General features: G+C 42.5%; 1 protein-coding gene across 2 annotated transcripts; it reads right to left on the bottom strand.

Annotated features, from left to right (window-relative positions):
- Window positions 1–26233: 26233 nt before the first annotated feature.
- Window positions 26234–49331, bottom strand: C17H11orf87 (chromosome 17 C11orf87 homolog). 2 transcript variants are annotated; one of them, XM_052812893.1, is made up of 2 exons: window positions 49317–49331; window positions 26234–32150 (listed from the first exon to the last, which is right to left on the bottom strand). In XM_052812893.1, exon 2 carries the CDS (start codon window positions 32045–32047, stop codon window positions 31568–31570), a length of 480 nt encoding a protein of 159 aa, XP_052668853.1. In that variant the 5' UTR covers window positions 32048–32150; window positions 49317–49331; the 3' UTR covers window positions 26234–31567. The 2 variants fall into 2 exon arrangements, with proteins under 2 accessions (XP_052668853.1, XP_052668851.1); XM_052812891.1 differs by lacking the exon at window positions 49317–49331 and adding an exon at window positions 32593–32709 and having other exon boundaries at window positions 26234–32186.
- Window positions 49332–72089: the final 22758 nt, after the last annotated feature.

The following is a 72089-nucleotide window of genomic DNA, read 5'->3' as shown; positions in this document are numbered from 1 at the left end:
TTTTGGCTGTGTATGACTGAAATACTAGAAATGGACTTTGGGGAGCAAACCTGCACCAATATGGGTCATTCCCTGGCAGGGGAACTGGAGGACAAGTTCAAGGAAACTGAAATGATCTTTATGCTGAGTGTGTGGCTTCTGGCCTACACTGAGCAGAAATGTCCTTGACCATATTCTCCAAAATGGGTTTCTCACCAAACGAACACAATCATTTTTATTGCTAACAGTTTAGTGTATTAAACAAAAATCATCAACTTTTTTTGGCCGGGATCTGATAAATTTCCAGCCGGGGTCGTTTTCCATCCATTCCTTCTTTAAGAAATTAGAGTCATCTGCTTTGCCACACTGACTGTGGCACTCCAGCTGGACTGCAAGCTTGTCTGTTCTATGTACATTTAAAATAAACTTGGCAGGTGGAACAGTGGGTTCTTCCAACATACACCTGCCTTGTGTCTCCCAAGCTGTGTCATACTGCTTGCAGGTAAATGACTGTCTAAGAAAATGATCACAGGCAAACATGGCATCGCAACAACTTTGCCGTAAGTAGGCCCAAATTTTTTACCAGTATTTCAAAAAGCCTATGTGACAAAACGGCATCTTTCCTGTTTCAAACACCAAACAGACCAAAAAGACTTTATCAGATGTTTTTAAACTTGTCATTCACAGTCTCAAACTCTCCTGCATTTGGGCAGAGGCTGCTTTTCCATGCCAGGTGGCCATAAATGCTAGCCAGAATTAAGAAAGGTAGTGCAGTTAGGCCTCAAATCATTACTTTGCTACCTATTTAATACCAGAGAAATTTCAACAGAGTTCTACAAGAATCTGCCGGGAGTTAGTGATGGGTAATATTAATACTGCAAAATGAAAACCTGGACTTGTAAAATTAATCAGTAATTGATTCAAGTGTTGACAGAGCAGGAGGGAACCATCAAGATTTTGATAATAAGCCTAAATTTCAAAGACATCCCATTGGCATAATGCTAATGCAAGCACCGATTTTCCAGGTCCCCCTGGCTTATTACAGTTCCATCAGTTGATGACCAGGACAGAATCTGGCATGGCTGGTTACAGCTACGCTGGGTATTCCTACCAGTGCCTGTGCTGTGGCATGGGCATACTCCCAAGGACCTGAGCCAGGCCAGAAGGGCAACCCAGCCTAGTCACAGCTCAAAATCAGAGACAGTGTCCCAGCACAGCATGGCTGAGTAGCTACCATGCAGCATGCTCAGCATGAGGTGCTCCGGGACATCACTGTGTGGCCCCACAGACCTATGTTGTACATCTGCTCTACTCAGTTTATTACCAATCAATTATTTTCTAACAGCTCAGTCCTAGGATTTGGTGTGTGACCTTGGGATGCTCTTCTCCAGGGGGATTTTTTCCTAACAGAAACCAGTTCATTTGAACCAGTTTCATAACAAGTCTCATTCTCATTTTCAGAAAATCTTGTGTTACAAAGGCCTTACTGTAGGTACTATATGGACTGTGGCAACACACAGAAGTCCTAAAGGGGATATACATTTAGTGCTTTACTTAGTAATCAAAAACTTTGCCCATAGTACACAACTGGTATGAAATGGTCTGGTCCTTTTCTTCTGGAACTGTTTCAAGTCAGTCTCCACAGCAGCCGACACAGTGATGAGGAATGAGCCTTCTTCACTCACTGCGTCAAATTACAGTCACCATTTCTGTTGCTTTGTTATTTTCCCCTCAGCTGTTTGTCTTCTCCAGCCCTTTAGGTCACTCATAGGAAAGTATTGGGGCAGTCATTCCAAAAGAGAAATAGAAAGCTGTAATCAAAATGAGTGGGATGCAATTTCTCTATCACATAGATTGTCATCAGTGGTTTTGTGCAAAGAATACATAAAAAAAGAGCTTGTACTGATACACACAGGATTCCCAACTTCAAGACTATAATGATTATTGGGTTTTGACCTCACAGCTAGCAATTTGAAAGATGCAAGAATGTGCACAATTTGGATTTCCATTCTCCTTCTGAGAAAAATAAAATTCTCTTCACTTTGTTTCCAACATGCTCCCTGCCTGCACATGAAGAGCAGCCTGAAAATGTAAAAATGTTCAGTTTGCTTGCTTTTGAAGGTTTGATGTTAGAAAAAGCTTGCTGACAAATGTTTTTCCTCTTCAGCCATCTTAGATGAGTGTTACTTGCTATGCTAGAAAATAGTGCTTGGAAAGTTTTATAAGCCATATAAAAGATTGGCTCCTAGTGCTGCAGAATGAGGCTTTTTTAGCTTTCTGAAGGACCACACATGCTGGTGTTCGACCTTCCTGAAACAAATTACTATCTATGTCCTTTGATGCCACCTCTTTGGATAAAAGATAGCCCAGCTATGTATAGAGGTCCTTGGTGTCAACAGAGATGGTTGACTGGCTTTCCCATATGCCTCTAATTTGCAGTTTTCTCCCCTCTTCCCATCTGAAAAATGCAACTGAGTGACAGGAATACTCATAAGCAAAACTGTGGCTCACACATACGCACACATGCACATATACATGCATATACATATATAGATATGTATACACATATACATATTTATTGTCAGGGGTTGCTGAATCGGTAGCTCAATGGAGGTGAGGCTGCTGCAGCTCCATGCCCCCAACTCCAGGCAGTAGCGAGGCTGAGTGTGTATTCCCATAGGCATACACACACACACCTGTATACAACACATATGTACATACATACTGTCAGCCACATAAAACAACACTCAGCAGCAATGGCCTTATGCTGTTCCCCCCTCCAGCTGCTCAGGGTGAAGGTCTGTTAGTAGGAAAAATGTATAAATATGTATCATGTGGATTCCTCCAGTAGCTGGACTCAGGCACTCAGTCTGCCCAGTAGCTGCCCTGGGATCCCAGTCTCCCCAGTTCCTGGCACCTGGATATATGAGCCCCTGAGGCTGCAGCCCCACTCCAGCTGCTGGTACAGACCTACACACACACACACAGTGCGGATCCTTCCTGTAACTGTGCTTAGACACAGACTATCCTTAGCTGGCCCCCAATCCTCGCTCTCCCCGTTGCCTCCTGCACAGAGACACGCACACATGCAAAGGGGTCTCTCAGTCTACTCAGAGCCACTGTTCAAACACAAGCAGCCCATTTTATCCCCTTTCCCTTTATTTTTACACATTCATTCCTCCCCAGACCACCGTGATCCTTCCCATTCCCCACTTTGGGTTCCTCCACTGAATATCCCGTAAAAAGTCTCGTACCATCCCAAAATGTTCTTCCCCAGCATCCCACATTGTCTTATACCCATCCCACAGGCAGTGAGCCCCTCAGTCTGAAAAGTGCTCTGGAGAGTCTCTCCCCTTGGGTGTCCCCCAGACCCTGGGGCTGAGGGCCCCCTGTGACAGCACAGGGGGCTGGGGCGGTGCTCATGTCTCTCGGTGGGTTACTGGGACTCCCTCCCCTGCCATCGTGCCCAATGACACTCTTAACAGAATGCATATCTATAGGTTTATCTGGTCTTCATACAGGCTGCTGCCTCCAGTCAGACCACATGCAGTACATGAAGAGGAGTCAAGCTCTTTCTAGCATCAAGAAAGCTGAATAAAATTGCTAGCAAGGGAAGTCAGCACTCTCTGATTCTGTTCCCCCTTCAGGAGCTTACCTCAACCAAATCCCTAATTTTAACAGTTTTCAAGTAGTTCTGTGATAGCAAATAAACCTAAGCAATGGTAAGCTTACCTTCGCTTTTCTTCACTTACCTTCATGATGTGCTTATCTTCTTTTTTAAAATAAACTTTTAATGTTAATTAACAAAGTGACCTTGGCTAGGTCACTTAACCTCTCTGTGATTCTCTTCTCCCTTTTGTACAATTAAGAAAATAAAACAATGCACCCACATAGGTATTGTGAAGCTTAATTAACTGGTATGTGCAGGACTCTCTGAGGTTCTGCAAAGGAGAGCACTGTAAGCATAGAAAATTAATGTTAGGATGAATATTACACAATAACCTGACACAGCATCTGTAAGTGAACAATTTTAAAAAAAAAAATCACCTCAGACCAGATTTTCCAATGCACTGAAATAAGTTTTGCAGCAGTGCCTTCCGATTCAGTGTTCAGTGGCCAAAAACATGAAAGAGGGGAGCAGCTTGCAGTCCCAGGTTAATTCCTCAATTCAATAGAATCGTTTATGGTTGGACTCAATGATCTTAAGGGTCTTTTCCAGCATAAATGATTCTATGATTCTATGATTTGCAGAACACAGGTTTCACACCGCTAAATACCTATGTCATGTATTCCCACCTATATCCACCTAAATCTTCACAGTCTTCTCAGCACTGCCATCAGAATAGCAGGTACAAACTGCCCCTAAAATCTGTTCAAAATGGAGCATCAAGCAGCCTGGGAAGTTTTTTGAGCCCAGTTTCTTTTGTGAATCCGGTCAAGGTTCATCTGGTGATCTAGGTATACTTGCCAGATTTCCATTTCAAGAGTATCCATACCACAGCTTCTGTCAGTGCATTTTGTTTTCAGGTTCTAGTCCCATGCAAAGCTTGGGTGAAGGTCAGAAGGTACAGATATTATGAAAGAAATTAAAGACAGTATCTACACCACCCAAAGAATGAAGAAACTGTAGAATGCCACATAGTAACAGCACAAATTGATTGTGTGAAATTTCCATACTTTACAACAAGTTTGTTTTGTATTTTATACAATATTTTAAATGACTTTACTATAAGCATCCATAAGCATCCCAGCTGTGTAACTGAATAACTTCCCAGATTATGACAAAAAATCATAATAGCCAAGCCATGAAGTTCTGCTTTTCAGTGTAAGACATAGCAGATGCCAGGTTTCCTAGTGATGTCACGGTCCTTAGAAGCCAGGTGATGCACAGTTAATTTTTAGACAGTTACCAGGCAACAGTTGGGACTAACAGAAGGCCATGAACAACTCCTTAATTTTCTTTCCTGAATCTGAGCTGCTGGATTTATATTTCAACTATTTTTCCACCAGAGGTCTTAGCCATGGAAAAAGGATCTTACAGTATATTGGTTAGATTAGATAAGTGATTTTCTTCAGCAGGTTTAAATATTCAATAAATCTATTCCTTTGTAAATATAATATAAAATTGCTCTTTCAATTTTTCATGTGGTTAGATCTAAGAAATTCTACCTGCAGGAAAGAATTTGAACAAAAATCTCACAGCCATTCTGTGGAATTGCAAAAAATATAAGCTTGGGACTTTGCTTTTTGGTTAGATTTTCTTTTATGTGTCATTTCTGTTTTGACGTGTTTCCCAAACTCCTGTTACCAACCATTCTAATAATTTCCATTAAATTATGAAGGATGGTTTAATGAACAATGGAACATTCAGCTACGCTGCAGTTTTTTCTGTTTCTCCCCCTTGCTTTCACCAACAAACTGACTGAGTTTGATATGCTTACAAAAGAGAGATGTCATGTTTGCCTGCAATAGGAGATATCTTGACTTGAAGATCAAGATGTACTTTCCTCTATTATTGTTCTATGGTAACATCAGTTTGTCATACTGTCTTTTAATGCCAATAATCATTCTACCTTCACACTCCAAGTCACCCAAAGTCTGAGCTTAACATGCAGGAAAAAAAATTAAATAGGAACAATCGGAGGTTTCCTTTCATTTTTAGCATTTCATATAAAAAGAAATGGTATTTCATGTAATCTAATCACTCTCATACTTCTAGTATATAATCATCATCACAATACCTCTCTCACAGCATAGTCAACAACTGCAGAGTCCTCACCTGGTGAGATTTCTATATACACCGGTGTGATCTCATCTCTAAGAGGAACAGAATTAAACCATTGCCACAAAAAATGCAAGCCCAGTGTTTCAGATGTAAGAAAGACATGAAAATCCATACAATTTTTTCCCCCATAAGGAAAATGGAAGATAGGGACAAGGAAGGGCTCTAATTTCCTTACTTCACATACTGTATATTACTGCACTGTAATGTGACATTGTCTGCAGACCATTAGGAAACTGAGTTTATTTTTACTATTATTTATGACTGTTACTGCACTAGCTTCTACACAGAAGTTATGTTGTTCAATTACAAACCCATTGTGCTCAGCACTCCAGGAACACAAAAAACCAGATTGTAAACTTGGGGGGTCAAGTCACGGCAAAGGAGTTTGAGAGCCTGCACCTACCTCCCAGAAGTTCTTTTGAATATTTCTGGCATTAGTAGCTTGAAAAGCTAAGTGAGACAATATACAGGAATCTGATGCTTTGCTAGGTGTCTTATTCAAAGCTAAGCTGAGATGATACATCTTACTCCAGGTTTCTGTAGCATCGGGCATTTCACAAACATTGATCAACTATGCCTGATATTTCCCTTATATAGGGAAGTGTTAGTAACCCCACAATGTGTGTGACAAAACTGAAATAGGCAGTGCTTGAGGACAATATTTTCACACTTGGAAGTCAACACCCATTTTGTGTCAATGGAGCCAACTGTGAGTCCTTGAAGATCCAGCTCTGGCTTCATAACTGACTTGAGCTGACCTAAGTATGGGCTGTTATCTAAAGGGATAGTTCTACCCCCTTATCTCTGACCCCAGCCACGTCCCCTCCCTTGTGCTAGCACAAGGTGTTGTGTGGACGCACAGCAGGTCAGATCAGGGAACTGATCTAGCTGAAAACCCAGAGAAAAACAACTGAGCAGATGGCTCAGTCACATCAAATGGACCATGAAACCACATACTCAGGTTCAACACATCTGCATTGTGCTTTGGAAGAGCTGCGCTTGAGGTAGCTAGGGGAGAAATGAGTGAAAGGAGTCTTGGCTCTGCTGTCTGTGCCTGTTCAACACAGGCTGATTGAGCAAAAGCCTTACCATGCACGGAGGGCTTGGGCTCGCCACTGCCAGAGTGGCCCAGAGCTCACCCGCAGTCTGCATTGGAGTGTGTGTGCCCTTGTGCACAATCAGCAGGAACACAGGCTTGAGCTTGACTGGCAGCACCAGTAAGGGGGGCACCAGTAGCATGCTGAAGTGGAGGAGAGGTTTGGGGCTTAGTAGCCCTCTGTCTTGGATGAAATGGTAAAGACAGACCTCCAGTCACCTGCTCTGCTCTCCCTCCTGCCCTCCTAAGTGGGATGGAGCCATTCTCTCACTCCTCCTTCTGCTTCAGTCCATCAGCATTGCTGTGCCATGCTCTGTTGTCCTGTCTCAAATAATCCCATGCTTCCCATCACTCCCCACCTTCCTTTCTCTTGTATGAGTAACCCAGATTTTCTCCTTTGCCACAAATTTCCCTAAAGTTTCCATGTCCTCACCCTTTCTTCCGCAGACCCCACAAGCTCCTGTGCCTGGGCATACTTAGCATTCTCCACTTTCAGGCCATATAGGCCAACAACCAAACTCAGTCAGGGCAAATCCAGAACAACCCCCAAATCCTTCTATCTCTGTTGATTTGAATGTGCTCAAAGCACTTGCCAATATTTTGACTCTGACTCTAAATGGTCAGCCAAGAACTGAGGGGGTCCTTCAGCCCACCCCCATAAGTCCCAAAGAAAGATGACAACTAGAAGAAAACCTTTGTGAAAAAATCACTTTGTCCTATTAAAGCAGATTTCAACTAATTGGAAACAATACACTAGGTTTTTTAAAAATACATTAAACAAAATATTCCCCCTTGGCGATGTTTATCATTGAAACACAGCCATTTTATGAAACAAAAAGACAGCACTGGGTCTGGTTTGCAGCCAATATCCTGAAGGCTTCAGGAACAGTTTTATCATAATTTAAATCAATTGACAATGCTGAACATTTTAAGAAAACAAAGAGGAAACCATGCAGGATCTTTTCAGTAGATGAGTGCTCTGACCAGTTCACAAAAATTTTCATGGCCAAGTGGATCTGAACTGCTTGGCTGTTTCGTGTTGTCTTACACCACTAAGGAAGGATGAAATCTTGAGGGGGAAAAAAAAAAGGTGTCATCAGTCTGCAATTTTTTATCTTTTACTTGTAAAGAATGCCAATGAATATGTTTCATATCTACCAGTCATTTACACTCTGTTGTGATAAGCACCTAGTACTTTTTGGAAGTGGCCCCCTCTCTTCACTGTGCAGAGATCCAAACCACCCTTCTTATGACTGAGCCCAAACTCACCTCACCTCACTTAAATTGTGGCATTTACCTAAACTGTCTCCAATCTGATGCTGAGTTGTCCTTCTGATGGTTGTCTCCTTCCATTGACTACAGACAAAACTTAGGTCAAAAGCCATCCAAACAGACATCTCACGGCAGCGCTTCCTTAGGCAGGAGGCACCAATGTCTGTGGGTACTCTCTTTAGGCATCGTGCTATTGTTTTTATGTGCTAGCATTAGGTAGACTAGATCTTGCAACTTGATGATAGAAAGCAAAAGTCTGGGTTGGAGGAAGTATAAGAACCTGAGGAGAACAGGAAACTATTTTCCAGTGGAAAAAATCCATTTTAAAATGTACTTGATGTTTAGTCATCTGCAAAAACCTTGGCAGGTAGCTATCACCTACACACTGAGACAGAGAGCCCAGGATGTTATTCTTTTATTCCCACTTCTAGCACTGATCATTTGTGTGACCTTGGACAGATGACTTCCCAATTCCATGTCCTGTCTCTCTGCCCACCTTTTAACTCTTCTGTCTGCTTATATCATGAACTTTCTGCTACAAGGACTGTGTTTTTATACAATAATCAGATATGACAAGATTAGAATCCATGCCCTGAGGACCAGGGCTCTTCAGAAGAATTGTCCTTTCCCAAGGCTCTTCCCCTGGAGGATGTAGGCAGAGAGGGCTGCTTGGGAAAGTTCTTGGTAGTAACAGAGCAAGAGTTAGAGGGAACTCAGGATTGAAAGCTCTCTGTGGCCTGAAGGTGACTTGGAGGCAAGGCAAGCTTCAGGTAAATGTACTGTAGAGGATGAGGGGCTTTTATTGCACAGCATTTCACATAGGCCCAGTGGAACCTATGCAGCATGATAAGGAAGTGATGAAAACCCACTGATCTGCAGAGAAAAAGTCAAGAAATGAGTGATGAAGAGTGGCTGTACTAAGTCTTCAGACTCAGTTAATGCTTTTAGATCCTACCATGGGACATATTAAGAAACCACACATGCACTCTGTGTGTGTCATATGCAGACTGAGGCATCACACCTGATCAGAGAAGTCCCATTTACATTAAGAGTCTTTACACCTCTGGTATTACCCTTTAAAGGAACACAAATCTAGTTTGCAGTCCCCTGAAATCTGCACAGTCTTAGTGTAAATGGCTGTGGAGACCTCAGGTCTTCCTCCCAAATGTGAGTTCCCACCCCTTATTATCTACAAGGGTGAGATGATGCCACCAGTTTTCCTTCCCGTCGAAAACTATGCAAGATCTACACCTCTTTTCAGGTGGTCCAGACTTCAGATATTTAGGAACTGAAATAAGAAATAATTTTTAACCCCCCCCCAGGCTGGCAGGAAGCTGCACTGACCCCAGAACTAGAATAGGAAAGTCTTACGGCTGCATTGACCAGCTCTGACAAGAACCTGTAACACTTCTCAAATTGGTTTCAGTTCCCCAGGGACATTTCTGTCAAAGCTGAGTGCCACTTGCAAATAGGGACTGTTGCGTTGTCCTTGAAAAAGGCACATAAAAATATACTTCAAAATTTCATGAAGCCCTGCATTCTACTCATGTTAATTATTGAACAATTTATACATGATATTAGAATGACCAAGTGTGATGATGTGATTAATGTGATTAATGAACTGCTCACCAATGAAGGATGGGTCCCTTGTTCTGGTACAGCGGGAGAGCAGGGCACAGGCTTGATGAGCTGATGATATTTCTTCCAGGACTATTTTCTGTTATTTTGTGGTTATACTTCTCCATCAGATGTGGAAAATCCATGCATACAGAACAGATCTATGAACACTTGCCCTCATTACAGTTGTCCTTTTAAAACAGTTTTTAAAAAATGTCTGAAACAAATTCCTTTGTTTACCATTCAGATTTTACATTTGGCAGGTACAGTGCCATAATCTTACAACTTGTCTTCATAGATATGCTCATTTTATGACCATCCAGGACAGTATCTGCATTAACATTGTACTGAAATGCAGTGATTCAAGTTCTCATCATTTAGCATTAGTTTTCCTATAAAAATTATCTAAAAAGCACCTTGAATATGTGTTTCCTCCATTAGCAGCCCACAATTCAAAACAGAAGATAATACAAAGTATTTGAATTTTAAACTGTCGGTTTAATTTAATAGAAAAGCATGATATTTCTTATTAATATTCTGTATGCCTAACTGCTCTAACAAGCAATCTGAGGCACTGCATGGGCAGTTAGGAAGAAAAAGCCTCAGATCCTTTGAAATGAGCATATTATTCTGGCATGCTCAAATTTTACATGATGCACTTAAGAGCTCGTTTGTAAGAAGCTTTCTGCACAGTGTTCAGTGAAACAGAAAAATTGTTATCAAAACTAGAGTAAAATAGTAGTATTTAGCATTACATAAGAAACTATTATTATTGCATCAGCTTCTGGTCTTAATTACAACGTGATTGTGAGAACAAGCTTGTTGGCAATTTACTCATCCCACCTCTATCTCTTTCTGTCCCTGTCTCCACTGTGACTACCTTCACCTCTTTCCCTCTCCCTTCAGGGACATGATTTAATGGTGGGAGTGTTGCCACATGGCTGATGCTTGCCTGAGGACTCTGGCATGCAATGCAGACATAACTCAAGAAATGAAGTTGAAGTTTCACCTGTGAAAAGAGCAGGGTGTTCTCTGAAACAGGAATTATACCGTTTTTCTTATCTTTGCCCCAATCAGAAGTTGCTGTGAATGACCAAGTGAAGTAGCAAGGAACAAAGGAAACAATAAGAGAAAGAGTCCACATAACTGAGCAACCGGGCACCATTCTGTGACCAGGTCAAGAGCAGTTATCCTACCTGACCCTAGAAGAAGAATGGTGGGCACTCATCTGAGATCAAAGGCTGCAGCTCCAGCTGGGGGGTCTGCACTGTCTACCCCAGCGGTGGCCGATGCCTCCACCCAGATGGAGCTGCTGAAGGGAGAGGCTGCAGCACAGAGCTCAGACTGCAGGAAGGGCCTAGATCTTTCTCCTGGGGCAGGGACAGGCAGCAGATCTGTCTGCAAAATATATGCCCAGGTGGAGGACCTCCTGCAGCAGGTAGCTGAGCTACAGGAGGCCGTGAGAAGGCTGCGTAACATCAGGGAGGCTGACAAGGAGCTAGATAGCTGTCTGCAGTGGACCCACAGCCCATGGCCAAACAGCCAAAAACTCCCCCACCGGCACACACAGAGGGGAGGGGACCAATAACGTGGAAGAATGGAAGCTTGCAATGGCAAGGACCAGCAGAAGGAAGAAAATTCCCCCGAAGCCTGAGGTGCCCTTGCAGAACCACATCACCGCTCTGCAGACTGAAGAGGAAAGACCCGTCACATCAGGAGATACACTGGAGCTGACTAGGGCAGCCCAAACTGCTCCCCGTATAACAACCAGCACAACTAAGAAAAGGCGACGGGTGACAGTAGTAGGCGACTCTCTTCTGAGAGGTATGGAGGCACCCATTTGCCGACCTCATGCACTCTCTAGAGAGGTGTGCTGCTGTCACGGCCCACTCGGTGGACTCGTGATGGTTCGTTTGCTACAATCTCGAAAGTGCAAAATTAAGGTGACCAACACCAAAGGGGATAGCAATAATCACACAGTAAAACTTTATTGTATTGCCTGTGAAGAGGCATGCGACAGTTAGAGATGGGTGAAAGAAAGGAGAAAAGCAAAGTTAAGTTTAGAGAGAGGAGAAAGAGAAGTTATAGCTACCACCGCTGATCTCAAGACGTCCTAACGGTCCCGGGTCCAGCTAACGCTGCGTCGTCGATCGTCGTGGTCCTTGGTGGGGAAGCTCCAAACTTCCATTGTTCAGAAGTCATCTTTTATGCTTAGTAACACACCTTGCTCCACCTCTGCCTCGGGAGTCTCCGCCCTTCTCGAGCGAGGCTATCACGCAGGCGCAGGGTCAGTGTCCTAGGCGTGGTAAGTCTTGGAGGTGGGTAGCCTTCGACCAGGAGGTGTGTTTTGATATTATAATGAAGCAAAGTTTGTCTAAAGTTCATGATTTCTTCATCGATGTTATGGTAACAATTGCAATCCATCCTTTTTTACAGTAGCTATGCAGTTATCTCTAACGGAGCCTTGTACCGCGCGTTCTGTTCTTGGGATCGGCCACTGCGCTCCAAACAGGCTGTTGTCAGATAACGTACTGTTCATGTTCCTGATGACGATGTTGAGACAATGCTGATTTTCTGACCGTACTGTTCATGTTCCTGATGACGATGTTGAGACAATGCTGATTTTCTGACTGACTCCTACAGCTGCTCACTGGGGGCTTGCATCAGGGATGTCTCTGAGAGACTACCAAGCCTCGTACAGTCCACTGACTATTATCCGCTGCTGTTGTTTCACATGGGCACCAGTGATACAGCCAGGAGCAGTCTGAAGAGTATCAGGAAGGATTACAGAGCCCTGGGAGTAGTGGTAAGGGACTCTGGAGTGCAGGTAGTTTTTTCATCAGTCCTCCCAAAGGGAAGGGGTTTGACAGGGCCAGTCGAATTGGGTGAATCAACAAATGGTTATGGGACTGGTGCCACAGCCAGGGGTTTGGCTACTTAGACCATGGGACTCACTTTTAGGAACCTGCTCTACTGGGGGCTGACATGGTCCATCTGTCAGAGAAGGAGAAGAGCACCTTCTGTCATAGGCTTGTTAAGCTGATGAAGAGGGCTTTAAACAAATTTTAAAAAAAGGAAGCCTACAGAGGGTGGAAGCAAGGACAAGTATCCTGGGAGGAATACAGAGAAATTGTCTGAGCAGCAAGGGATCAGGTTAGGAAAGCTAAAGCCCTGATAGAATTAAATTAAGTCTGGCCATGGACGTCAAGGGTAGCAAGAAAAGCTTCTATAGGTGCATCAGTGATAAAAGGAAGACTAGGGAAAATGTGGGCCTTCTCTGGAAGGAAATGGGAGACCTGGTTACCCAGGATAGAGAGGGCTGAGGTACTCAATGACTTTTTTGCCTCAGTCTTCACCACCAGGTGCTCCAGCCACACCACCCAAGTCACAGACAGCAAAGGCAGGGACTGGGAGAACGAAGAAGAGCCCACTGTAGGAGAAGATCAGGTTCAAGACATCTAAGGAACCTGAAGGTGCACAAGTCCATGCAACTTGGTGAGATGCATCTGAGGGAACTGGCAGATGAAGTGGCTAAGCCACTATCCCTCATATTTTAAAAGTCATGGCAGTCCAGGGAAGTTCCTACTGACTGGAAAAGGGGAAACATAATCCCCATTTTTAAAGAGGGGAAAAAAGGAAGACCTGGGGAACTACAGGCCAGTTAGTCACACTTCTGTGCCTGGCAAGATCATGGAGCAGATCCTCCTGAAAACTATGCTAAGGCACATGGAAAATAAGGACGTGATTGATGACAGCCAATATGGCTTCACTAAGGGTAAATTGTGCCTAACAAATTTGGTGGCCTTCTACAACAGGATAACAGCATTGGTAGATAAAGGAGGAGCAACTGACATCATCTACCTGGGCTTGTCCAAGGCATTTGACACTGTCCTGCACAACATCCTTGTCTCTAAATTGGAGAGACAAGGATTTGACGGATGGACCACTTGGTGGATAAGGAATTGGCTGGATGGTCGCACTCAAAGAGTTGAGTTGACTCGAGAGTCAATGGCTCGATGTCCAAGTGGAGAGCAGTGACAAGTGGCGTTCCTCAGGGGTCGGTTTTGGGACCGGCGCTGTTTAACATCTTTGCTGGTGACATGGACAGTGGGATTGAGTGCACCCTCAGGAATTCTGTCAATGACACCAAGCTCTGTGCTGAGGCTGACACTCTGGAGGGAAGGGATGCCATCCAGAGGGACCTTGACAGGCTTCAGAGGTGGGCCTGTGCAAACCTCATGAAGTTTAACAAGGCCAAGTGCAAGGTCCTGCACATGTGTCTGGGCAATCCCAAGCACAAATACAGGCTGGGCGATGAGTGGATTGAGAGCAGCCCTGCAGAGAAGGACTTGGGTGTACTGGTGGATGAAAAGCTGGACATGAGCCAGCAATGTGTGCTTGCAGCCCAGAAAGCCAACCATATCCTGGGCTGCATCAAAAGAAGCGTGACCAGCAGGTCGAGGGAGGGGATTCTCACCCTCTACTCTGCTCTCGTGATACCCCACCTGGAGTATTGCATTCAGCTCTGGGGCCTCCAGCATAAGAAGGACATGGACTTGTGGGATTGGGTCCAGAGGAGGGCCACCAAGATGATCAGAGGGCTGGAGCACCTCTCCTATGAAGACAGGCTGAGAGAGTTGGAGTTGTTCAGCCCAGAGAAGAGAAGGCTCCAGGGACACCTTATAGCAGCCTTCCAGTACCTAAAGGGGGCCTATGAGAAAGCCAGAGAGGGACATTTTACAAGGGCATGTAGTGATAGGACGAGGGGTAATGGCTTTAAACTGAAAGATGGTAGATTTAGACTAGATGTACGGAAGAAGTTCTTCACTATGAGGGTGGTGAGGCACTGGAACAGGTTTCCCAGAGAGGTTGTGGATGCCCCATCCCTGGAAGTGTTCAAGGCCAGGTTGGGTGGGGCTTTGAGCAACCTGGTCTAGTGGAAGGTGTCCCTGCCCATGGCAAGGGTGTTGGAACTAGGTGATTTTTAATGTCCCTTCCAACCCAAACCATTCTATGATTCTATGCACCAGCTTTCTCTCCAGAGGTAACCAAGGTTTTTACAGCATTGACACAAACTAAAACAATTGTATGGACTTTATGTCTCCCTCAAGGAGCTATTCTGCCCATCTAGGATCAACATAGTGTCCTGCCTCCTGCCCTGGAGGGACATAGCCAATCTTAGGCCAGTGACATGTCTTTCTTTAAGTGCTGAAGTACTACATGGGTATTAGATTGGCCATGGAAAAAGCTGAAGCTCCAACCCCAACAATCCATGAGCTTGGTTTGGGAGGGAAGCAGGAGATAGACATGATCCTCATCTATCTCTTTCAAAGTACTCCAGTAGGTCCACCATCTTTCTCAGTCTCCTGAGGTAGGCACTGTACTTTCCTCTCATTGAGACTGCCTGGTCTGTCTTTGTAAGACTGGGCAGATGGCAAAGATGGAAAAGGAGTAACAGGCTGCCCAAATCGTGCCTTTTTGATTGGATTCAATGAAACATTTCCCTCTTAGTGCAGTGGTGTGGGATTAGGAGGTGTAGGTTTCCCCTAGCATCTCTCATAGGGCATGCACTGAATCATCCTAGTTGAGACTGAGTTATCTGGCAAAACATTTATTTCACAAGCCCAGTAGGTTGAGGCATCCTTCTTTACCTGCTCAGTTGCACTCCTTACACATAGATTTCACCTCACAGGCATTTGGCTGGCAAAGGAGACAATCAGGTCCATATCCTTTTGTAAATTAAAGACCCTGAATTCATATTTCTGGATCAGGGTAAAAAAGAAGATTTTGGGTGTGGCTCATTGAGTCCCATCCCCTGCAACCCCAGATAACCACACAATAATTATCCAGGACAAAATGATGTGCCAAATTCCTCCCCATGCCACAGGCCACAGAGTACTCCCTATCACCTTAAATCAACCTTAAGCTGCAGTTACACAGGAGAGCAAGCATATCACCAGTGACCTAGAATAATGGGGAAAAAAAAGACTTAAAAGTGGTTAAATAAAACTGCCATCCAGGCTTTAAAAGCTATGCAGAATAGGGCAAGGACAACTCAGACAATCTGATGGTCTCCTAGAGAAAACTTCCTCTCTGACCTCTATCTGGTAATCAGCTTATTCATGAGTGCAGGACACAGCATACCTAAAGTATGCCACAGGAGGTCAGTTCCCCTTGGTCTTAAATCCTGTTTATAGCTATGATCAATGTCAAATGCATTAGAGAGAGACAAAAACTAAAAAAAAAAATATTCATCAAAGAAGAAACTCGATGGTCCTTATAGAGTGCAGATAAGCATTAGAAGCCCTAAAATGGATTAATACAGCAGTAATGTATCACAAACACAGAGCCCATCAGGCCAGTTTCAGATCCTATGGATGACTCAAGAACCACTATATCAAAAGAATACCTTCAGCAACCTCTCCCAAACCTGATAGTTTCCCTCATTTTTTACTTCATATTTGCCTTACAGCACCTATACTAATACCTTTCTTCTCCACCTGTTTCCAACAGACATTTCATAAAGGACATTCTACCTACAGGTAGATAAAGTCCCTTGCATTCTACCTATCTAACATAATCCATTATCTCTCAGAAGTAGCACTAAAAAGAGAGCAGGACTCTCATGCAAACAATAAAGTACTCTGCTTGAATTTCCATTCCAGGTCAGAAAAATATTAAATCAATCCATGCAAAATAGGGAATAATCAGTCAAAAAAAGCTGAGAAAAACCCATCGCAGAGTACTCTTAAGCTTGATAGTTATTTTTCTGGCTGGAGGGTTAAAATTACAATAGACTGAGGAAGTATTTGAACTCAGCTCTCCAACATCTGAGGATTGTCTTCCAACATCCAAGGTTGATGGCTCTCTTCCAACATCCCTCCAACATCTGAGGAGAAGCCCATGCCTGTGGGTCCCAGGCACAGACAGTCATCAGCCTCTTAAGTCCCTGAGGATTCCTACTTGGGTTAAATACTTGATTTTACGTGGCTTTAAACCCTTCTTAGTATTTACAGCTAGATAGCTTGGGAAATCTCATCCAGCCCAATAGCTTTTACAGCACCCATTCTTATGAATCTCAACGTTCTGCCAGATGACCAATGCAAAAACATGAGGCTGAATACAACAGTATCAGAGCCCAAGGGCTCAAAGGCGCTAGTTCTCTGCAGCTGATTCAAGATCAGGTCAATAGTGGGTGCAGATGACTTGTCGGTAGAAGAGTCTCAGAGATAAATGAGAAATCTGTAAGCCCAAACTGGCCTTAAGCAGAAGATCTGAACTTTTTCTTCAGCCACACAAATGGGTGTCCTTGTACAATACCAGCTGTTCTGGCAGCTGGTTTCCACAGAGCAGCTACAAGGTGCAGCAGCCAAGTGAACCGACTGGAGACTTCAGTCTCCTGAGCTGTGAATGTATCACCCACCTCCAGTTCACACTAAATGTGCAGTGCTTTTTACATTAATTAAGTGATTTACAGACCAATGTCACCATTACTCTGTGCCTTGGAGGGCAACACACCATGTGTTTCTACATCCGAGTACAGATAGTTTTGCTACTGCTGGCAACTCTGCAGCAAAACGGACAGCTTGTAAGCTGTGTCATTTATGAGCAGCGACAGAAATTGAGGTCACTCCCATTACAGAAAGGAACCTTTAAAAGAGCACATCACCATCCTATGGACAATGACATTTACAAATGTTTTGCTGTTTTCAGTGAGCAAAAAATATCACCTGTAGTGGTAATACTGTAGTGGAAATACAATGCTGCTGGAAAAACAAAATCCAGGACAATGCAACCTCATCCATGAGTTTCAGGCTCAATAAATCCACTGGAAATTAAACTCAGCTGACAACATTTCAAGAAGTGTTCTAATTCCCTTATAATCAAGCACATTATCAACCCACCATATTCATTTTCAATGGCTTCAGCTTCTCAGCCTAGCATATTAGAACAATTCAACACATCTGGGACTGAATTAATGTCACAAACAATTCCATACACTTAGAATGATCTTCTCACTTTGCATTACATGGAAGACAGTCCTCAGAGCAAACAGTTAGTATTAAAATACTCCCCACTTGTATAAGTCACCCTTGGAACTGAAATGAGCTGTTATTAATTAGTGGCATATCCTCTGTGTTTATACAGCACCATTTGTGTGCCTGGTACATGTGAACAAAGTCACCACCCCAAGGAGATTATAGTTTAAATTATACAGATAGCTAACCACATCATTATAAACTTGTTATAGATTTGAATCTAAAAAGGAGGCAGAGCAAGACAAAACTGTGGGGAGTGAATATGTCTCTTTTGCAAGGGAATCTGTGCTAGGATATGAGGTTATGCAAGGATATAAGCCACTCTTTCAATAAGTGTATCTGCTATAATATAGAATCGGGTGGGGGTGGAGAGGGTTTTCACTAGATCAAATGCTTGGAGATGTTTAAAGCTGGATCCAATAAAAGACCTGGACACTGCAATGTTTGGGTCTTGCTCCCTACTGTATTAATTGGGCTACATCCAACAAAGGATATATGTGGCTGAAGCAGTCAGTGGTCCCAAAGGCATATGTAAATTCCCACACCTAGTTGCTGCTTAACCCTGCACGTGCATCAAGAATCAAGCCAATGTGTTATGTTTCCCAAGTACCCAGAATTTGCTGCTCCTTCTGCCCACAGCCCTGAGACACCACCAGCGGCTCAGAGAAATCATCAGCAAAAGCAAAGCCTGGAAGAAGTTTCCCACCCATTTTTTCTTTTGTTCTTCATTTCATAGCTTCCTTTCCATTTATCACCACACCCCCACTGCACAAAGGCTTTGAGTCTCTTAGTAACTTCTTCCTTTCCTCCAACAGATACTGTGCTTTAGCTCTTTGAATCTGACCTGCATCACTCAAGAGTTAGGAAGCAATTTCTGCATCTGTCCATGAGGTTGGCTGATGCAGCAAAAATCTCAGGAGTACTTAATGCCTTTCTTCAGACTACTGAATTTAGTTCCCATGAATCTATATGTACTAACAAGTCCACTTTTATAAGACAGGTGGCCATTTTCTTCTAATGTGATGTTGGGTAATACCTTTTTCTCGCTGTACAACAAACATCATGCAAAGGAAGGACACAGGCTCCTTGGGCCCAAACAACCGTAGTAACAGCTTTGCATGAAAACTTCAAGCCTAGCTGTGTACATATACATCCCGCTTCTCTGGGAGATTTCCAAGAGCACACAGCAAGTGCCACTAGAGGACTTTTTAGAGGGCTATTATCCTGTTCCTACCCAGTAAATGGAAAAGTTTGGTCTTTGATCTATAGAAAGGTTGTTTGTGAATCCCACAGTATTTTCAGCTTATGACCAACCTTAATTATAGTTGAAAACCTGAGTTAATCCAGTGATATTCTCTTTCCCCAAGTTGCCTTCTTTAAACATTTTTAACCTTTCAGCTCATCTCTTGAAATGAAGTGTGTAGGAGAGGAGACTGGAGTATTGTTTGAGACAGCCTTTACCATTATGCATCTAACAGCGCTTGTCAAGTGTGTTGAAAGTCCTCTATCAGTTGAATGTGTCATGCAGTAGTGAAGGTGTGCTATGAGAAAGCAAAGAGAAACCCTCGCCTCCGAGAAATGCTAGCCTTGTAACAAAAATATACGTGAAATAAAAATGTGGAAATTCTTTCTTTTTTAATTCTCAGTTTCTGTGCAATTTTCTGGGGGAAAAAAAAAAATTGTCCTTTACACAAAAAGTCTATTTTATGGTGAAGAATGTATTTTGTGGATCAATAGATAGAAGGCTAAAGGAAAGTGATATAATAATCTTCTCCAATCTCCTGTAAAAATCCACCTGAGGAATATCATTAACCAAAAATCTTTGCATCAACCTTGTAACTTCTAAAGAAGTAATGACACTTTAGAATAACATGTGGATTTAAGCAGTTCAAATGGTAAGAATCTGCCATAGCCCAATTCATTATCTCTACTATCAAAAATATTCTCCATATTATGCAGCATCAGCTTCTGCACTTCGTGTCACTTCAGGATATTTTATTCTATTCTAACCAATCACCCCCCATGAATAATATCTTTCCCATGTAGGACTGTGCTCAAATCACCTTTCAGCTTTTTCTTCGGTAAGCAGAACAGATTGAGTTTTTTAGGTTCTCACTAGAAGGCATGTTTCCTGCACTATCCTGTGGCTGTTTTCTGAATTATTTATCAATTAAAATAAAAATGCCAGCTTGCTTCAGTACATTGCCTTGTTTCTATCTGGATACCCTAGGAAATATGCATTGATAAGTATGAATGCTATTCTCTTCCTCTTGGGACAAACCAAAATGAAGCTTACTTCTCAGCTTAAGCTGGAAAAGAGTTATTTTGATGCCACTTGCTTATACTTTTATAAATAACCAGAAGTTGCAATAACTGATGATTCTTTTTTGAGAACACAGATGAAAGCAGCTAGAAAAGAACAAATAACCACAAACTTTTCTGAAAATATCATTAACTTGAAAGTCAAATCTTGGGCTTCTAGAGGAGTCATCAGATCAAAATCTGCGCGTGAGTATTTTTTTTTACATATATATATACACATACACACACACACACACGGACGATACACATCCATACACACATATATATCATACACATCTATTTATATATACATGTATCTCTATTTATATCAATGCAAAAAGCTGTGGACCATATGTGGCCTCTGTCTTTGTATGCAGCCCACTAAGGAACGTTCAACTGTGGTCATCTTTGAATGAACAAGTGTTGAATTTTTTCCAGCTACACCGGGACCAACGTAAGTGTCTTGGCTCTCAGAAGGGCCAATTCAAATCCAAAATAGCCAGCCCACATCCAGTCAGCCTGGAGAACTCTGAGTTTCTGCATCATGCTTTTTACCCAGGCCTTCAAACTGGCTGCTGCTGGGCATCTCCCTGGTCACCAAGACCAAGGTGACTTTGTCTTCAGAGGCGAGGAAGGAGGGGACAATCATTTGCAACAAAGCCCTGGAGCCTGATGGTTTTATTTTGCAAAACCCCTTAAATCCATGAATAAAACTTGCAATTGCTAGCACTACAACCACTGCACTGTTCATAGGAGGAAGGATGAGAAGAAACCTGGCTACTCTTAGACAAAATGAAATTGTCTGTAACTTTAGGAGATTATATTACTACATTTTATTTGTTTCTCCTCTACAGTTACAGATCCCTGTAACTTTAGCCTAAAAAGTGTCATAAAATGGCAGGCTTAAATCTAATTTTAAGAAATCTAATGAGACAATTCTATGTCCTTAAGTCTTCTTTGAAAAATAAATTTGTATACTCTACAGGCAAAATAGTTTTCAGATACTTAACTGTAAGAATCAATTTGAACTTGCAAATATGACAAGCCTGCTGCACACTAGACCCCCAAAACTATGAGATATGCATCAGGAATATTTCGAATAGAATCCAAATCCCATCAGAATGGATGTAAGCTTCCCATTAACTTCAGTAGGGTTTTGGTCCAGCCCTTGATGCATTCAATGCAGTGTCAGGTCAAAAAACCCTCAGCCTGCTTCACTTTTGGTGAGGTACAGAGAAATATTTGGATGTTCAGCACAAGATTTTTTTGCTAAAGAGACATTGGAATAAGGGGGAGACAATGAAGGGGGGGAAAGGTAAATCTATAAAAATAATTTGGTTTATGAGGTAAAATTCCACAGCGACCACAAACATCTCATTTATTTCAGCTGACACCTTCCGAGTAGGTACATGGTTGCATATGTAACATTTTCCCATATTTTTCCCCCAGGACACAGTTTTGTTTATACTCCCAGTGCTGTGAATTTATAACTGAGGCATTGTTTGGGTTATTACATGTAATAGGAACTGTATTTTCACAGATGGCTTACCTTCCTTGCCAGATGTCTGTTTTTAACAGTGTCCTAACAACTACTGCATATGTTAACTTCATTCTGTATATTAAAAAATATTGCCTTGAAAGGACAAACCCTTTATTTTTAGGCTACTTTTGTAATCACTGAAACAACTTATGAAAGTATGAACTGGATTCACCAGCACTTGCAAGCTGGAAATCAGCTGTGACTCTCTTTCTAAAAAATTAATGCTTCTGTGCCACTGGACCTGCCAGGCAGGAGACATGAATTACTGGATTAAAATCCTGTTTGTGACAGACTGTAGATAATTTTGTAGCTATATGCCTCCAGATCCCCTTTTAGTCTTAGAAATCTATGATTCACCTTCTGAACAAGCTTCACACAACCATCACAATTATCAAACAAACCCCTAATTTATTGCTTCAAAAGATTAGAGTCTGGAAAACCAAAGGAAACAGACAATGCCTGGGGGTTGAAGAAAGAGCGTGTAAACAGCACAGATGGGCTTCAAAGTATTGTTGAGCAGCATTGCCAAATCCAAACATTTCAAAATTATGAGTCAGGCACCAGAAAAGTCTTGAAATTTACTTACAATTCATGAGATGTGAAAAATAACTTATTTCACTAACACCTGCATTATTGTGCAGGCACATTCGCTGCCCAACTGCCTGTGGGTTGTCCTCCCCCAAGAGTTTTGCTCTTTTGCAAGAGTTGCATGCATTGGCTAATTTCAACTATGTTTGATGGAAGAGTGGAGAGTTGAATGATGTTGACTCCTTACGAGATCTGTGGGTGGCTGGGTTGGGGGTCAAGCCCATGCTGGTGGCTGCATGGGGAGGAAGGTAGGGATAACAGGGATGTTGTCTGCACTGATCATTTCACCCTCACAGATGCAGCTCCCTACATGACATATGCAAGCCAACCAGGTCAGGAGTGGGAGCTGCATACATTGCATGGGGGTGGACATACAGGGGAGCAGGGCAATATCTGGAGACACATGAAGGATCTCATTCAAAGGATAGAGGGAGAAAGCAAACTAATGCAGCTGGACACCACGGGGTGTGAATAAGGCTGTGGGCACTGTGACAGTGGGATGTGATAGTACCCAAGAGCCAGGTGAAGCTCCACAGCCGTGGCAGGCTATCTATATTTTAACCCCAGATGTCCATGATACAGATATTAAGCACCAGATAGACTAAATGAGACTCATAAGCCCTTCCTCACAAAACTGTACTGAAGAGTTTAGTGCCCCTGCATCCTTTGCCTTGCTGCTGGATGCTACTCCATTGCCCTCCCAGTGGTTGTTGCTCCCTTGTGATTCACTAACTCATTCACTATACATCCATGCAAGTGTACCATAACTTGCTTCAGAGTAAAATAAGTTAGTGAAGACCTAACAATGAATGCAGGTAAAGTGGTCTGGAATAGTGCTGGCAGCAGAGAGGAGACAGGAAGGCAAATGGAAACCTCCTCAAGATGAGAAGTTAGTCAAGCCAAGCTACTGCGAAGTAAATCCTGGAGATTTTCCTTACTAAATCACCAGTGCTAACCCAGCAAGATCTTTGTGTTTTCAAAAGTTGTTTTTTTCCATGCCTTACAGGATGGGAGCTGAGTGTTTTCTCTCTATTTTCCTGTTAACAGCTATTGCCATTGCAAGCTCACCGTCTCCATCAGTCTGAAGGAGCTGAATGAGGACTACGTGCTCAGGGAATCTGAATTCTTCCTCCTGGCCCCTCGCTGCAACAACTGGTGCACATTAGTGGAGAAGAAGCATGACCCTCTGATGGTGAAGTCCCCAGGCTATGAACAAATAAAGATCTGTTAACATGGTGTCTCTCAGAAGCACAGCTTTCTCACACAGATTACACCGTCATGTTGCTCACTTTGTTTTGACATAATTTGAGATTCTGCTTTCCAGAACATTAGAAAAAATTTCTGAAAGAAAACAGAAGATGCCTAGTTGGAGCATACCAATCTCAAGAGTTTCTCTGGAATCTGTAATATCTGAAGTTTTCATTTATAAAAGACATTACACCCAGATCTGATACCAAGAGTTGTGTGGTACTGTTATGTTTTCCTACCTGCAGGCATACTGGCCTAAGGAATCCGCCTTTATCCCTGCAGTATGGCTACAGTGCTATGCAAAAAGTAATACTAAAACCCAGCTGTCACATTTCAGCTACCTTTTCCACTCCTCCACTAGGTTCATCATCATCCCTTTACCCCAGGAGGAACTGACTTTAGAGAACCCCTGTCAGACAGGTAATGGCCCATATAGTCAGCTCAGTTGTAGAGGTATATAAATCCAGAATAACTCAAGTGGTGAGCAGAGATGTTTTGAACTTGCTTCACTGTAGATAGGTAAAAAGTCATGGCTGTCTCAGGGTTTACATGTTTCTTGCTTTCAGTTCAAATGCAATCATTGTTTACAGATTTTTGCAGTGACCCCATATGATCATCTGGACAGCTGTCCTCCTTTACACATTGCTGTTGCCAGATTGAACAAGCTCTAACACATGTGCTGGAAGTGAAGGCTCTCCTATGCTATTGCTGAGGCCTGTCAAAAGGATGGTTTAATAGAAACTGTATTTCTATAATGAAAACAAACAGACTTTAAACTGTTCAGCTGGAGTTCATCGAGAAGCAGAGGCTCACTGACTGATTTTTCTAGCTGAGGAGCAAAGTAAAAGCACCTGTCTAATAGCATTCAAGACCACAAATAAAGGAATGGATTGTGATAATCTGATTTAAAAGAAGAAAATGTGGACTGGGTTGTCAGCCATTACTAGACATTCAGTTGATCTTGTCTGTCTCACAGGTTTTACATATATATTTGCATATTAATACCCATATTATCACCACATCCTCTCATTTATTTACTCTCCCCTCTGTAGTAACTGATATTTTTCCTTACAGTGATGTTCTTGATATGAAAGAATGATGATTTCTCAGCAGTTTCAGCCTGTGGTCTATGTCTGGCAGCTTAATCAGGAAATGTGATGTTGTTCAAGAGCCAATGGACCATGTCGGGAAGTGTGCTGCGATTTCTCAGACTGTTTGAAGTCCAGCACTTTCTCAAAAGCTTCTGCCTTGTCGCAGAGATTTTGATACCATATCAATATGGTTGGGCTATGGGTAAATGCATGACAATGCTGGATCAAGATGAGGGCAAAGTCCTACAGTATCTTCGCAGAAATCAAACCAACTAATGACTTAAAGAGAGATATTTTCTAATGTCAGAGATAGGCTGAGATTACCCATCGGAAGGAAGAAACAAGCCTGGCCAACATAGTCCATCCTATGGAAAGCCCAACATGTCACACGTAGGTAACCCCCAGGTGATCCCAAGCTGTCCCCTAGAGGAGCTGGATACAGACTGTGAGTCAAAACACAAGAGAAATCCACATGCCCCAGAAATACTAACTGCAGCAGTCAAAAGTCTGATTACACTGGCAAGGGATGGACAGCCAGCAGGGAGTGAGATCTGGTGTCATCTTGAGCGTAGTCCAGGCCCCACTGAATTCAGGGAGGTTTTGCCATGAATTTCATTAGTGATGGGTTTACTCCCAAGAATTGTCTTTTCAAATATTCTTATTACCTTAGTCAGCACTCTGCTCAAAACCACACAAGGCTGTTTTCTGCATTGAAAAACAGTGTTATGAGTGATGAAATGGTAAAATAAACATCAGTTGTCTTGGCTCTCCTTCATAACACGTATTCCACTTCAACTTAAAAATTAAATTGAGCCTCTCAGTGTGACTGTTCAAGCATCTTGCCCATCCATCCGTCTCCCAGCTGTGCAGTGTACCATTTGGACCTTGCTGCCAAATGTAAGCACTTGAATAATCCAAGCCAGGTGATTAGCATAAAGGCTCTTTTAATTTGTATTACGGTATCAGTATTTTTGTAATGTACATGACACTTAATTTATTCACTTCAGGGCTGTATATTTGCAGGTTCCATGTCTTTGTTTAATAGATAAGTAAGTTATGTATCGCTTACTACATAAATAGCTTGGAAGCTGAGAGCCTCACAACATGAGTGACAGAGCCAGGAATAAAATGTAAAGGCGCTCGTTTACAGTCATGAATTCATCCTCCAGCACATGCTGCTTTTGTTGTATTATAGAGCTAATATTTTCTCCATTCCAACCTTCTATACTTACCCCTTATTTACAGTACTTGTAATCCCCTGGGATACTTTATTATTTTTAGATTACAAGATGTTTGAAAAGTTTTAACCTGTACTTTGTCATTGACTGTGTAGTAAGCAAAGCTAAAACCATAAAAGAAAGGCAATCTACCTGCTATGTGTGAGTTTTTTCAGAAGATTTTAGGTAAAAATTTTGCTTAATTGGAGGGGGTCTGAAAAACAGAGGACAAAGAATTACTGTGAAACCAACAAAACCTACATGATTTTGTTCTGCTGTACAATGTGAAATCTCTTCCCATTTGTATATGTGTATTTTGCAGTGCTTGCTTCACATTCTTTGTCCTCTTTAGAAAAATAAAATAATGAACAGATTTGCTCCATTTCAAGGAAGAAAACAACAAAGAAAAGCCAACTGGAACACCAGATTATGTAAATAAAGGCAATTTTTACTGTCAGTGTTCTGATCCAAATATTTATTTATTTCCTAACTCATACAAAATTGATGCTTGTGGAGGTATTGGGTTAAAAGGGTTGGAAAATGAATCTTCTAGTTATCCACAAAGAACATATAGTACCAATGAAGCAATGAAAACTTCTTTGATTTGAATAAGAAATATATTACATATAATTTACAGTAATGAGATCTAGTGTCATATAGAAAATGATGTTTTAAAGCAACGGTATCAGGAAAGACATTAATACTTGTCTCTGCTGTGGCTGGAATGCATTGCCCTTCACCCAGGTCCATCCAGTGGATGGGGAGACTTCACTTCCACAACTCCAAACGGGAAAGCTAACTATCACCATTGGCAGGCATTTCACCTGTTTGCTTGACAGACAGTCACCTCTCTCCTCAAGGCTCATACGCCATCCAGTTTTTACAAGTTTGTAACTCACTTTCTACACTATTGAGTTTGGCTGGATTCAGACCAGAGACCTACATGTAAAAGACTAAAAACAGAAGGAGGCTCTGTTCTACTAGAAATTTATTTAGCGATCAGATGGAAAACTTGGCTTCAGGGAAAAAAAGAGTTAGATACCAGAAAGAGATGACAGAGTCAGTCCTGGATAAATGCAGTTCTAATTTTTAACATAAATGAAAGAGTTATTAAAGATTTGTATATGAGGCATGCCAACTTCTATATAGATGAGAAAGGTAATGAAATGGTATCTAAGTCATTATAAATTTTGCTATTTACACAAAAGAGGAAAAAGAATGTTTCCTACTTCATTTTTTGTGTTTCCCTTCATATCTTGCATACTTATTAAAATGTAGGGTTTCAAGTACCCATAGAAAAAATACAAACGTGCAGAGAGAATAACCACTAGAAAGAAAAAAAAGCAACCAAGTCCTATGACTGGATTTAAAATAATTCAGTCCTGTCTAAAGAGTCAAGTCATGTTCTTTTTCCTCCCTACATAAAAGTTGCACTCATATTCATAACAATAGAAGAAGAAAAGCACAGTTGCTTCATAACACTGGACATAGCTTTCCAGAAACAAGATAGCAACTACTCAGAAATGCTATGGAAAATGTTAATCACATAGTAACTTGCTATTTACATTAAAGATAGTAGCCTTTAAAATTAATTAAAAATAAAAGAAAAAAAAAGAGTTTTTAGTCATAGGACAGTTTTGTCTATAATGTGGAGTCTCTGTTCTTTGCTTTTTGTCCAGCATTTCTTTCAAGATATATATCTATATATACAGATATATGTCTGAGAGAGATGTATCAAAAGCTAAAACATGTCTGGATGGAGAGCCTGCAAACTTCATCTGAGACTACATTTGCAGTAGACAAACCTCCACAGAAAAAAAATGCTGGAATGACACATTTTAATGAAATGACATTCCCTGTCCACGATCCACATAGGATCCATGTGGAAACCTAAACGCCTCAGTCTGTAGAAGCAGAGCTGACAGCAGCAGAGCGGGTTCCCCAGTGCTGCCGGGCTGAAGCATCCCAGCCCTCGTGGGATGCAGTGGTCTCCATCCCCTCGGAGACTGCCGGGACGAGTGAGGAGCAGGGCCAGCGGTGGTGATGTGGAGAGCTGTCACCATCCATGTGGACTACAGACGGGATCCAAGTCCCTTGACAGTCAGCGGAAGCCACTCCTGTTGATGCCAGCAGGAGCTGGACGAAGCCCCAGGGCAGCAGCAGGCTCTGAGGATGGGAACACCGGACGAGGCATCGCCGACTCTCCGATCCAGCCCCAGCGCTGCCACCACACCGCCCGGCAGGCTCTCTGTTTTCACTAGGACCTACAAAATAAGTCACTGCTGTCGTGCTTCTTCCACGGGATGACGGCTGCACTGGACAGGAACTGTTCAGCGCCACAGCACTTCTTATTCTTACACATGCAGGATGCTAGTGGGCAACCGGCTCCAATTCCAAACCAGGAAAATCCAGCTGGAAGATGTGCCCCTTAACAGAGAGAAGACTGTCTGTTCTTCCAGCAGTCAGCACTCAGCTGCCCGGTCTCCATCATAACTTGCCGAAACCAGTGCAAATTCACAGGAAAAAGAATGTCCACATCAAGAGGGTATAAATCCTTCTTTACGTACGAGAATGGTACAAGCATTTACCCAGCATCTCTATCAAATATCGTAGAAAAGGTTACACAAAAAATATTTAAATATATGGATACAGATACATACATATTACACTTGCATAAAATATGTATATTCAAAACCCTTTGGGCAATTTCACAGTTAGCTGAAAATGTATGCTTTAGAAATATGAACAATTTCCTACACTTTTCTAGTTTAAGTAGGAGGGGGGAGGGGAAAGAAGCATCAGCCTTATTAATACTGAATGCTAAGTGCAGAAGTTTAGCTGTAGCTGTAGGGTTTTGCAGCAATTGATTTGACAGAACCTCCAAGCATAAACTCTGTTTTAAAAATCCACATCTATTCCCTAGATTGCTTATTGTTTCATGAAAATGAAAGCCTACATGTCCTGCTTGTATCAGCTAGATCTCCTGAGACCGTTCAATTAAACCTCATAAGCTTGCAATACTTCAAGACAGGATCGTGTATTGGGAGTACGCATGAACCTTATTGCAGTATTTCTGGGCGATAATAGGAATTTATAACTTCTTGTATCTTGTATAATTTAACTTTAGAAATAAAAAAAAACCTTAAATGACACCACAAGAAGCTCACAGTTTTGAGAAAATTAAAGTCAGTATGAAATTTTACTTATAGACCACATAATTTACACAGATTTACATAAATACAGAGATATTAAAATATTAAATCAAAGCTAATTAACAGAGGATAGAGTTTTACATGATAACATATTTTAATTCCAGTTACATTTTTGCAACTACTTTTAGTGTCATGAGATTATATAAATAATATATATACCTGTATATCCATAATATATATAAAGATATATATATCTATCTCTCCATCCTTCTTTTTTTCTTCAAAAATAGGGCAATTTTATAACTGCAATGAGATGTGACAAGCAGTACACTTCTGGGGAATTATTGCATGCCTTGAGTGCATAAGGCAGAAGGAAGAGTATCTGACTTCAGACACTAAAGAAGTGGAATCATCAACCAGAAATGCACTGGAGTGATTTGAACATCTTATTGCTTTTATAAAACTCAAAACCATACACTGTTGTTTTTTCTTGGTTTTTTTTTTTTTTTTAAAGGCACAAAATAAAGGGGAAAGTAATATCTCTCTATTTAGTGGAGATCAACAATCAGGAAGCTCCATTACTGAACACTCTTCACTGTCCTAAATCTATTCCCTGTGGTGCAATACTGTGCTGCAGTTGCATAAGGAGGTTAAACACAAAAGTTCATGCATCCTTTATCAGGGGAAACAAAACAAAGCCAATTTCCTTGCCCAGCAACAACAAAGTAGCCATTAACATCCGATCATACCGGCTGGCGGTGAGAGTCAGCCATCGCTCCCATCAAACTGCAATGTGCAAAACACCACTTGGTCGCAGGTACGCTTGCCACGCTAACCTCAGCTGGTGGAGCAGCTCCTTGAGCTGGGTGATACAGTACTTGCCTAAAATGCTGGAGGCACGGATCCAAACTCAACAGCAATTTCCAGTCAGACCAGGCAAGACTGGAATGGGATAAAACTGGATAACAGAAACACTGCCCTGAAACCTCTGTATTTTGGGGCTATTGGAGGATTATGGAGCACTTCTGCCACCCTCATTCCCCGTTTTAAATTGGCTAATGGCATGCACTCCCGGCTTAGGGCCCCAGACCTCCTGGTGTGTGTGCCTGGGATTTTTCTAGCCTAACAGCCACCATGGGAAGCAAAGTACAGCAGAAAGGGAATAAGTGGATACAAAATATTAAAAGCTGTGGACTATTACTATCTCCTCAGATCACTTTGAATGCCAGGCTAGAAAGAAAGAAAAAAAAAAAAAAAAAAAAAAGAAATCCCTCAGGATCACTTTTCTTTGCTGTATTTTTTAGATGTTAATATGCACAGTAGAGGGCTGCCTCTGCTATGATATCACATTAGATGTTTCAAAGTTTGGATATGGCACTCTGTTAAGGCACCTTCAAGTAATGCTCATTGATTTAATCACTAAGCAAAGCCGCATTTTCTGTACCCGACGCTGCTTCCTCCAACACACACGGTACTAGCAGCCACTCACACCTGCCATCCACAGACAAAAAACTCCTGGTGCTAGCTAGGGAGAAACTACACCAGCCACTTCTGAAATAAATATCTGCCAGGGTTTAGGAGCGGACATTTTGCACAACTGTGTGGTTTGTTCCCCAAGAGGGGAAAGGGGAGAAAATTAAGTGTTGTCCGTCCCTAACTGTCTACTAGATTAGGAGGGTTAAAAATATGTATCAGCCTAAAAAAGTAGAAGCCAGCTCTGTACTGCTGCAGGATTACTTGCTGGGAGGCGAAGCTGTAAACACAGGCGTTCAGTGCGGGGTGCCTGGTGCAGAACTGGATTTGTTTCAGGACTAACAGGAGGTACAAGGACACCCTCCCCTGGGAGAGGATGGGCAAGTTACTGCACATCACCTCTCCCTGCCACACAAAACTGTACTGGGTTTGGGTTTCAGGTTTCATGGCATGGGGATGGGGATTGGGGGGGGGGCATTTGAAAATGAAGGGAGCTGAGGGGAGAGGAGAGCTCAGGCATCGCTCTGTGCAGACAGCTGGCTCCATCCCCCCAGACAGTGGGATGCTCAGCGCTGCAGCTGGGGGGCACGGGACCATGGGGCTGGAGGGCACTTGCAGTTAAGCCCAACTGGGGGTGGCCATTTCTACACAAAACAATATACAGTCTTGGAAAGGAGCAAGAGGGTGGGACAGGGGCATAGGTCCTAGCACAGAAGGAGAGACCAGGGTGGACTGTCGCTCTGCTCCAAGGGGACAGGGGGTCCCAAGGCACCCGCCAGACCTGCCTCTCCCCGCCCGCCACTCACCCACGCCCCAGCCCAGCCATGCAATGGTGACACAGGGTGCAGCGGGAATCCCGAGAGAGGGGGATCGTCCCGGTCCTTGGGATAATGTTGTCCAAGGAAAAGGGACCCCCCCCACCCCTGACCCTCTCCTCCAGGTGGACGACTTGATATTTGGTAGCTGTGTGCAGCTCCTTCTCTGGTAAAAAGACGCATCTTTTCCTCGCACAGTCAATGAGAAACGCAATGTAATCTGTCATGCGCTTGGATCATGGGCTTGTTCGTTCATTTGAATTAGCAATGTTTTCTTCTTCTTCGGGGACTAGAATAATCACTCGGGTATTTACAAACACCAACCAGCGCCTTTGCGAGGTCTCCCCCAAACCATCATGACAAAATCACCGTGTGCAGGAGCCCCGCACCAGCTGTGTCCAAACAAGCCCGTGGTTGCTGAGAGCTCGGGGCTGCCGTGGGAGAGGGGCGCTGGATCTCTGAGTCCTGGGGGGGTCTTCCCAGCCGGCTGTCTCTTCCTTGGGGTGCCTCTCCCTGCACCCCCGTCCCAGGGTGCTGGCGGCTGCTACTGCTGCTGCGGGTGCAGTGGTCCCGTTCATACTCCTCCTGAGCCTTTTGCATTTTCCGCTTCTTCATCTTCCTCTTGTGGATGTGGAAGGTGGTGAGGGAGAGGAGGATCAGGCAGAAGATGAGGGTGACCAGGACAATTAAAACCAGGGTGGATGAGAAGGACTGGAAGAGTTGACCCACTTGCGTGATGCAGGTGCTGCTGGTGTTTAAGGTGGCAGACGATGTCCTGTTCAGGAGACAAGGTGGCAGGGACAGTCTCAACTCCTTGGAGAGCTTGGCACTCATTGAGGAGGCTTCGGAAGATGAGGATCTTCCTCCCCTCTCTGAAGATGCCTAAATTGCAGTCGGTGCCGGGCTGCTGGCGGGCGCTCGCTGGAAATGCTGCCGGCTCAGCCTCGCCCTCGCTCTAAAGTGACAGAGCAGCCTGCAACGGGATCCGGACACATCAGCGCTCCGGGGCACCCACCCTGCGCAGCTCCCCCCTCCCCAAAACACCGCGCCGGCGGCTGCGGCAGCCTCCTCCCTGCGCCCCGCCACGGCAGCGCTCCGAGCGGCCCCGGCTCCCCGCCGGCGGGCGGCGGAGGGCTGGCGGGACGGGGACGGGGACGGGGCGTTGCGCCGCCGCACCGACTTCGCAAATTACTCGGCGCCCCGGGCGGCACCGCCCGGCCGCTCATCCCAACTAGTTGCCGCGGGAAGGGAGGGAGGGAGGGAGGGAGGGAAGGAGCGGCGGCCCGGCTGCCAGACCCCCGCACCCCGGCGCGGGCAGGCTGCCGACGCCGGGCGGGGACCTGCCCCGCGGTGCCGGAGCTCGCCCCGGAGCCCCTTACCTGCGCCGGCGGAGGCAGCGAGGGAGCGCCCGGGCGCCGCGGGCGCTGGGGGCTGCGGCAGCGCGGAGTGAGCGCGCAGAGCGGAGCCGCCGCCGCTTCGGGGAGCGCCGCCCGCAGCCTATAGCCGCCCCGGCCGGTGACGTCAGGCAGCGCGGCCGGGCCCGCTCGCCGCCGCCCCGCACGGCCCCGCGCCGGCGGAGGGAGCGGAGGGAGCGGAGGGGGCGGCGGGGGCGGCCCCCGCCCGGGCCTCGCAGGATCCGGCGGCCCCCCCCGGGGTCCCGCCGCCGCCCGCGCCCTCGGCGCCCCCCGCGCTGCCGCCGGCGCAGCCGGCCCCGCGCATCGCGCCGGCCCCCGCAGCGGTCCCGCAGCCCCCATCCCTCCCCTGCCCGCCTGACACACACACACACACACACACGCACGCCCCCCCCCGCTCTTCGCGTCCCCGGACGCGGAGACCGGCCCGTACCCCCTTCCCCCCAACACACCCCAAGGTACCGGCCGTCCCCATCCCCGTCTGCCGCGGCCGGCCCCGGCCCCGCGTCCCCATCCGCACGCAGACACGCCACGGCCGGAGCGCCCACGTCCAGTGACCCCCCCCCGGCTACCCCCAGCGCCTTCGCCTCCCGGCTGCGGCGTGCACCCACCGCCAGTCCGCCGCGTTCGCATCGGTGCCACGCCCTGAACGCCAGGCTCCCGCACGGCACCCCAGTCCCCCACGGCCACCCGAGCGCCCGTCTCTCCTCGCAGCCGGCGCGCCCGTCCGTTTCCCGTGAGGCCGGTGTGACTCTGAGGGAGCTAAGAAATGCCAGGGACCCTCGTACCAAATTGTAACAGGTATCACAGGCACGGAGGGGGATTTGTAAAAACTTGCCTTACCAAGGCTAAGTGTATCATCGCGGGTGTCTTCTTCAAGAGCAAACGGGTGTGAACTGGCCATTAATACATTCAAGGTAAAAATCAGGCGATTTCTAAACATCAGAGAACTTATGAGTTGAAAAATACTTCCGGCAGGGATAACGGGGCAAAAATAATAATTACCTTCAGGATGGAGCTCTTCGTATTTCCAAAAGGAGCAAAGCGATGTGGTTGTGTATGGTAACATGGGACAAGACCTGATGGCCCGGGAGATTCCTTCAGTCCCACGTCGTGTGCTCTGGACTAACCCCAAGCACTGGGAGCAGAGTTACTGTAAAGCCCTAACGTGAGTAGCAGGGCTTTAAGGAAATCCAGAAAGCATCAGGCTTTTCTGGTGGCCTGAAGCCACCTGAAAAGCCTGGAGGAAAATGTGTACAAGATGAGCTCTGACATGAGTTCAGAAAATCTTCATTCAAGAACAAAGATCTGTTGGATCTGTTGACCCTGATAGCCCAGAACCTGTCTCAGAGGTGGGTAGGAGCTGGTAAGCAGTGCATTTAAGCACGTGTTTCAAGATAGATTTCTTCTGTACTGCTTTTGTCTCTGGTAAATGCACCGCAGCTTGTGAACTTCGGCCAGTCACTGTTAACTCTGTGATTGTTCCGGAGAAAGACTTACACCGCAGGGTATGAACTATGTTCAACCCAGTTGGGATAGTCCCAATCATTTGCAAAGGGACTGCAACTTCAGGCTTTCTCTAAAACCAGAGGAATGGAGGTTCCCATTACTCCTTCCCCTCCCCAGAATGATACACTCTGATGCTTTAGAGAGGTGCTGCGGAGGCTGCACAGAGAGGTAGGAAGTTCAGTCCAGAACTGAAAGACAAGCCCTTGCCCACTCATTTACCCACTGCTCCTCTCATTCAGCTCCCTCAGGTGCATAGCCAGTGTCATTGCCCGAAACACACCTCCCCCATGCATTCTCAGCCCGGCATTCCTTGCACACATGCACACCCCCCTCTTGCACACCAGCCACACCTCCACATCCCTGCTGACATTATGCCTGCACCCCTTTCTTCCTCCGTACCTTTCTCCAACCTCCAACGTGCACATCTGAGGTCTGCATTAATGCGTGCTCTCTGCTGGCTGCCTTAGGGGAGAACACAACCACCACAGAATAAAACAGCAAGGCGACCTTCAGGCCATTCCCTCTTTCCTCCAACTACTCTCTGCAAAGCAGCAGCTGGGTGGGGGGCTGCAAAACAAGGTTGGGGGGTGCGGGGGCAAGTCGTCATGGCCTGTGCCACTGGAGAACACCTCTGATCCCACTCAGAAGCAACCAAGTGTGTGGTATAAACCAGTAGCACTGCGCTCCCCGACCAGACTCCACTGAATCCTTTAACCAAAACTGAAGGTGGGACAAGGATACCACTTAATCCCAAAAGCATGGGTGAGTTTGTGAAGTTGTAGAAACTGATCTGAGACTACCATTCAGAAGTTACCAGATGGTTAGAAATTTTGTTGGGGTTTGGTTTTTTCCAAAAAAAAAACCCATAACATAACACGAAAACACTGTGTATTCAATAAACTTCAAAGCCAAAGAATCTACTGACTCATGATGTGGTTATTGCAAAAGTTAATAGATAGGACTACTTAGTTATTGCACTAGAATATTTGACTATGTCTTCAGGTTTTACTTGTCAGAAGAGGCAACACAAAGCTACTGAAAGTTAAATTGCCTTAAATAAATTTAAAATCCCTTGTGTATTATTTTCATCTGCTGTCTTTTGCCATCTGACCAGTTGCCTTCCTCATGTCCCAAGCTACTTCTTCCTATCCCTCCTGCCCCTGTCCCTATGCACCCACCTTCACCCAGACCAGTGGGCTGAAATGCCCAGAATGATTCATGTATTTTTTACTTATTACTTTCAAAACGCTACTCACATTATTCCTTGCTTTCGGGATTAGCAAATAGTGAAAATGTGTCTTGTGTGTTAGTATGAAAATTATTCCAAGTATAAGGGTTTTCCTAAACTGTAGGAAGTGAAAGATGGGTCCAGGGAGTGGAGAAGGGCAGGGACCTCAGCAAATATTTAACTCTTTCCCTACAGTCTCAGCCCCTTTTCTGTCGGTGTTCATGTACAATTTTGGAATATTTCTGCTTCAGCTAAAAGAAATGAAAGGCAGAGGTAGTTTTTGCTCTTGCTGGCAGCTAATTTTACAATTTTTAATGAGAGAGACAGAAGAGAAGCATTGTGGAGAAGAGGGGAAAATAACTGTACTGTTATTTTATACTGTATATACCTTGGCATTCTGGTTCATACTGGCTGCTACTCAACCAAAGTATATGTATGCAAATACCCATGATCAGAATACAGGGAGTTTCAGAAAACAGGGGAAAGAAATATATATTGTTATGGACCAGTAGCTGTGCATTATTCCTTTGCTCTGATTAACTGATATAATTAGATTTGAATACAAAAATACAAAAAAGAATATATCGCCAATAGATAATGTGGTCATGAAAAACCCTTCCTTTATTTAGCATGAAAATAAAGGATATGATAACTTCAAGAGTGCCCTCTGTCAAGAATAAATTGCTCATTAGTTATAGTGAATTTCCCCATAGTATATATGCAGTATGACATTTATGGAGGTTAGGTTTCTTGCTTAAGCAGGATTGGCCGCTGTGCGATAGAGGATATTATATTAAGGGGATAGTTTTTGTCTTTTACAACAAAGTTTGTACTCATTACAACCTTGATAACTCCCAGTTTTCTCTGGATTCACATTGTTAAGAAGCAGACAGCATACATATTTGCAAATCCCCCAAATGGACTTTCGTACATGGATTTTTTTTTTAATCTGTTAATTAGAGAAGTTGTTCCTTCACAAGCTAATTCCTCGAACGCTGTATTAAAAGGCCCTTTTTCACCAAGGCAGTTGCCTAATGAGATAACCTGTCTGAGCAAAGACTGTTCATGTAAGTAAAGGTCTGATGGTTCAGGCCCTTGGCTATTAATGACCCTTCTTGAAAAAAAAATTTATTGTCCTACCACTGTTCAAATTTAGCAGTTGATTGCATATAGAATAATGCATGATCCCTTTCGCACCAAGATGGATGTCATCATTTGCCAGACAGACCAAGTACTCGATGAATGCCAATGACCCTCGTAATAATTTGCAGTCTCCCCATGGGATTAAGGCCATCTGTATAGAAGTCTTTTAGGACACTACATACTTCCACTACTATAGGTGAAGCCCAGTGATCTAAACATGGTCTGAAACCCTAGCACTGTAAATAGAATGAATTTTAAAAACAAAATAAAATAGATTGTTATTTCATATGCACTGATAGGTCACCTAAGATCCTGCACATGTAAACGTTTGTCTTGCAAAGATACTGTAAGTGTCCTTGAGAGATTTTGATTGGAAATAGCTTGACTATGGCTGACAACGCGGCTTCCCAGGCTACCCAGCTCAGAAGCAAATGTTCTTTCCTTCCTTCCTTCTTTCCTTCTTGCCTTCCTTCCTTCATTCTTCCCTTTTCTTTCTTTCTTTCTTTCTTTCTTTCTTTCTTTTTTTCTTTCTCTCTCCCACACCTTCTAGAAAAGGGTAGTCTGGGTGATGTGGGCTCACAATTACTTCATTCTCAGGAGATGATTCCTTATGAAGATTAAGGACAATTTTGCATATTCAATTTCTATTCTTACTTTAGAAAAATATTCTTTTCTTGTTCTGGTAAAGGAGAAACCTACCACATGGGAAGGTGAGAAGAAAAAAAAAAAAAGGATGTATGTGATGCCAACTGAGGAAGGTTACTAAGGTTTTGCTGAATTCAACAGGATGTTAAATGGCAGCAGGAGTAGAATACGGGTCCAGACTATGAAGAAATAAATAGACAATATTGGACATGTCTGACCGAGTACACAGATCTTCAGTTTAATTATAACAACAGAATTCTAAAGCTGCAACATACGTACATCTACTAATGAGTAGCAGATCTGGGTAAAACTAAGACAAAGGGAGGAAAGCAGGGCAGGATTTTATCTGTAACTGTACATTAAAAATGCTATTTATTTTTTCATTAGACAATACATTTTAGAAAGGCAGAATCAGAGTAATGACCTTTCAGATTTAATCTTTTTGCTCTTCTTAATAGTTTACAGAGTTTTCAGTGAATTCAGAGGAGCAGACTTCAATTATATTTTTTAAACAGAGAACTTTACTAGTGGTTGGTGAAACAAACTGACCATACCAGTGGATATCACTGAGAGAGAAAAAAGAAACTTGTATTGCTTAGACTGGAGAGAGGTTTAAGCATAATGATCCAGAATTTAAATGCAATTTCATGTTAACAGCCCCTCACCTGCTTCCCCTAACACAGTTTGAATGCATTTCAGAGCTAGTTCAACATACCATTCACTCCAGATTTTAATATGGGATAAAGCACTTGTTCAGTCAAATTCCATTTGCAACAGGGTCAGATCCAGCCCCGGAGGATGGTGGGTTTGTGCAGCCTCAAGGCTGCATCTACATCGTGGGATCCAGGGCACTTTCCCATCCCACCAGCAGGTGATAAGGGGGAAAATTCCAAGGGAGAGAACGAACCAAATAACCAGGTTATCCCATGGGCCAGGAAGAGAGCAGTCCTGACAGATGCTTGTATGATCCATCTGGATATTTAGACAAACTGGAACAGCAACAATGTGAAAGGGACACACAGGATAATGGTCTGGTGGCTGTTGTCTGCAGACAGGAGACTGGTAGAGAAGGGACTTGAATTTGGGTCTTTCTTCTCCAGGCAGCGCATGGCTCAGCCTGAGACAGGAGATTTTCTTGTTCATTCCATGCACATAACAACCCTCCCGCTCCCTGTAACATCCTGGCTTTGTTCCAGGGAGGAAATCTGAGAAAGCTGGGAAAGTGTAATGGATGACAAAGCCATTTACCTTCAGCTCTACCAGAAAAAATCCATGCTCAGTCAACTCCAGGCTCACTGCGCTGTTCATCAGTGAAGTACATTGCTCAAATTTTGCCCATGGCCTTTTATAATCCTTTTTTTTTATCAACTACTATGTGAAGAAGGAAGCTAGTAGCATTCGTTACTATTCTCTTCTGCTCTTATCTCCTGGGCCCTAAGCACTTGAGAGACCCCTGGTTTTATCCCCACTTTCTGACTATCACAATAGCAAAAGAAATCCTGATACCAGCTACTGGAAATACCTTCTTCTCATGTTGTTGCATAGCTGAAAGCCTTTGTGGACAGCCCTGTTCTTTTGACCTGTCTGTCAACCTGCTTGTAGCCAGGACATTAACAAGCGACCACCTTCTGTAACACTCCTCTTACAGAAATTTGAATTCATTTTAGAAATTTTATTTAATCATAAAACTAATTCTTACTAGATTTATACTATTTCAGCCTTTTTCTTCTGAGGGTGTAATTTGGAGGAGGGAGTAAAAGAATATTAATTTTTAATTACAGGATCATCCCCAAACTTCATAAGCACAAAATTTCTTTATGCTTGTATTTTCTAAACTAAGATCAGAAACGTGAATGTCTTATTCTGCAAGGTACCATGACCTGTAGTTAAATCCAAACCAGGATACAAGCACAAAGGTAAAACTAAGTATGTCACTAATTGCTTGTTGGATTGGATCAAGCACCTTTCAGCAACAGCCCCTTGCAGGCATTTCTTCCCCTCTTTCCCAAAAACCCATGTGGCAAATGGAGCTGCCCCAGCTGCAAAAGGGATGATCTCTTCCATGGTGAGGGGCCTCCGTCTTCAGTGATGGTATGATCAGCTTTTAAAAGAGAAAAGGCTCTAACAGACAAATGAGCTCAAGGTTTTCACTTCGTTATTTCTGGCATTTACCTGATATGATGTAGGATGTGCTTCTGAATAATCCATTTGTACAAAAATAACATCATTCATCTTAGAAGTGCTTATTTTCCCAGTGATATCAGCAAGAAAGCAGTTGTGTTTTCAGTTTAAACTTGCTTCACCACGGTGTATTAGACTCTACTGGAGAACCATGTAATCGCTTATTACTGAACCCTTTGTTTTTCTCTCTCTCTGTCTCCTTCTGCAAAGTTTTGTTATGCTGTTCCCCGTGTCATGTCTGAAATCAGACTGAAAACACTTTGGGAAAGTAACTGAATTATCTGATTTTTATCAGGAGATGCTCTGAGAGAACATAAAGCTCTCTCCAAAATAAAATAAAACCAACTGCAGCAGCATCTGGAAATAAGGAGAAAATATCAATGTAATAAACACTCAACAAGAGTGACCAGGTTTTTTTAAAGACCTACAAGAACATATTTGGATGTAGCAATGTTCTTGCATGATAGCAGGAGGTTTTTTAGCTATTTTGCACATATTCAAAGAAAGTATTGATGCCATAACTTTTCTCTGTGTACTTATCTAAGATGTGCCTGTAGCATATAGAACTGGGCAGAATCCTACGTATAGACATTCTTTCCTGCTAGCACTGCCTCCTACTTCTGACCTTCATGGCTCAGAAGTAAAAATTAGGTCTCTAAATAATTGCTATGATGCAAATATTTTTGCTTGCCTTGAGAGGCCCAGGATATAGTTTAGCTAACCCACCTCTCACCACTTTTGTAGGTCATGCTAGAGTAGCATCAGTGTGAAAAAAAGAAGCTTGGAAAGCAAAGGGAAGACTGAGTCTACAGAACAGAAAACAAAAGAATAGGCAAAAATGAACATGACAATGCATTTTATACAATGAAGAAGAGCAGGTGGAACATAGGAGATACAGTGTAGAGGTGACAATTGTAAATAGCTATTATTTGGGGAGCAACACATAACAGTGAGAAGAGAGATTACAAGAAATGGAATTACATAACTGAAAATTATACAACATAAAAATACCATTTGTCATTACAATCACAGGCCTACAAGGACCTAATGCTAAATGCAGTTTCAGCTGCTCTAGTTAGAGACATATGTAATAATCCTTATGAGAATGCACATTTAAAAATTCTGTAAACTGTGATAGCATGAAAAAAATGTGAAATGCTATTAGCATGAAAAAAATGTGAAATGCTATAGTATTTCTCATATATATATATATATATATATCAATCACCTGCCACTTTCAATGCTATGAATTCCTTTCCAGTCTGTCGTATTTACTCCACAAGTTTGAGAGAGTTGGACATTTACCACAAAGTGTATGTTAAAGTATGTCATAAACTCTCAGGAACAGGTACTAGGAGAACGAGATGTCTTCCTAATGAGGGGAAATGTAGAAACACAGCTGAGATAGATAGAATAAGAAGCTATATTGCATTTAGTCTTTTCTATGAAAAGAATAACAGAGAGGGAAAGAAAAGAAACAAAAGGAAAGGAAGAAATGAAAGAAAGGAAAGAGAGGGAAAGGAAGGAAGGGAGAAAGAGGAAGGGAGGGAGGGAGGGAGGGAGGGAGGGAGGAAGGAAGGAAGGAAGGGAGGAAATACACCATAACTTGCCTAATAAAGTGGTTAGGAGACCTGGAGGTCCGGTTTATGAGCAAATGGATAGGTCATTAAAGAATAATTAATTAAAGATCAGCCTGTAAAGTGCCAACATGGCACAGAACAAATGTTGTGAATTGCAACCTTGTTAGTACAGAAAACTAATGAAACAAATTGCACAACTAGGATTTTTTCTCCACAGTTGTCAGATATATAGGGATTGTGTATATGACTGCTGTATCCACAAAACATAGCATTGAGAAATTACCTTGAAAGTGATCTTGTTTGCTGAAACGAACAAGCATTTTTTGTTTTATAACTGGGGCAAGCAGAAGGTAGGAAAGGAGGCTTTGTATGTTTATTTTGGGGATCTATTTCCTTGGAAAGGTAGACTTTTAAGGAAGTATGGATTTCTACAATGATTCACCAAGAACTGAGTTTTGCACCTGTAGGCAAGCAAACCACCAGCAGAGGATAGGATTTTTACAATGTAGTTAATGGAATGACAAAGGTATCCAGAAATTTGTTATTTAAAAGAATAAGAAGGAAAAGGAGAAAGAGAAGAAGAAGAGAAGGAAAAGGAGAATCCACTATTTCTAAATGTGTTTGGAATATCACTATTTGGCTTCACAGAAAGCAATAAGTATTTCAGGGTGACTATTCTCAAGTCTTTCGTGTGTGTGTATAGTGTTGGTACATAAACATGATATATTAATGATTGGCAAGGAAATTATTAAAAATTATTAAACAAAATATTAACTTAAAAGTTAATAGAGCTTCATTCTATCCACAAGTTCAGGTCTAACAAATGGGAAGGTTGTGTGGACCTTTCAAGTCTAGCTGGGAATGGGACACTGTGGAAAAGGAGTAAGTGACTTAATTACACAGGAGGGATGAAGAATGTGCTAAAATTAGGATGTCTCACTGTGCAACAGCAGTTTGGCGGGAGGACAAGGGCCACTGTTTATCAGAAAAGCTGAAAGGATGTGCTTGTGGTAACAGTTGGGATAGATACCTAGCGAATATTTCTGCAGCCCTAAGAACAGGCAACATGGCTGTCAAAGCAAAGGGCTTGGCTCTGTGAAGGACTGAGCTCCCTAACTTTCAGACACTTAAGCCCTTGAACAGAACTGCAGCAGATGGCATTAACTGCTAGCGCCCTTCATACAATGACTAGGAAAACAAAGTGCCACAAAAAGACCAAAGAAGCCAAGCACACAGTATAGGAAATTTGCCAAGAAATGCCTTTCTTTAGCCTGACTGTTTAGGGACTCACCCTGAATGTAAAACCTGAGTTCTGATCCATGTTCAAAAGGCCATTTATGTATTATATGTGAAGTAGTTCTTGGATGAAAAATACACAGAGTCCGAGAGAACTGGATGAAAAAAAAGTGACACTCTGCTCCTGCTTGAATGTCCTGTTTAGGAGATCAATGACTGAGGGAAGAGAGACTGGAGATTAGAATTTAGTTTGCAGGATCATTAGCATCTAGAAGTGGGAGAAGCATGGTGCTCTTTGAAAAGGTCAGCTGGAATCCTCTCTGGATGTGAATCTATTCATCGGAGCAGTAGACAGAGACAAGGATATGGGCTTGGGTGTCCGTACAGCTTCATCGCTAGCATGCCTTGTAGCACAGTTTGGGCCTGTGATGACTAGCACCCTCACAAACAATGTGCCACCATAGTGTTGAGGCCAAGGACTGTTCCCAGCAGATGTTAGGGACAAGGTGCACTGGAGAGGAGAGTAAGGAAAGAGCTTGATCATACAAGGTCACTGGTGCTCACTAGTATCAGTCTAGCTTGTGATGTTAAATGTCCTCTGCTAGTAGTGGCCTTGACTGGAGTCCTATACAATCATGATGTCTTATTGAGCATCTTACAGTTCTTTATGGGAGGACCATGCTTTCAGTTCTCAGGGCATCTTCAGTTTCTCCCAGGACTATATCTTGTGGTCTTCTGAGTAACCACTCATTTCAATTTTTATTTTTTATTTTACTATTTCTTATGACGTTTGATGACAGAGAAGCAAAGGAATGGGATGCTGGTAGTGGGATGTTCTGAAGTTAAGCTACCTATGTTTAAGCCAATGAAGTGATTAGATTGTCTTTCCAGGTTAAAACAGTCCTGGAGAAGGAGAAAATGAGGTTTAACTGTCTAGTTCATGAAAGTGTCATCATGTTTTAGCTGAGCACATTCCTGTGCTTCATATCAGTCAAAATGTGTTCTGATTTAAAAAAAAAAATTATTTGCAAGTAGCTTTAACTTGATTTAGTCATCACATATGGTATTTTCATGTTAAAAAAAGACTAATTAATAACAGCTGTTGTTTAAAAAACAGCTACTTTACAGAAGTACATTTCTCCATAGATTTCCATAACGATTTTTACTATGACTACAATAGGACACAACCTAAATACCTAAATACTTCATTGCTTGATAGACTAAGCTTCATTTGAGCTGTTCCAGTCTATTATGCAAATTGTATCATATTAAACAAAATTTATTGATACTTATTTAATTGGAAGGCGACAGCATCTCTTATTAGCTACTTAAAGCCAGACCAACAGCTGAAAAATATTAGTATGACAGCTATACAAACAAAAATCTTGCAAATCGAAAGAATCCTGCTTATTTGCTGATATTTTACACTGAACACAATCCGTATCGCTTCAACCCACAAATAACAATCGTGTTAGTGAGTAATTAAAGCAAGTCAGGACAATATTCTATTCCCAATTCAGCTACTGACTCACAGTGTGATTTTGCTCACTTACCACCTATAAAATGGAAAATGTGGTAATGATAATGACAGGGATAATAATACCTACATAAAAGAAGTGCTAGGAATCTTAATGTTTGGAGAGAGCTTTGAGATAGAGCTGCTATATAAACACAAAGTATAATTAACAAGGGACTACAAGCTTGCACAATTTGTAAATTCTTTAGGCTTTTAAAATTAAAGGCAGGTGAACTCTGTATATCTGAGAGACTGCAACTCCTCTGTTTTAAGAGCTTATTTGGGAAATCGTTACGTTTCACAGTTGCCATTCCATTGTATTGGACTGAGGCTTTTAAGAAGACATAACTATTTGCCAGTCATTAACATGAGAAACTTTAAAGGCAGTTCAAAATAATCTTGTCACTGTGACTACTGGCTACAGCTTGTCTTTTTGTATCCTTTTCTTTGTAGATATGTGTAACAATGCATTTATATGAAAGGCAGGAGAACATGAGCATGTGAACAAGGAGAAAAGTTTCAGTGCTTTAGTGAAAGCTGAATTCCTGAGGCATGGGTGAACTTAGAGTTTTTCTTATACTATAAATCTACCCTGCCAGAGCTTCTGGAAATGGTCAAATATAACCCCAATGATCATTTTCCTGACCAGTGCAGATGTTCACTCTGAGCACAGCGATATTCTTCCGCTTGTTAAAAGCCTCCAGAAATAATGGATTGCATTAGAACAGAAACCTAGTAAAAATATGGATCAGATGATACTTTGGAAAGGTGAAGTGTCCCTTGCTGAAAGGCAAATGAAACAGTAACTTACCTAATATAAGCAACCAAAGTTAGAATAACAAAAAGCAAATATACAGATTACAGATCTTTGGAGACCACAGCACAATCTTGTTCTGCAAAACAGGTCAAAGGCATCTGCAAAGGTACAACGGTCTCTTTCTTTTGTATAATCAATTAGATTTTTTTTAAACAAATTAAATCAGCTAAAAAAAGAACAGTCTGTAAGTAATCTTTGTGTGCAAACAAATGGTTAGTGCAGAGGAGCAGCAAAAACATCTTCTATTAATAGCTTGTTTTGTAGGAAAAGATTAGACAGGACTAAATTTGTGTAAAACTGGCAGACTACAGGATCATGAAGAGTGAAGTAATAATAAAAGTGTTTGTGTAAGCATACATTATTCTGAAAGATTTTCCAGTGCGTGACATTACAAATCCATTTCTATTTTCCTCAAAAACATAGCAAACTCTCAGACCATCATAGGATGGAAAACGTTTTAAGTCAAGGCCATAAGAAAACTGTTTGACTTTTCTAAGCTAGTTATATTTCATTATTATTAAGTATGTTACGATGTTAAAAGCACCCATCAAGTCAACATCATGATACTGAAACATTAAAGAGGGATCATACTCTACAAGAACACGATTCAATTAAAGAACCAGTGAGGTAAAGCAATTTAATTAATGCCACAGAAAGGGTCGGTGGCAGAAGAAGAGCACCCGCTGGATTGCAGTATCTGTGATGTAAATACAGAGTATAAGGACAACACTTGCATCATGAATTGGTAGGCCAGCCCAAATCTAAAAGAGCTTATAAAGCTGTGAATATTTTGCAACCAACCTAGCTGCCCTGCCATGTTAGTTTTCATTGCCCCGCTTGTCTCTGGATAGTCAGGTCACTGCAGTGGCATCCTCCTCATTTCACGAGAGTGGGTTGGCTGGCAGAGCAGTCCCCACAAAGGTACATCTCCATGCCATTATTTAATATTTCAGCGATGGAGAGCAGGTGGTGACAGGGAATAAATGCATAGGGTCCCAAGGAGAGTCAGAGGGAAGGAAGAACAGGATGGGCAGCACGCACAGCACTCGATTTCTCCCTGCTGAAAGATTTCATTTTGTGACAGAGTCCAAAAAAAGCTCACATTTGTGTAGAAGAGAACACAATGAAAGAGAACACAAAGAAGAGATTGCTGCAGCTTTCCTCTTTAAAAAAACATTTAATAAATCCAAATATTATTAGGCAATGACCATGTGTCACTGAATAACAAAGATCAGGAGGAAATATAGTTTATGGAGATGTTATTCTGTAGCTGCCTGTTGTAGTCTTTCCTGAACATCTGTATGAACTGCTCAGCACCAGTCTTAGCGACAGGCTAGATATTGCATGGATGAGGGTTGTTTTTCTGTTCTTAATTGAGCAGAAAGTACTGCATGTCTCTGATTTGTTAGCGACATTACTGGGGAGCAGGATCTTGGGAGAGCTTTCTGAGGACAGCAAATCGAATAAACCCAGACAGAACTGATGTAAAACATGAAATGTAAAAACACAAAACTTTCGTGGATGGAAAAGAGCCGTTCATGATGTTGTCCTAAACATAATGTTTGCCAGGATTTTTGCCCACTGATTAGTGAGGACCATGGGAACACATGAGGACCCCCGATCCACAGTGTTAAGAGCAGCAATTCCCTTATTTGTACCTGACATAAGAGGTCACATAATTTGCTCCTCAGAACTCTTTCGCCATTTTTGGTTTTCTGCTTTAAAACCACTTTGATGGGTACTTCTTGTAACAACGAGGAAATCATTCCTTTGCTTCCAGAGACAATCCAGAAACACAGAGAAAGGTTGCAATGAAGGCTACAGAGACTGCTGTGAGGCCATGTCCGATGATTGTTTCATGCTGTATTGATCCTGGCACTGCTCCTCTCAGCTCAGAAAACGGCAGATTTCCTTTTTTTCAGCTTCATTTTGCCATGACCCTCCTTGTCTAGGAAAAGCTGAGTAGGAGGCACAGAAGTATCAGTGTCAATGGAGCATGTTCATTTGTGAGGATGCCTGGGCAGCATCCAAAAGAGCATAGTCAATATTTTATGAAAAAAAACCTTTACACAAGAGTCATTGTCCCTTCTTTCTACCCAGGCTGGTGCTCTCCTTTTACCTTATCACAGCTCAGTTATTCTTGCTGCAAGCCTCATTCACCTTCTTCCTAGTGTCTTCAGCAGGCAGCCTGCCTGACTGCTCCCATCCTCCTTTACCGTGCTACTGCCGAGTCTCCTCAGGAGTTTCCAGGCCCTGTGTCTGAGCCCAAATCCCTGCAGTGTGAATGGGAGAGCTGTGTAGGCTGGATGTGTCATGTGTCCGTCACTGGATCTCATACACGCTCCAGTGATAATCTCTCCACTCGGAAAATTTTGTATCTGAAGCCTTGGATACACTTCAGATTTGTTGAGCTGTAGAGGAATAAGGTCTGTGATTTCAAGACAGCAGAGTCAGATTAAATTACACTGGGGCATACAATTCATGCAAATGGCATATATGCACTCAAGGGAATATTAACTGTTTTTCCAGCTGAACAATGCAGACATAGTGTGTTATATATGGTCTGGTGTAGGTGAAAAACGTCCTAAAATGCTGATATCCAAGAAAAAGCATTGAAAGCATAGCTACACAATTTCAGATTCCCATCGTGGCTAGCTGAAATGCATTCTCAGCTTCTTGTCAGGTTTCGAGGCCAGCTGCCCGGGGGGTTGCCGAGCCTCCAGTGCAGTGCTGCTCTTGCACCTTTAACTAACATTGTCATTACAGAAAAACCATTTGGCATATTTCTGCATAAGTGACTAAGGGGTCCAAGGATGTTCACTCACTTGTTCTTCAACTCTAACAACTTTATTCTCTGAAAACTAAGTTATTTCTCTTCTTTTTAGCTCTTTGCAAATGTGTCCTGGTGATCTATTCTGCCTGGGCTTTCTTCCCCCAGTGACCCGTCTGGTTCCGCTGCCCTGCAACAATATCAAGATTTCAAATGAGCAAATGAACACCATTTGTACCACCATATTCAGGTTTCTCCATCTTTGCTTTGCACTGCCTGCTCATCCCTCATATCCTAAACATAAGGCAGATTTCTCAGCGTCTTCGACTTACTTCCTTTACGGATGGTATTTCTCAGGTTGTCAGTTCCACATCATCTCCAAATCCGCACATCTTGTTCTACATTTCCTTCTGTAAGATAACTGCTATCTCCTATATATAGCAGAAACAGAACAGGCTCAACATATTGCCACTTGTCACGCCTATCCCACTGTCTCTCTCTACCCCTCTGTCCCATTTACCATCTCTGGTTCCTGTTAACAAACCAGCTGAGCATTTCATCATCGTGTTCATTTGTTAACCTTACAGATTACTCTCTCAGTGGGCACTGAAACCTACCCAGAAGTCCTTGTGAAGGATGCCCACACATTCACCCTGTTCCATTCCCACTTTCTCCACCTGGGAGAGATTAATCAAGATGGCTAAGTTTGAACTTCTTTTATCTGCCTGTGCTGAGAGTCTCCAACCAATCTGTGTCTGTCCAAGTGTTCGCTATTTGTCCCTCACCAGCTTTCCTGAGTCTTAGAAAGAAAGCCAGGAAAAGGATCTGTAGTTACCACTTCTTTTGAACTTTTTTTTAATTTGAGAAGCCCAAGTAGGTATCTCTGTTCTCTAAGTGCAGTAGGCTCAATCTTCAGCTGGCATCAGATCAATAGAGCTGCACTGTTTTTAGCCCAGTGAAACTTTTCTGTGTCTTCGGCTGCTAGTACACCTATCACTGTATAATCTGAGATCTGTGAACAGCTCATAGCACTTTAACAAGGTACCACTTGATACTGAGCGTACACATGCTCCTTGCTGAGCTGAAAACCAACATGCACCAGCTTCAGTTCTGTGAAGGTGGTTTGAGTTAACACGTTTTTATCTTACAGACAGGGAGGGCTAAGGGCATGCACACATACGCTTATGAAGACCCAGCAGATGAACGGTAATTTATTAAGTGGCAGGACCCAATCACATTCAATTAGTGCCTGTATTTTATAAGCAAAGCACTCTGTCTCTTCTATTTCCATTGGGAAATTTAAGTCCTGTCCCAAAGTGCCCTCCTGGAGTTTTGGTTGGCTCTGGCTGTGTTTCTAATCCTTCAGTCTTCATAGATTTTAACCACTGCAGGCTACTTGAACACACATGGCAGACAGCATTAATCCTCTGTTTTGCTTTGGTTTTAATACACTGTTCTCATACAGCTTTCTCAGCAAAACCTTTTACCTTTGGGTACTGGAAGATACAAACGAACACCCTCTCTGAAGCGCCAAAGTCTGTGCTTGACTGCGATGCAGCAGCGACAGGAACAGGGCAGGCACTTTAGTTGCCTTTTCTGTCTACAAACATCAGAAATTTCACAGGTGACTGTCTGTAATGGAATCACAAAACATGTTCATGGTGTGTCAATTTACGCATGTACTTAGATTATGGGGTTTTTCCTACTGTAGGTGAGGCCTTATTTTTCTCCCAGGAAATCTTAGGAGTGCTCCAGATAATACAGGAAGCCTTATTCTCTGCATCTGCTCCTCCTAGGTGCAGTCTGAAGGAGACTGCTTAGGAAACATACACAATTGCATTTTGGATGCCCACAGAATATACTGTAAACAGGATCTTCTTCATGATGGGAACGCAAGTCAGACTGTACCCAATGGGCAGAGCGAGGGAGAGGGACACTTTTTTTGGCCTCTCCAAGTCTGACCTTGCTGGAGACGAACCTGGTTTCAGGCATCTCAGCGTGAGACCTGGCCGCTCAGAGCTGATCCTGGGCACTGCCTGTAGCTACAGAGGGACAAATGGTTGAACAACTGCCGGCTCAGCTCAGGCTGGCATTTCCAGGAACTTTAAGCTGTGGACCATTTACTGTATACCAGGCTACAGGATTTTCACCTTCCTTGTTGTGGGAGCAACATTAATTCTCCTGGGAATGCTCCGGTCCACATTGTGATAGTCATTTTACCTGAAACGTTTTTTCCTTGTTCTGGTCACTGGTGTCTGTTAGATTTCAGAGGTTTGATGGGATTTACTGGGAAATATAATCCTGTCAGGAGACCATGCTGCCTGTTGATTTTTCCTAAAGAATTTTTGGGGTCTCCCCCTACATGTGTACATATGTGATCTCAGTTATCTGCATTTAAAGCAACTTCTGGAGGCTCTTTGTTTACTCACAGTCCTCTAGATGTTTTCTTAATTGGTTGAATCAGTTTTCATATTTGTGGAGCCTGAAATATTTTTACCACTTTTCTTTCCACTTCTGAAGATAATTTGGAAGTTACTTCCAAATGTTCATTTTATAAGCTGCTGTTATACACTTATCTTAAGATATATCCTATTTTATGTATTGTTGTTTATAACCTCTTTGGAAACTTAAACTTCAATATATTTGCTGACCAAAATGCATTTCTTCCTGATTATAAAATACATATTGTTTTACAATGCTAGGATTACTCACATCTGTTGGGCTCTGAGCAACTTAGCAAGATTAAAGGAGGAATCAGATTTTTATTTGCACAAGAAGTATAGCCAGGGCTATAACAGTTAATGCTAACATTAGCAGGGGGGATGTTAAATGTCATGTCTTAAAACAATCTAGCTTTCAGAGATTAGAATAATACCAAATGTGTGGGCCATATGATCCGCCTACTGCATAGTTCATAATGCTTACATCTGAATCACCTCATACCGCTGTCTGCAGGAGACTGACAATAGATCTGATCCCTGTTCCCAGCCTTTGTTAGGATCCAACTACGTCTTTAGAAAAAGCAGTACATGCAAAACCACAGAAACAGTGCAAGCAACTTCTGCTCTTGTTGCACCTTGCCCCCTCTCTTGCAGCACAATCCACTTAGCTGAAGTCCACTGACACAAATGGGCCAGAAAAAACTCCCAGACTGGCAGTCTGAGGTAACGTCTGTGTATGACTCTCTGTTTTTGCCTGTAAGAATATGTTGCAAGGATGCCTGTGGTTAACATGCCCTATGGTAGCAAAAAGAGTTTATTTCTGTTTTGGGAGGAGACCTTTGAACTGCCAATTGATAATGCAAAGGAAATGTTACAGCCAGTTAGTTAACTTCCTTTGACCTTGGTTTCAACACAGAGGAAAATATCTGGATCTGATCAGCCAAAAGTTACACAGCCTGAACTCAGATTCTGTTTTAATCTTCCTTTGACCATACACTTACCAGGAAAAATGAACTAACTTGTATTTAAGGTTTGACTGCAGAATGACAAAACGGACACAATGAACTGGAGGTGGACAGCACATTGTATTGACTCTAATTAATAAGCAGTTTAATTCAGATAAATAGATATAGATATATACATGGAAATAAACACATGTAATTTGAAAGACCATGGACACAAAAAAGGGTATTTTCTAGTATTTTTGAAAGCCAAGGTTCTAGTCTGCACTGGTTCACAGTCAGTGATATATTTAGATAACATCATTGCAGTGGGTACTTTCCTTAGTTGTATACCCTGTCCTTCCCACATCAGGGTACAACTGAGCAAGATATAAATCCAATTCTGAATGATCAAACTTTATAACGTGAAGTAAAGCCATCACTTTTCCATCCTAGCTAAAGCCACTGTTAAATGTGGCATCTTACCCTGAGATTATCAGTCAGCTCAGTAGTGGCTGACTGCATTTTTTGCTGTTACAGTTCTTATTTTGTATGACACTAGAAAGGAAAAATAGTTTAGTAATAGCAGTAGGTTCTCCTGGTTGGATGGTGAGGTAAATAAGAAGCCATGGTTCAGAGAATGTCTGTTGTGTCTAGAACTCACAATCCCAAAACAAAACACAACATATTCACAGATACAGAATCTCAGAAAAACCTAAGCCCTTGTCCTTTCCCAGCTACAGCTTGCACAGCTGTGGACACCAGTGCAAATCTCTGCTCAGCACCACCAAGTAAGAACAACAACAAAACAGATGGCTAAGTTACTTACACTGGAATTTATTTTGGGGGATAAACCTAGTTTTCCAAAGTAAACCTTCAGATGAGTACTCAGATGAGTCCATAACATCCCAGATTAGAATTCTAGGACATGTAGCTCTGGATGAACTTGCTCTCCAGGTCTTCTAATATTTCTCTTAGGAGAAGAGAAAGGTGTTCTTCTAAATGCATTGAAGCACATACTAATCCAAAGCAGTCCAGGGAGTTGACTGTGTCTCTTAGACACCTTCACCTCCCTACCTCAAAGCAACCATACTTTACTTTCTAAATGGCTGGTTTAAGATCTTACACTGGAAATGAGATTGTATTTGCTGATGTTTGGTAGTGGCCAAATGTATGGTGTAGCAGAGGAACTGAAAAATCAGTTGTATTGCTCATGTGGTAATAAGATTCAAAGTAATGTCAGAAGCATTGCTTAATTTACCTTTCAAACTTGGACACCACTGCAGAATATGTCAGGAAGAAATTATGGGCCAATTCTAGCAGTGTTTAAGCATACCCTGATCATTTATATCTGCATCTTCTGCTATAGGCACATAGGCATAAGACATTCATGCTCTGGTAGCATGGTCTTTTGGAGACCTTTGGCACTTCACCTGACAAAAATCAATTGCTCATGGCAAACTGAAACCAAAGACACTAAGAAAACAAACGTATGATACAACTCATTCTTCCTGGATTCTTTGAAAGCTGCTATAACATTCATCATAAATTATTTTACAAAGTCATGAGATTTAGAAGCAGAAGTGACAGCCACACTGCACCACATCTCCTGCACCATCATGTGGTTGGAGCATGGAGCATGGAGGTGCTGAAGAGGGGAAGGAGGCAACTACACCCTTATCTGTCCTTCTACTCCCAACACTGAACAGAAAAGCAAATGTGGCACTGTCTCAGCATTCATAAAAGGAAGAAGAAAGATCTTACTAATTATAATGCTTTACATTTAGCTGCTAACCCTGGCAAAAACAATAGAAAAAGTCTTAAGAAGTAGTCACTTAATTTGTAGAGAATAATGCAATGTTGAGCAATAAGAGGCAGGATTTATAAAGAATAGATCTTGCCTGACAAAGCTAACACTTTTTTATGGAATTACTGAATTAATGGATGAATGGAACAGAATAAATGTAATACTCTTGGATTTAAGCCGCATTTTTTTGAACAATTGGTCTGATCATCCTCTTCCTCAAAGCCAGGCAGCTACACTGACATAAAAGTGGAGAGCATGAGAATAGAAGGTGTATTGGCTTTGTGTGGCAAGGTTTTGGTAGCAGGGGGGGTTACAGGGGTGGCTTCTATAAGAAGCTGCTGGAAGCTTCCCCTGTGTCCGACAGAGCCAATCAACGATAGTAGTAACGCCTCTGTGATAACATTTTTAAGAAGGAAAAAAAGTTGCGGGACAGAGAGGAGTGAGATGTGAGAGAAACAGCCCTGCAGACCCCCAGGTCAGTGAAGAAGGAGGGGGAGGAGATGCTCCAGGCGCCGGAGCAGAGATTCCCCTGCAGCCCGTGGGGAAGACCATGGTGAGGCAGGCTGTCCCCCTGCAGCCCAGGGAGGTCCACAGTGGAGCAGATATCCACCTGCAGCCTGGGGAGGACCCCACGCTGGAGCAGGTAGGTTCCCGAAGGAGTCTGTGACCCCGTGGGAACCCCGCGCCGGAGCAGGCTCCTGGCACGACCTGCGGATCTGTGGAGAGGAGCCCATGCTGGAGCAGGTTTTCTGGCAGGACTGGTGACCCCGTGGGGGACCCACGCTGGAGCAGTGTGCTCCTGAAGGACTGCATGCCGTGGAAAGGACCCATGCTGGAGCAGTTCGTGAAGAACTGCAGCCCGTGGGTAGGACCCACGTTGGAGAAGTTCATGGAGGACTGTCTCCCATGGGAGGGACCCCACGCTGGAGCAGGGGAAGAGTGTGAGGAGTCCTGACCCTGAGGAGGATGAAGCAGCAGAGACGATGTGTGATGAACTGACTGTAACCCCCATTCTCCATCCCCCTGCGCTGCTGGGGGGGGTAGGTAGAGAATCCGACAGTGAAGTTGTGCCTGGGAAGAAGGGAGGGGTGGAGGGAAGGTGTTCTGAGATTTGGGTTTATTTATCATTACCCTGCTCTGGTTGATTTGTAATAAATTGAGTTAATTTTCCCCAAGTTGAGTCTGTTTTGCCCATGACGGTAATTGGTGAGTGATCTCTCCTGTCCTTATCTTGACCCATGAGCCCTTTGTTATATTTTCTCTCCCCTGTCCAGCTGAGGAGGGGCAGTGATAGAACGGCTTTGGTGGGCACCTGGTGTTCAGCCAGGGTCAACCCACCACAGAAGGTTGCTTCCTATGTTTCACAAAAACATCCTTAAAAAGCTCAACTGAACCTGCTTATGCAAAAAAAAATCTCATTTGGTCTGAAGTCTAGAATGAAGGACCAAACCAAGACTAATAAACACATGGCAGAATACCAGTTTATAGGGAGGACAGGTAAATATTTAAGGATTGGTCTTCGGTCTTGCCTTATTTAATACTTCCAGTAATGAGCTAGAAAGCGGAGTAAACAACCTATTAATGAAATTCATAGGTGATACTAAATTGAGAAGAGACAAGAAAAACAGGGAGGCCAGATATATAGGACAGAGGGATCAGAGTAATTAGCAACACAGGCCAAAAATAACAAAACAAGAATCACCTTGGAAAATCTCAGTGAAAGACAACAGCACAAGAGAAGGGAAAATTAGCATGGAAGGTGGTTTGTATAAGAGGGAGGTTCTTGGATGACAGAAACTTTGTAAGGACTAAGGATAAAACCCAGCAAGTTACTTTCAAGCTTCTAAGAAATATGGTGGTAGACAAGGTCGATATAATTTGTATGTGTATGTGCAAAGATGCTGTAACACAGAGCGGCAAGAATTGCTCTCTGCAAGACTGTGGTGTAACACATGGGGGATATTGCCTCATTTCTAGTGAGATTTTTACAGATCACAGGGGAGTTCAAAGAACCACAGCACAAATAGAGCACTAGAGGAGCTGGTGCACAAGGAGTGATTAAATTAGAAATGCATAGGGTGAACAGTGACCAAGAATATGACACAAACATTGAAAAGGTGCAATCAGCAAGCAAGAAAAGAATGGAAATAGATGCAAGAATAGGAACAAAAAGTTATCAAGAACAGGTTTGCGAGGGACCCAGACGACTTTTATCTCTGGACCAATCTCATGATAATTATAATAGACATAACAGCTACAGAGCTTGAACTTGGCTAGAGATCCATGCCAGTCTTGGGTTGCTGAATCTTCCTATTTCCCTCACTCCTTTGGTTGTACCTTGGGCTCAATTCTTAGTGTTCTGGCTCTTCCTCCTATTGCCCTGGCCTTGTTCCCAACCAGCTCTCTTGGCTTTGAGCCAGGTGTGCATACTCTTTGTTTGAGATACTATCCTACAACATGGAGGTCAAATCTCACTCCCACCAGGACCTATTCCCCTCCTAACAACACAGTACTTACAGCAATTTCTGCATTGGAATTATTTCAAGCTCTCAAATTATTTTTCTGGATATTTCTTATATAGACCTCATTAAAATTCTCTCCAAACCTATTTCCAGCATGAAAGAAGATGCAGAATTTACAGGTAAATTTGTGTTCTTATTGAAATAAGGGATGGGAGTCTGGTGAAAAAAAAATGGATGAAACCTCAGAATGATATTAAAATCTGTCAGAGAATGCGCTGGGGAAAAAGGGAAATTATACATAAAGAGGAAGCCTATGGAGTGTTTGGCACAAGTCAGTAAACATAAGGGCTGGCACACTAGAAAAGGTGACCAAAGCATCTAGATGGAGCCAAGGTCAAAGTAGACATGGAGAATTTTCTAAAGGGTAAGGACTAACATTGGTAAGGCATGTTAAGAAAGATGACGAAAATGCTTTTTTTCTTCCTAACATGCTCAACCATTATCCTATCTTGCTCCCTTTCTCTTGAGAGAGAGCCTTTATGGCCACAGTACACATGAAGGGTCAGATATTTCATCCGCTGCAGAAAATCCAAGAAGCTTCCCTCAAACATTTTGTCACTGGGAATAGCTCCCTACATTCAGAATCCTCCTTTTATAGAATGAATTTTTATAAGTATCTTTTTTTCTTTTGTTCCCTCTGATTGCTTCGGTTTTACTGTGGCTTTGCCTTTGTTTTCATTTTCATGTTCTTTCCATTCTATTGCATTATGAATTCTCATTTTACTTGCTAAAAGTTAGAGCTACTGTACATATATTTAGAATACATGGGGGTGTATGTGGATACAGATATTAATAGATACATGAGCATCACATAGCTCTCATTACTGTTCCAATAGTATCAATTTATTCACCATATGTCATGCTATACAGTGTTCACCTTCACTAACTTTAGATGGCTGTTTGCACATGGTCTATTAAAAACTGACATACAAATGTCCAGTATTTCAGTATTCAGGATACTTTTTGATTACGTTTGTTGGCTCAAATGTGATACAAAAAACCTGGTAATAAAAGAATCTCAAACTAATGTGACTGAAGTTTGCCTTGAAGAGGGAATTTTATGATAACTAAAACAGTATCAGCCTAAAGCTGTTTTATCACATTTATACAATGGGCAAAGACATTAGCATGGACAATCTGAAAAGAAGTCACATCCTGCTAATCGGAGAGAATTCATCTTCATTTTCATTCTGCAGCATTTGTCCTTATTTATACATCTTAAGGCCAAGAAAAAAATGCTGTACTATCATCCAGTACTTTGTAAATCATAGCATTTGAATACTTTGTTCTGTATGAATGATTGAAGTCCATAAAACTAGCACATCTTGTATTTTAAAACTTCCTTTTAATGAAAACACTGAACAAAACACAACATACTGCCATAATAAGCAGGAACTAATGTTTCCAGAATTCAGCTCCATAGGTAACAAGAAGTAAGTTAAAAAGCAGGAATAAATTCCCTTTTTGATTTCATTCAAAATCTCAATGCCAGATACTGTGTTTCATTTTGATCTCTATGCACTGCACCTTCAGCTCCATTTTCTATGGTATTACAATCATTCAACCATTAATATTTCTCATCCCTTTCTAAACCTCACACCAGATAAAATCAGCCCCTGGAGAACGTCTCCAGAAAAGGGGCTATGGTGGATGCATAGAGCAAAGAAGGTTCCCCATACCACCACACACGGTTGTAAAAGGAGGGAGGCACCAGCAGGTTTTAACCCATATCCTCCAGCACCAGCATATACATACCCTTGCTCCACAGGATGCAGTCGCAGTCATGTATCGGCCCCGTTAAGATCTAGGCTGCGTATCTCTGATTGTCATGGAGACTGTTTCTTGCTGTGTTCAGCAGCAGCAGCAGCAAAGAGGACAACAGTACTTGGACTTAAATGGCTCAAAAGAAAGCAACAAAGCGCAGTGGAAAAGGGAAGGAGCTGTGACTGAAAGGGGTACGAGTACGGCAAAACACACTTCAAACTATTGCAGAGGGCTAGAGGTATAAGTTAGAGCACCCTTCCAGCTACTCTGGTACAATTATGCCCTTGTATTTTTGCGTTGTTTCAAATAATTGTGCCTTCAAGATAAACACAGGAAGAGCATTTTCAAGGATAGCACATTTCTCCTTCCCCTTTCTCCCCCCAAGCTGAGATGCTGGAGTTTTTTAGATTAAACATGTTAATTAGGAAACTATTTAGTTTACGATGTCTTGTCTGCTTTTCCATTCCTGTGGGCATTGTAAACATACAGAGTACTGGAGCAAGTGATATACAATGACTTGGAACAAGAGGCAGGCAGAGACCCAGATAAGTGGAAGACGTTAATAGAGTTGATTTTTTGCGAGACCTGAGGCAAATAAGTGATTTGCAGAAGAGTGAGGAGGCAGTTTTGTGTCAAATAGCAAATTTGCTAAGAATTGCAGTTTATGGCCATCCATAAGCTATTCTCAAGTCAGGTCAGTTTTCACAAGAAATAGGAGTAAAAGGTAGAGCTGAGCAACATAAAATACAAATTAGTACAGAACAACTGGTTTTAATCACACCTCAGAAAAAGGAGTCATCAGACCAAACTTTCACTGTAAGTGTAGTTAATAAAATAGTTAGAAGTATAAACCTCTGAAAAAATTGGTCAGTTACCTGCCTGTCAAGATTTATGCTCGTATTACCACAAAAATCACAGCACCTCTCCAAGGACCAAGCAAAAAAAATGAGTGATACCAAGGTTGTGATCTGAATCAGTACTTTGTAAATGTGAAGAACATCACTCTCAAAATGGAAATAAAAGGTTAGAATGAAGTCAGAGAAATAGTAGAGCAAAAGATGCTTCCACAAGCTTATTCCACAGCATTTGGAGCAAACTTGCTGTAGGAAGGGGATCCACTGTAGAACAGGCCAATACACTGGAAAATCATGCTCAGAGTAAAAATGAAATATTTTCCTTTGAAAATGAAGAGGGAGAGTTTGATGAGCATATATGCAATCTCATGGTAACAAGTAAAGCAGGTCTCAAACCTTTTAAGAATATCCTAGGCAAACTTCTGCACCATGAAAACTTCACTGCGTGATCTTAAAGTTACAAAGGTACAACTCTTTGAGGGGAGAAAATTCCTGTAACAGATCCTTTCTCAAGGAAGACTTGGAGGAACAGAAGCATGTGATAAAACAACAATTGCTAATATCTGCTAAAAGAAAAATCTAGCAGAAATTACGAGAGAGAGAATGACAACATAGTGAAGTTTCTAAGAAAAATGTTATGGTCAAGACAGACTGCACAAAACCAACCATTTCCAGGTGCTACTTGTGACCTGGAAAAATAGTTGACTGTGGGCAAAGCAAACGGAAAAAAAAATTCAGAGAAAATGAGTTTAGGTGTTGTTTAGGAGTCTAGGAGCCATATGAGTTTAGGAGCCACATGGGACATCTGTGTGAGCATCTCAGCTTAGGGTGCTGAAACAGCCTGGAGAGAAATCACTGTTTGTGCTCCCAGTGACCACCAGAACCATCAGGACACCACCCACGCCAGCGCAAGCACTAGGTGACACTGTACTGTGCCTGTGCTTATGTGCAATACTTAATTCAGCTGAGAGAGAAAATGCCACCTAATGAACAGACGGCTCATGATAAGGTCTACTGCCTTGAGCAGAAACGCTCTAGTTAGTTAGTGTCTGCAGAATTCTGCTGTTTGCAGGACAAGTATGTTTTATGTGCGCACAGATAAAGAGAGAGAAAAAGTAGGTAAGAAGCGGTTCTAGGATGCTGGATTTTGCACTCTTCATTTTCCTTTCTCTGTGCTAGGCCAAGCAGCTGAAAGTAGGTTGCCATGTTTGAAAATTCAAAAGCTTGTTTATTTAACGCTTTGCTGTGTGGGTTTCCATCCCTGGGAGCACTGCAGATCACAGAGTACAGTGGGGCAGAAAGAAACACTTTATGTGAGAGGGTCAGATTTGCCATGTGAGATATTTCATTAAATTCTGAGACAGATTTCACTTTGTGGGCCTCTTCCCAAGAGGCCATTTTCTACGTATAACAGATCACAAATCCCTCTAGTTTGTCTCATATGTACAAGATGCCCAGTAAAACAAATAGCAGTTTTATTTTTAAGAGTCAAATCATTGTGTTACAAATTACACAGAAAATCGCCTTTACTATATTGTGCACAACTTTTTTTTCATCCAGCCAGTTACCTGGCTTCATGTAGAGAAAATTAGCAGCAGTATAATTTCCTCTGTCTCTTGTGGACAGAATTATGCTGGTTTACATGTCAGAGACCTGTGTGGTGGATGATGCCCCGGAACGCTGTGAAGCTTTTGATGCCTGCACACTTATCTGTCTCTTCCCAAGCTTTTTGACCCAAGCAGAGAGGCTGCAGCCATTTTGTTCTCAAACATCACTGCAGCTTGTCAGGCAGATGATGCATCTCCCATGTGGGAGGGGAGAGGGCTGGTTGCAGCTTTCATTAATATAAAATAAAAGCTGCTTTAAGACCAAAAACACAAATTCTAGTCTTTCTATTCATAAAACATAACTGCTCAGACAGAAGGTGATTGTGTTAATAAACATTTTTGGCACATCTAATGTCATGGTGATAAAGTTGTTATTCCTGAGAAAGGCTCACAAGGCTCGACAGCTCAACAAATGACCTCCTCATGCAAACCTGTAGCTAACATCTGCTCCTAGGACAGGTCCAATAGATACACGACACAGGAAAAAACAGTACTGACCTTCTGTCTGCATATGCATATGTCCCACAGTACTGTTAGGACCTCAGAAGCGTCATTACCAGCATTTAATTCCAAGATCATTCTGTGAAATAAACTCTCTGAAGGACAACACAAGAAGGCTGCTAGAGCCCAAGCAAATCCACATGGAGCAGACATCGGCAGCAAGATAGCAAAAAAGACAACATAAAGCTGATCAAAATGAGATTTGTATGTGAGTAATGTGAGAAACTTCTTGCCACTGATTAGATTCACAAAATACTGAGGATTTTATGGGTTTTGCCATGAATTTTTCTGAGAAAATCAGTCATCAAGAAAATCAGTTTTCTTATGCATTAAAAACTCTACTTTTTCAGGCATGGCAAAACTCAAGCCCCACTTGGCTCTGAGATTTCCTCAGACAAGCATAATACATATCCCTCCCTCAGCCAAATCCTCTAAGAAAAAAACATCTTAGCTTCATCCCAAAAGTGAGCGGTTTTGAGAAAGTTCTCTTCAGGCGTTCTCTTCAGCCTGAGGTGCCCCCTACAATCTGTGCCAGGTGAGCTCTGCCCAGTCTTTATGTACATTTATGCATATGGCTAAATGCACACACATTCCAGGAAAGAGAGATGACTGAATCAAGTGACAGGGACAGAGAAGGAGATGCATTAATCATCAGCCTAGAGAGATACACAGACCATCGTTCTCAGAAATGGAAAAGCTTTTAGAAGTTTTCTGTACTGAAGGCAACAGTAATTACATTCCTACCTCCAGCACCATTTGGAAAGGGACCGATTCTCTGCTGTAGTGCCTTGGGGTAATACAACAAAAGCAAATAAACTTGAATAATCCTGGTTTTCCTCTTCAGCATGCACCACACACACTAGCAGCTCAGGACTCGGCACAACTCCTTTGAAAACCAATGTAAGGTCTACTGATTGACTTGGGAAGAACAAGGATCAGTGTTTTGTTTCCATAAAACATCCATAGCAGGTAAATAACCCTGTCCATGCTCAGCAGAGTGGGAGATGAGCAAGGAGAAGGCTGGCATAGCCCCACTGTAGTCAGCAAGCCTGGAGGGAGAAAGCAAAACCCTCTCAAGACTGGCCAAGCTGGGGATCAGTGCCCGGTGCTGGGGACCAATGCTCCCTCTCACTACAGCTGGACTGTCTCTAGCAGTCACTTTCCTGACTGCTGTCACTGGATTTGCACAATTCCTCATTGGCTCTGACATTGATAGATGGTTGCTTGGTTTGAAAGAGCAGGTTGTGGCTTGTTGACAAAAGCCAGACTTTCCTTTCTGTAGTCTGCACAGCAAATTCTTGAAAGCAAAACTGAAATACTGCTTTGCAAAGTAACTTTTTTAAGCCACAATAGCTTTTTTTTTTAATCCCCAACACATTTCACCTCTCTAACCCTCACAATATTTAAAAAAAACAGTGCTTATGTGATTTCACCGCACACACTGACTCTTATCTTGTTCCCCCAAACACATAGATTTATGATGAAACACAGCAGCTGTTAAAATGTTATGGACTATTAGCAGTACTGGAAGCTTGTTTTCTATCATATTTCAAATCAGCTGAGACACAGGACAGGAGAGATTCCTAGGTTGTTAATAGCCTGGCTGCAACACCAGGAAAAAAAATGTTATGATTACTTCATGCAGACTTCTTTAATTTGGTTTTGCAGTTCTGACCATCAGTGAAAATAACACGTACGCTCTATGGCCTCCATAACCTAATGCCATTAAATAAAGAGCATCTTTTCATTATATACTACTTTCAACTCTGGTCAGCTCTAGCTCAAAAATCACATAGAAAGTGAATAGAATGACAGAAAGACAACAAAAGGATTAAAGACAAGGAAAGGCTTTAGGACTTTTTAATTTCTCTTGAGGAGAGATTAATAGTACCAGGACCTGCTGGGGAGCACTTCTGCTACAGGCAGCACATGGAAGGAGGCACTGCTGGTAGGCAGCCCCCAGGCCATTTAGGATTTATAGCATAGGTCAAACTAAACACTGTAAACACCAGGAAACTAATAGATAGACAGCATAGGTCTGTGCAACACTAGTGTCTTTGTTTTGATTAGATTAATTCCTCAGTAGGTGGGCTGCTGTTTTGAACCCAATTTTTCCTTCAGGAGGAAACCTGAAGAAAAAAGTTTGGGCACAGGGAAAAGGCACGTGTCCCAGAGCAAAAGAGGTGGTCACAAGGTGTGAGCAGAGCACAGATATAGAGATCCGGCCTCCCAGGATGCTCCTTCTGTGTGATCAGGCAAGGGACCATGTCATGTCCCAGAGCTGGAGCCCTGCTGACAGCCAAAGGGATCCTGCTCCCCACTACGCAGCCAGAGATCCTCACCGTGTCTCCCAGTGGATGCTGCAAGCCGAGCCATAGCCCGGGCTAGGGAGGTCTAAAGCACACCTTTTGATGGGGGGCAAAACAGTTTAAATCAACAAACCAAATTCCCTTGATATAGTAGATATCTACCCAAAGTATGAAGCATTTCTTTTAATAATTATTTTCATGTTGTTTCAAATTGTGCTGAAACCAGAAGGAACTGGCAATATGTGAGGGTGCTTTGACATGTGCGATCACTAGCAGAGGTTTCTGGGGCCCAAGGGCATGCTAGCCAGCCAAAATGGCTGGAGTCTCCACCATTACCAGAGCTTGAAGGTAGCCATTGGGGCACCGCACTGCCACAAGACCATTTGAATTTTAAACCCACTGAGAAGAGAATTGGTAGAGATGCAAAACATCCACACAGTTCCCCAGCCCAAATGCATCACCGCTTCACCAAGCAGCAGGGCTGGCTGGTGCCCAGGGAAGGGAGCAAATCCAGTCAAATCCAGATACAAAGCTCAAGAAACACTCGGGCCTTGTACTTAAAAGCATTCAAATGAAAAGTTCAGCTTTCTTCATTTCTAAGATTTTTCCTCCCATTCCCTCTCTGGAAAAGCTCTCAGTCCATTGGTATGAATGTCGACTGTCACTTAATTTACTTCAGTAATTGCTTTGAAGTTCATTTCCTGCATTTGCAGCTATTTGTGGCAATTGTTTGCTGCTGGCTTCACAGATGATTTTTTTTTTTTCTCTCCTGTTCTTTTTTTCCTCCAGTTCCACTTCGTAGTCACAGTCTAATGGCAGGATTTGTCTTCTCCAGACTCTGTCTTCACTCCCATCTTGTTCGTTGTTATTATTTCACACCATCACAAATCCTGCTTTTGCATCTTGCAGGCAATGAGATTGTTATGGATAACTGGCTTCTCTGCTCCGCAGACAGAACTTCATTTAACTGCTCTTTTCTCTTTCCATTCTGCCATGCAGATGATGCATCTTTTAAGACTCTTTCTAGTCTTCATGACTGTGAATACGAAAACTCTTGTTTGAGCTTAGGATTACCATGGTGACAGGTTTATTATCTACCCATTTGGATGCAGGCTATCCTTCTGGCAATTTTTGGCATGTATTAGTCAGTCTGTGCTGATGTTAATTGCTGTTTTGTTGGGATACATTTGGAAGCACATTGTGCATTGGGAAATGGGGAAAATAATGTCATTTTGCAACAGCAAAAAATGCAGACTGGGATCTAGCTTTTAACAAGTGCATTGCAGGGTGGTCAAGTCATGGAGGCAGAAGCTCTGAGTTGAGTTGCAGGCTGTGACACAAATTGTATGGACAAGATTTTTCTCTGTCTATGCCTTAAATATTCCACATCAAATAGAGATGGTGCTGGCAGACCAAATGCTTTTAACATCCTCCTATTCAATCAGTTGGGTTCATTTTACAAGAGGATTGGTTGATACACTATGACTTACCCAAACCGAGCTTCACATCAGGGATATGTAGAAGCTCTAAGCCACACGATAGCCAGTCTGAGGCTGCAAATAAGATATCAGCTCTTCTTTGCAGCTCTTCTGCTATGGTTCTGTGAAAATGCCCAGCTGATCCTCTGCTCTCTTACCCCTTGCCACCTCTTCTGCACCACTCCCATTCCTCGGTTGGTCTTACCCATCTCTGGGAAGTTCCTGGGGTGACATGATGGCCCAGAAGCTCTGCTGTCATGTTAATATACATATGACAAGTCTTGATTACAAAGCAAATGAGAAGAATGCAAAATCTTTGGTCTGAGCCCCTCTGCCACAGCAGCCCCAGGAGGTGTGAGGTTCCCTGTTCAGCTGGGTGAGATGTTACTGCACCAAGTAAAATGCTGAGCAACACCTCTTTACATTTTTATTGTCAATGTTTTTCTTGGTCAGCCTGTTAAAGCCTGAGGTCTGTGTTCAAATCTGTCTGGACATGAAAGCAAAGGTCCAAGGAATGAGAGTACCACATTGTCCCCTTATGAGCCAACAGATTTTATGTCCCATGGAGATGACTTATGTTTGCACATCCTCACATTGTCTGAAACTGGTCTCAGGCGCTTCCCTCTGGCTTGTGCACCTCCTCCTCTACACACCACTGACAAAGTCAGCAAGTTTTCCCTCCTTATGCCGTGCCAGCTGCAGTCACAGTCTACAAGCCTGCACTTACTCCAGAACAAAAAGACATCGGGGAATGTTTTGAATCAGACAAGAATATGCCTTTCCCTGGATGTTATGAATCATCCTGAAGATATTTATCTTTGCCAATTGCCTTTGTGCATTTTGACCTTTGACTTAGGATGTCAGAAAGCAAAAATCCTCTGAAAAATGAAATGAAAAGAAATTGAAATAGTTAGAGATCTTTCTTTAACAAAATCTTAACAAGATCTTGCTTTTCAAAATTTCTAAACAGTCTTTTCATTATTTGGTAACTGCAATTATAGTATGGGAATTGATTAGTTGTAGAAAAATAATTATACACCCAATTAAAGCAAATTGAAATAGACTTTAAATGTTGGCACCCATTCCTGCTGTCCCCAACAGGAAGAATTAATTTGACCAGGATGGTTATATAGCCAAAATGTTTGACTTCAGATAAAGAACTATATTTCATATTTTGGCATTGCAACAATGAATTTTAATGAAAGACTTGATTGTGGGGCAGTGCTGACTGGACAAAAGGCAATATGTGGGATTTGATTGCAAAAATCAATAGTTAAAAATAGAACAGAAATTAAATTAATAAATGCTGGGAAAGATCATTTGGCCCTGATTCCATTTGCATAGCTCAAACAGGAGTTACTGCTGCTTAAATCTAGCAGGGAAAGCTGGACCTCAGGATGAAGCAGACTTCTCTTCAGAATCCCAGAACAGGAAAGCTTTTTATTAAAGATGTTGGCCCCTTCCCATAGCAGTGGTTTTATGCAGGTGTGGCTCAGGGCTGGCACAAGAGATGTTCAATGCATTATAATTTGAGCAGGAAAAGGGTAGTGTGATCAAAGTGTGCGGGAATTAAACAGAAAGAGGCCAAACAAGTGTCAGTCAGACCACACACTAGCCGATTCCAGGTGCAAACTTATCCAGACTGCAGGAGTCCATTGTCTTAAAAGTAGCCCCTCTGACCCTGTCAAGGGCCTTCTGTCAGTTATGTGGCAGATCAAAGGACATGAAAAGCACAAAGGAAAAATCCTTAATTCTCTTCCTTCTGATACTTGCCTTCAGCCATTATAAAGTATGATTCAATCATCTCCTCAATATTCCCTATTACAGAACACACCACTGCTGGGGGACAGAGCAGCCTGGAGATAGCTTACCCCACCTGTTGACAAACAGCAATGCAGTGATGAGTATTTCTGAGCTACAGGAGTTAAGTGACAAATACCCATTTTAGAGCTGGTATCTTTCAAAAGAAATCAGCATAGACTCCATCACTACAGTGCAATCCAGCCAGCCGCTGTACTTTTAGAAAAACAACTTGCAATCTGACTGCTAGGCAGAAACAGCTTAAAAGCAAGCAGTGAAGTAATATACAGTGCTTGCCTGATGCAAACAGTAGCAGTGGGGCTCATGTGGAGAACCTAATTCTGTCCTCTCCTGCACAGAACTGTGGGGCAGCAGCAGCAACAGCATTTTCCCCTTCCAGCTTGCAGTCTGCCACACAAAAGGGGGATGGTACCTTTTTACTAAACACCACTATTTGCTCATGTTCTTATCTGAATACAGCAGTAAAGAATAAGGTCCCAGATGCAGCTTTCCTTTCACACCTCCAACCTTCCTCCCAACTAAATATATAAAATTTTGCACCAAGGCTTCCTTTCTGTTAAGCACCTTGGCAGATATTGCCATACTATCATAGGAATATCCCTCTGTCTTACATTCTTCTTCTTCCATTTTCAGCTACAGAATCACATAACAGTTCTGTACACCCCAAACTGTTTCAGTCTACTAAATTTTAAAGGACTTTCAGAGTAATGGGTGAATTGGTCCCAGGGAATCAGCTAAGCTGCAGATGCATAAAGAACAGCAGTGACCACTGCTCAAAGCACCAACAAAGCAGTTGTATAATTACTATTCTCTGCACTAAAACCAAATGTTGTTTCAGCTCTGGTTTATCTGCCATTAAAATAAGTGATTACAGAAATCGAAGAAGTATTCAAAACTCCAACGTGTTTGGAGCCTTTGATCGATTAATTTTATTAGTTCATCACAAACACAGCAAATAACACCTGCAAATTAGAGCTACTTTGGATGGCTAATCACCGGCAGAAAAAATCTGCATAGGTACATTAATTTATTAAAGTATGCTATTAAATGTCAAGGAGAATATCATAAAAAGCTTTAACTTATTGAATAACTATATTTGCTGAAGGGCATCAATGTGTTAACATTAGTGTTTTATACAAAATTCATCCTGCAATATAGTAGCTTTACCTCTAAAACCTATTATAGCTCTACCCCCTCGGGCAGAGACTGGAGAACTGCCATTTAATTGTCAGTGCTATAAATTAAAGGAGTGCTTGAGTCAGATGTCATCCAGAGCTTACAAACCCAGCAGAGTGGGTAGGAAATGCTGACGGGGAGTATCAGCCTGGTGAGAACCTTCCCAATGGCTCTCCCAGCACTCTGAACCTAATTAATTCTGCTGATCTTTTATGTGCATCTGCATTTGCATTGTATTTAAATTAAATACAGCTATGTGCATTGAGCTTGGCAAAACCTGGATAGCTAGGAAATGAAAAGCATGAAGGAAAAACAGTGATTCTGTTTTCTTGGCTATTGTTTAGCACATTATAGGGGGAAATGTAAGCCTAATAGCTTACAGAGTGCTACAATTCCCCCAAGTGTTAAGAATTATGTTACAACCCAAAGCAGAGAATCATTGCTAGGAAATACATGAAGACACAATTGCCCAGCACATGAAAGTCAAAATCCTAATTGACAGAAGTAGTAAAATAAATCAAATTCCCTACCAAAGGCAGAAATCATCCTGGAATAGCAGCACTGTGCTTCATGTCTGTAAAACACAGGTAATATAGCAATAAGCTGAATGTATTGAGTAGAGCCCAGCAATTCACCCACAGAAACCAGTACGTTCACATTCATCTGCCTGCTCCTATGATCTGAACTGTTTGGTTGCTTTTTCCACCAACATGCTCTGTCAAAAAGTGAAAAAAAAGCACAGTCCAGTCACTGCAGCCCCAATTTTGTATTTACAGATTACAATCAGAGTGGCAGAGTTAATAAACACAGCGTTGCCACTGTAGATGTCACCTCACCTTTCCCTTCTCACTTAAAATCTTGTCATAACATGAACTTCTTCCCCTCTATTTCCTAAAAAATATGGTCTTAATCTAACAGAGTACTCAAACTGCAAGGCTGTGGATGGAAATCAAGGTTTGCCAGTGGTGAGTGTTGATCCTTGATTCAGGCATCTCATGGCATTTCAAGGCCATTTGTTTCATGACCAAGTTAGATGATATGACAGCACCTAAGCGTGCAACCACGGTCGTCTAACATTCAGTTACTTTCCTTTGTTATGTGTTTCTGGTGATGGCGGACGGGTTCACCAGGGGCGCTGTGTTCCAGCAAGGCTGAAGGTTCCCTCAGAGCAGGTTATTTTATGCTGAAAGTGTGTCATCATGGAGAGTAATTTAAGCAATTTGCCATTTCTTTCCCAATTTGATAATTACAATTTTATTTCCAAGAGTCAAATACAAGATTTAAGAGCTTCCTTCCATTCAAGTTCACCGAGGCCACTTACAGACAACAGCCATAAGACAACATTTTAAAAAAATCCCAATCATTCTGATGAGCAGTGACAAATGATATGGAAACACTTGAAATTCAGTGTGGCTGGGAGAAAGCTGCCTACACTTCCTACTGGGTTTGTGGGAAATGGATGCAAAATAGAAGCTGAACATGCACAGATTAACATGGACACAAAAATAAAAGCTATGATACATTTTAATTAAGCTGCATGGGAAAAAAAGAACTAAATAACTAAACTCACATAAGTCCTAAGAGCTATATCTACAGAAGGACTTTGGCACTGCCACATTCCTCTTTGCCACACCTAAATACGAGGCATATGCAGTCAGGAGTGGCAAACAGCCCTGAGCTCCCAAGCACCAACAGAGGAGGCAGAGGACACTCCAAGGGACTCCCATGAGCCAGCACCTGACATGCAGGATGGCTAATTCCACCAAAGGGGAATACTGCAGAGGACCAGGTCTGGTATTTCTCTTCTCTCCGGAGATGAGACTCCATCCTTGCAACCTGAGTGAGGTATGTATGGGAGATCAGATATCACAACCTACAGCCCCAAACCAGACCAAGGCAATCACGACATTCCCTATGGGAAACAGCTCAGTAGTTAGGGTGACAGAGACCATGTCCTCTTTGGTCTGAGAGATTCAAACCCTCAGTTCCCCTCATAGGGACAGCTCCAGCCGCTGCTCTGGAATAGCCCAGAAGGAGCACAATGGCATAAAAGTTACCCGGAGTGCCCAAAAGCTGTTGTTCCATGCCTGGTGCATCTCTGGTCACACTGGAAAATATGCAGGTTTGCAAAAACAAAAATCAAGGATTTTTTACACAGCCAGGATTAACAATTAGGGCCAGCCTTGCTGATGCTTGCATTTTCTGATGGGCAGGGTCAGTTAGCACATGGCCAACTCTTCATTTCACCAATCCTAGGACAAAAAAAGACCAAAATGTCTCCCAGTATTCTCATAATTCTGTAAAGCGTGCCAAGGGAGGATTTGATTTTCTGTGGCAGAACATCCTAAGTGACCTTCAGTTCACTGATGGCAGGGTATTCTTTGCTCTAATTGCTTGTTCAAAGAGTGCAATGGTATAATCAGTACAAAATGTTACTGAGAAATACAGGCTATTTCCAAATGTAGCAAGCTAAATAACTCAAAAATTAAAAACAATATGCAAACAAATATAATAATACACAAAAGGTAAAGGCTATAGTTTCATTCAATAATTCAGAAACAGAAATTCTATTTCTTTCAGCAAGGAAGCTGACACAGAGAAACTAGGAAAAGATGAGGCAACCCTGTCCTCCTTCATGAAAGTCTGGAAAAACTTTCAGTATCTCAAAATATGCAAAGGTACTGAAAGCCTCATTTTTTTCCATAACAACTAGAGGATATGAATTGTGGGAAATCAATGGTGCAGACAGTAAGAAAATTGAAGTTTTTGCACTGTGGTAAAGACAAAGATTCCTGCATCTCCTAGACAGAAAGGACGATGATAGCTTGTAATAGAAATATTACAAATACTAGTGTAGAAATGCAGACTGTGGTAGAAATCAGTATAAAAAGATCCACACTTTTTGGTTATAGCAATCAAAGACAAAGTCTAAGCACTAGGAAACTAGAAGATGCTGAGAAAGCAGAGGTGCCAGAAGGATGTAATAGATACTGAGTGGAGCAGCTTCCAGTGTGCAGAGTTAGCAATGGGGCAAGGAGTTTTCTAAAAGTTTAGCTGAGATATCACTGGTGCTTAGTTGTGGGCAAATGGATTTTGACTAGCAAGTGCTGATCTAAGTTTTGCTGGCTGCTTTCTTGCAGGAGCTAGCAAGGATCCCTCAAGCAAGCGCTGAGCTTGTGCATTGCCAAGATACACTGTAGGATGCATCTCTTACAGTCCCCTAGCCACCAAAAGCAGGCTTCAGTAGGCTGGTCACCAGCATTTCCCATCACCGTAGGCACTGCAGGGTGTCCCAGTGGTGACCAGCTGCTGCTCCTGGAGGCTGTGGCCCTGCCTTGGGGTCCACATCACATCTGCTGACCCCATGCAGATGTTTTGAGCACACTGCGGAAATGGCTGGGAACCACCCTCTAAACCAACATGAACACTTTTTGTAAGCTCTGAAGCAGCCTTGGTACCCCTGATACAGGTAGGAGAGGAACTAATGTGCTGTAAAGCCTGCCCTCTGCATCTCAGCTTTATCAGAAGCCAAGAGGGAGTAGGAGGGAATCTGAAGGGGGGAGATGGGCCCTGCTTTGCTACCTCTGGCTCAAAACCAGGGCAGCTGGCACCTGAATGCAAAATGGCTTTTATAGGCATTAATGTATATATATGTCTGCAAACATGCATACAAAAGGGATTTTGCTTATAGGATGAAAGCTGTTGTGTTTCCCTTTATGGAGAAGGGTTCTCCTGCACACAAGACTTACTCTTCATTTGTTATCCACCATTCACCTGTTTAAAAACTTTCAGTTCTCTAGTCAGGGAACAGAAACACTGTGGATTAACAGCACAGTTACACCACCTGAATAATGAATTGTTGAGGTTTACCTGCCATCAGCAGGTTCTTCCAAACTATCTAGCAATCACTTATAAATACCAGCCACATTTGCAGAAATCCCTGCTGATTCAAAACTATTTTCAAATAGAAGCTGGCACATTCATCAGTTTATATATTCCCAATAATAATTTAGACAGCTCCAGCACCTGACAAACAACAGAAGATAGTACTAAGAAGTCATCAGAAGGGAAAAGAACTGTAAAAACTAATTTTTTTCAAGAATCACTGGAAATAAGATGAAGCAACAAAAGAGATATTGGGTAGCCAAAAGATATTGTTACTTGCTGAAAGGCAGTTCATTAACCAGCAACAATGATTTGCAATTCTATAGCACTTCTCACAAAATTACCACCCCAAAGAATTTCAATGAGCTGCTTCCCTGGGCTGACCAGCAAAGAAAAATGATGAACAGCTCAGTGCTGTTATATCAATCAAAAGGAAGGGACCCAGCTGGCAGAAGCAAGTTTAATTTCTGATTGAGAGAAATGACATAGTTGGAACCTGTATTGACATTTTTATTGTGTTTAGCTAGACAAGGTAACTAAGAGACTACACAACTAAATAAACTGTAGCCCATCCTCTACCTTTGCTCCCTTTCTTCCTCACCCATAGAAGTACAAAAGTACAAACCTGAAAGTAAGAGTAAAAGTTGCTAGCTTTTGCAGTAAAAGCATCCCAAACAAATCACCACCAATGAATGGGTTTTCACTGCTGTCCTCATTAGACAGCAGCAAACAGTTCCAGAATTTTCCTAGGGACTGAAGAAAACCAGGCTGGAAGAGGTCTAGAGGTCATCTAGCTCATCATGATGCACAAGGCAGGATCAGCTCTATCTGTGCCAGCCTGGCATATGGTTGTCTGTTCTTAAAAGCCTCCAGTGAGGAAGAAACCCCAGGCTCGCCCACAGTCTACTCCAGAGCTCAGCTAGCTGAACTGGTAGCAAATGTAGCCTAATCTCCCTTGTTGGAATTTAAGCCAATTACTTCATCTTTGTAATGGATATGGAGAACATTTGACTGCCTTCTGTGCAGTTCTGTTTCACATATTTGAAGATTATTGTGTCTCACTTCAGTAACTTCTCTAATTCCTTCCGTCCAACCCAGTTCTTTCAGTCTTCCCTTCGAGTCCATGGGTTGAGGTTTCAGGCATTTTTCTACTTCTCCCTTGACTTCTTTCCAGCTGGTCTGCCTTGAACTTGTAGAATGGTACCTGAAAGAGGACAAATGCTGCAACAGACATCTCAATGAGGCTGAGAAAGTTTTGCTTCGTATGCCCTATGGTATTCTGTTCATACATCATAGTTTGGTGTGTGCTATTTTGTTGTAGTTTCAACAACAACGTAACATTTTTGACTCATATTTAAATTAAGATGCAGTTAGGGCAGATTGATTGATTGACTGATTGATTGCAAGAATGCAGCTTATCAACTTTCTTCACAGCTTGCACATATGATCATTCTTACCTGTTTGTGGATAGCAATTCAGATGTATATCTATACACCTAACAATATAAATCCTAGCCTCCCTCTCTCAATGTACACAGATGAAGTTATAGGACTTTCTTATCAGATAGATCTCAACAGACATAGTTAGAGGAACTCTTAAAGCGCAGGCAGCCAGGAGAACTGAAACATTCAGGTTTGTCTGTATGCATAAACCTTGCACACAACAGCTACTGACAAACTGCTGAAAGAACTGGAAGTCTGCTTAAAGAATGCAAGGTTCAGGCTGGCATGCAA

This window comes from Harpia harpyja, chromosome 17 (assembly GCF_026419915.1).
Source record: "Harpia harpyja isolate bHarHar1 chromosome 17, bHarHar1 primary haplotype, whole genome shotgun sequence".
NCBI classification, from domain to species: domain Eukaryota; kingdom Metazoa; phylum Chordata; class Aves; order Accipitriformes; family Accipitridae; genus Harpia; species Harpia harpyja.
Note: the sequence above shows the minus strand (reverse complement) of the source record. Positions and strands in the feature narration are given on the sequence as shown.

Excerpts from the sequence above, each read along its gene's own strand:
- C17H11orf87 (XM_052812893.1), bottom strand. The coding sequence starts at position 32,047 with ATGAGTGCCAAGCTCTCCAAGGAGTTGAGACTGTCCCTGCCACCTTGT.